This window comes from Vicugna pacos, chromosome 26 (assembly GCF_048564905.1).
Source record: "Vicugna pacos chromosome 26, VicPac4, whole genome shotgun sequence".
NCBI classification, from domain to species: Eukaryota; Metazoa; Chordata; class Mammalia; order Artiodactyla; family Camelidae; genus Vicugna; species Vicugna pacos.
In genome coordinates this window covers 25054330-25112523 of record NC_133012.1, presented here as the reverse complement: position 1 = coordinate 25112523, position 58194 = coordinate 25054330, and the positions used below count along the sequence as shown (strand labels likewise).

The following is a 58194-nucleotide window of genomic DNA, read 5'->3' as shown; positions in this document are numbered from 1 at the left end:
TAGCATCTGGTGATGGTTTTTAGATACAACACCCAAAGCATGATCCGTGAAAGAAAAAATTAATACATTGGACTTCATTAAAATAAAATTTAAAAAAACCTTTTTCTCTGTGAAAGAATTTGTTAAGAGAATGAGAAGACAAGCCAGAGACTGGGAGAAAGTATTTGCAAAGCACATATCTGATAACTTGTATCCAAAATATACAAAGAACTCTTAAAACTGAACAATAAGAAAACAAACAACCCAATCAAAAAACGGGCAAATGATCTGAAAAGACATTTTAGCAAAGAAAATAGGCGAATGGAAATTAAGCATATGAAAAGATGCCAAAAATCATTTCTCATTAGACAAATTGCAAATTAAAATAACAAAATGATGCTACTACACACCTATTTAGTATGGCTATCATCCAAAAAACTCAAAATACCAATTGCTGCTGCAATTGTGGAGCAACAGCAATTATGCATTGCTGGAGGGGAGGCAAAATGGTACAGACATTCTGGAAGACAGCGTGGTGGTGTCATACAAAGGTAAACATGGTCTTACAAGGTCCAGCAATCATGCTCCTTGATTTGTCCAATTGATTTGAAAACTTACATCCTCACAAAAATCTGCACATGAATGCTCATAGCAGCTTAATTCATGATTGGCAAAGTCTGGAAACCAAGGTATCTCTTAAAAGAAGAATGGATAAACAAATTCTGGTACACCCATACAATGGAATATTATTCACCAACAAAAATAAATGAACTATTAAGCCACAAAAAGATGTGAATAACTTAAATTCATATTACTAACTGGAAGAAGCCAGTCTACCAACTGTTTGAGTCTAATCATATGACACTCTTTAAAAGGAAAAACTATAGAGATAATAAAAAGATCAGTGATTGCCAGAGGTTCCTGTGGGTGAGCGCTGAATACAGGAAGCACAGGGAAGCACAGGGTTTTGTTTCTGGGATGGTGACAACTCGGTGTAATGCTTTAATAGTGGGTATATAACACTATGCATTTGGCAAAGCTCACAGAACTTTACAGCAGAGAATGAACCTTAATGTGTGCTAATTTTACATCATCTTTGTGGAAGTGGGGGAATCTCAGGATGAAGTGGGGAGTGTAACAAAATAATCTATGTGTGTGTGTATATATATATGTATATATACCTACACATATATATATGAAACATCCTTACTGAAGGGGTGGGACGAAGGTGCTGACCTAAGTTACTTTGGAGATGAACAGAGCCTGTAAGACTAAAAACAAAAATGCAACTGCACACACGGACTGCAGCTGATAAAGTTGGTTTCCTTGGTGAGTGGGCTTAACAATTCAGATACTGTCATGCTTGTGTATTGGAAATGAACAGTTAGAAAAATGGATGAAGAACTGTGTATGTTATCTTCACCTTTGGCTAAAATATCATCTCTCTCACTAGATTCCTGTATTGTTTTCTATCCTCTCCTGAGCCACACTTTATTTCAGATGCTAGGCATGCTTAATTTTAGAATCCGTAATCCTCAGCATATCAGCTAGGTTAAAATACTCCCACATCCCACGCTAAAAACAGTATTTTGCTTTGGGAGTAGTTTTTAAATTTGTTTATGAAATTATTTGGTGATAATATTTTATTTAAAATATAATCAGTTAATATTTTTGAGAAAACTTAATGGTTGCTTATTAGAAATTACATACGTATATAGGACTTAAAAGGGGGAAGAATCTGAGTCGCAATTTTTTTCAATTTTTTTTTTTTGCTTCTTCAATTTAGATTTATTCTTTGTAGGGTGACACAAAGTACTACATTAAATGTCACGTGTAAGAATGGTAAACTTTTTTTAAAAATTTTTTTATTGATTTATAATCATTTCACAATGTTGTTTCAAATTCCAGTGTAGAGCACAATTTTTCAGTTATACATGAACATGTATATATTCATTGTCACATTTTTTTTCTCTGTGAGCTACCATAAGATCTTTTTTTAAATTTTTATTAATTTTTTATTTTTAACATTTTTTATTGATTTATAATAATTTTACAATGTTGTGTCAAACTCCAGTGTATACCATAAGATCTTGTATATATTTCCCTGTGCTATACAGTATAATCTTGTTTATCTATTCTACAATTTTGAAATCTCAGTCTATCTCTTCCCACCCCCCGCCCCCTTGGCAACCACAAGTTGATATTCTATGTCTGTGAGTCTATATCTGTTTTGTATTTATGCTTTGTTTGTTTGTTTGTTTTTTAGATTCCACATATGAGCGATCTCATATGGTATTTTTCTTTCTCTTTCTGGCTTACTTCACTTAGAATGACATTCTCCAGGAGCATCCATGTTGCTGCAAATGGCGTTATGTTGTCGGTTTTTATGGCTGAGTAGTATTCCATTGTAGAAATACACCACTTCTTCTTTATCCAGTCATCTGTTGATGGACATTTAGGCTGTTTCCATGTCTTGGCTATCGTAAATAATGCTGCTATGAACATTGGGGTGCAGGTGTCATCCTGAAGTAGATTTCCTTCTGGATACAAGCCCAGGAGTGGGATTCCTAGGTCATATGGTAAGTCTATTCCTAGTCTTTTGAGGAATCTCCATACTGTTTTCCACAGTGGCTGCACCAAACTGCATTCCCACCAGCAGTGCAGGAGGGTTCCCTTTTCTCCACAGCCTCTCCAGCATTTGTCACTTGTGGAATTTTGAATGTTGGCCATTCTGACTGGTGTAGTGACATATTTAAAAAGAAACAATTTTAGTATATTATTTTTATAGACATTCAATTACACACTTGTTAATTTTGTTGTTGCAGCATTCTTTCTCAGTAGACTTACGAGATTAGTACTACTTTTCGAGTGAGAAAGTGAAAACACATAACTCTTTTAAGACAGCACAGATAAGAAGGAGCACAGCCAGAATCTGACACCGGGGAATCTGGTTCCGGAACTTTACTGGGATCATGACCCTTTTCTGGATATTCTAGGAACATTATTCTCTTGGTTTGTAGATACTTCTTGGTCACGACCCCTGTGAATATGTATTTGTTAACTAGGTGATTCTGCCCAAGTGTATTAAACTGAAGATCAGAGAACTCTGCTCATACAGAGTGTACCAGCTCTATGGTATTTCCTATATGGAATCTTTAGATAGATAAGGTAGACAGCAGTGTTAGCTAATGACACTCCATTGTTGAGAATTCTCAGAATTACTATACTTTTAATGTATGTTTTTAAAATTCTGAATCAGCAGGATCTGCGTACCAGACACGTTCTTTCAAAGTCAATGCCTTTTGAGTGTGATTCCCTGATGGATGGTCTTCTCTCATCGTGAAGGGTGCAAAGCATAATATTTCAGATAATACGAGTGTAAATCATTCATCAGTGCTGTTGCCACATTTGGTGAAATGTGTGTTTTCCTTCTTTATTAACAGATGCTTCAGGTTTTGAGTTACTTTATGTTTTGACTTTGACTGCCAGCAACTACACCCTGTTCATGCAACATACAGGCTGTTTTTACTATTTCTGGCCCACATGTTGGTAATCTTTGGCTTTTGAAGTCACCCATGCATTCTTCTTGCCTGTTACATTTATAACCTTTTGGAATCCACTTTCAAGAAAGAATGTTTGTTGTCAAGGTATCTGTCATGTTCTATTACAGCTGCCTTATAATGAATTCCCAAGAGCCACAAAACCTGACTGTGATGTCTTCATGCAGGTAGGTAATCAGTGAGAATTAAATATGGCTCTTATTTATTTCTCCTTATTTTTATACTGTCAAATTGAAAGCAGTAGTTATGAAGGTTTATTAAATTTACTAAGTGTTGTATTAAATAATTTAAATGTAAAGGTACACAGAGAAAAAAACGTAACAATGAGTGTGTATATGTCCATGAATGACTGGAAAATTGTGCTGAACACTGGAATTTGACACAACACTGTAAAATGATTATGAATCAATAAAAAATGTAAAAAAAAATAAATGTAAATTTATTTTACAGGTAGATTATCTGCCTGTGAGACTTCTGATGGTATGGACAGGAAGGATGATATGGACAGTGGGGTCAAATACAAAATTGTAGTTCTTACCAGCTTATCCATTCTTCTATCCCTTATTGTTCTCACTGCTAAACAGATAAATTCTCTGTAAAATATGCCCTGAGAAAATGTAAACAACTCAGCTATTACAGGGAAGTCAGCAGAGACATCAGGCACTGATTGGATGGAGAGATAACTCAAGAAGGGTTATCTGAGTTCAGGGAGTGACTAAAACATTACTTTTTAATTTTCACAAAGGGTGATCAGGATAAAAGGCATCATGGCAGGAATCTGCAGAAATCAGTCCTTTAGTTGAATCCAAAAGTGATTTGCTGAAAACTATACAGGGTGGAATGTTTCGCCAGGTTTTGATGGGAGAGTTTTCTTAGAACTCACTGAATGTAGCGAGTAGGAAGTCATCTAATTCTTACTACCGTCTAATTCCATCTCCCAGCCTGCCAGTTGCTCCCTTTCTAGAATGTTTATTGTGTCTCCTTTCAGTCCACCTCCCATGCTAGGGAGTATAAAAACTTAGCACAAACAATACACAACTCCGAGGCTTCAAAGCTGTTTAGTTCAGGGCATTCACTAGTTTTAGCTCATGTACAAGTGGTCATTAAGGTACAGCAGTAAGAAATGCAAAAAATAAACTTTAGTGGAACCATCTCAAAACATCGTAGAGGTGCAGCAGTTAAGAGTTCAGGGTTTCAGTCCATTAAACACTGTTCCAGCTATTTGATTTTAGGTGCTAAAGCCTAAAATTAATTCTCCTTCCCACTGAGAAAGGGGAAAGGCGCTTTCATCTGCTTATTCTGTGCTGAGAGCTTTGTAATACGTCAACATCCGTGCTATGAAAAAACTTAGGTAAAACAGCGTCACTGATTACAGTGACTGTGCCCACTGCCTCTTCTACATGGGCTTCACGGAAAAATGAAAACTGTCCATGTATATAGCTACCGCCTCAGGTGGTGCAAGACTGCCCCGTGCACAGCTACACAAGCGTAGGTTAGAGCCCTTCAAGGGACAAATAGTTCAAAATCAGCAAGGCAACCGAAATATCGCCTGTCTTTGGAGCTCTTCACCCGGGAATCCCCTCAGTAATGCAGATTACAATGCAGTTCTCTCTCGCCCCAAACCCTAAAGATGCCAGCATTCCTTCCCCCATCTCAGGCACGTTTCATTCTCCCTGCCTTGTGAATTGCTGTCTGCCCCGTCTGCTCTGGTCAGTGGACACCTGATGACTGCACGTACATAAATGATGGATTCCAGATCAGTCCTCTTCATCTGGATTGTTCTCCCATTCTTCCAGCTATTGAAGCTCAGATAAAGCCAACTGAAGTCTGCTCAGTTGAACTCAGAGTCTCCTTTTTCAATCAATGTAGATGTTGATAGAAAGATAGATGTGTCCATTCTTCTGTGCTTTGGGTTATTTGAACCATAAAGTGAAAAATGTTTAAGCATTTTAATACAGCACCTCCTCCAAGGAAGCTTAATGTAAGTCTGCATTTCTCAAAATGTACGTGAACAACCTTACTGTTGTCTTAACAGAATATATCATCCAGATGCAGTCCCTTCAGTGTGCATTTGCTTGTTCCTCTCCTTAAATCTTCTCCCTCACCTCAGGCAACAGCCTGGGGTATTTTTTAAGGAACTTTCCCACTTGAGGTCACTAGAATATCTCTGCAGCCTTTCTTTCCAGGGCCCCTCTGCCTCTCCGGAGGTGAGGCTGGCGGGGATAGACGCCATGGGTGAGCTTGCAGGTTTTGGAGGGTGTGTTCAAATCAAGAGGCTGATAGGATTTCCTGCATCTGGGGCAGGAGACGCTGGCAGGCAGGTGGAGGAAATCAGAAGCAACGCAGCTCATGACCTTGGCCGAGCTTGCACGAGACCCGTGTTGTCACCATGGCGCTCCACTGTGATGCGTGTTGGGCAGGCCTGGGGTTGGCACATTATCACCTCCACCTGGGTGGACGGTTTTAAATCTTAGGCGTGGTGAGACTTTGATCTTGACAAGTGACTGCCACTTATGACAGACTTGTCCACAGGAAAGATGCTGTCTCTATAGAGACAGAGAGCAGAAATCAAGCCTTCATAGAACAGAGGCTTAGTGAGGTTTTAGTTTTAGGTGACTAGTGCCAAGCTTAGGTAAGCAGGGCCGGGTGAGCTGTAACAAAGTCCGTCCTGCGTGCAGAGGCAAGGAAGGGGCTTTGAAGGATAAGACACTGGCTTCCAGGCCCTGTACGGTGGCTCTCAAGCCAGGCCCCACCACGTGCTCTCAAATTAAATGTAGAGAGTGAACTGCATACGTGGGAGGAGTCATCTCTAGAACAGGTTTTCTAGGTCTAAGCCGTAACAGCCAGAGGCAGTGCAAACGGCCGCTGTGGTCCAGGTCTGAAAAACACTGTGACACTAGTATCATTGGGGTGCCAGAAACATCCGGTTCGGAGGAGACGAAAATCAAGCAATTTTTAATGGAATGGATGGAAAAGAAAGGTACCTTGAATAAGACTGGTGACTACACTGCCTCTTTTGCAGATTTCTAAACTCTTCAAGAAGGCAGCAATGCCTGCCTTCCCTCCAGAGGGAAGGCACTAAGCATAAGTAGATTTTACCCCCAGAAGTGGTAAGGGTAGATGGTCAAACTTAGCCTCTTGCTCAGAGATTCCTTCCTATAAAATTCACAGATCTTAGAGTCTGGGCGACTGGCCTAGAAGGATTGGCTTCCTGGAAAAGCTTAAGTTAGATTTTCCCCATAGATCCTCCCTCATGCAGAGCCCAGAGAGGTCCTTACCTACAGTAAGTATGAGATTCGGCTGAGATATTTATCAACAAAATTTCCTGGGTCCTGGGAGTATGATTTTTCTTTGGATAATTGTGTTTGAGTCTGAGGATTATCTTATGTCATGAATGTAGTGGATGTCAGGTGATGTCTCTGATAATCTCATGCATAATTGTGAGAGTCACATTCTCCACATTTAAATTACTCTTTAAACATTTCTACTTTTTTATTCAGTACTATGTTTTTTGATCTTGCTTAGTATACATCTAATTTTAAAAGAGGCGAATTCTAATATTCCTCCATTAATTATGATGTTTGTGGAGGTTTGGGGCTTGTGGCTGTATCATTTGTGGTCCTCTGGGGCAGACCATAGATTCTGTCTAGCCAATTTAAGCAGGAGAAGGTTCAGTAAAACATAATATCTACAAGAAAGTCAGACACCTGGGCTTGGCTACTGCCTAACTGGGAGCAGACCAGCCTGGGAAACGTCCAACCACAGCACAGCACCACCGCAGCTGCCTGCCACTCAGTACCCAGGTCTTCTGGGACCAGATGCTCTGAGACCTGACTCTGCTGCCCCCAAAGAACCTGACCGCCACCACCACCAGCCAGTCTCTACCATTTTACCTCCATTCTCCTGTAATACATCTGGGTAGCAGAAGCCAGGTCCCACGCAGAACTCCAGCTTTAATAAAAGCACAGAAAATACAGCTTTTAGCTGTCTGATCCTTAGCTGAATTCTACCAGAGGGTATTTAAATGGGTACTGAGTCAATTTTCCATATCCACCACGAGTTCAGAAGTATTAATACAAGCACTCTTCTATTACTAATTTGTGAAAGAGCTTTTGAAAAATTACGGACGCCTGCAGAGATTTCACAGATGCTTTGCATGCACTCAGCCTCAAGGTGTCTCATCTGACTTTGTTATTTGCTGAGTCTTTATGTGAGAAAGAGCAAGAATGAGGGCACAGACGCGGACGCCAGACCCTGCCCCACTTTAGCTCCTCAGCTGCCCAGCTAAGCATGGACTCTGGGCCCCAAAGAGAGGGAGATGATTAGACGATCCATTTTCTGAAGGCACATCAAGTCACAAGGCAAGTTAACTGGAATGAGATATTGAAACGTCCTGAAATTATCTGTCACCGTACATGGTTACTCTCTGACACGGTGAGTTACATGGAGAGGATTTCTGATGGTGAAGCATTGCCATGCTGCGTTCTTGGGGCAAATTCTATTTAAGAAATTAAATAATAGTTAATATCTCCTGCTTCCTTTCTACGTTTTCTTATGAACTCTTCATAAACATCACTGTAAAGAGTTACATTTTAGTTATTTCTGATTTTTGCTCTTACAAATAACACTTTAATATAATTTTGGAACAGAAGTAAAACTATGGGATGCCAAATTGTTTTTTGAAAGAGTTGTACCAAATTGCTCCCACCAACAGTGAGGGGGAGTGCCGCGCCTTTAACCACACTGGGTACTTCATTAAACATAGGAATAAAAATCTTCGCTAATTTTCAGGGAAAGAATCAGTATCTAGTTGCTAAAATTTCCATTCTGATTATTAATGAGATTAAAGATTTTCCCAAATTTTGGAAAGTCCATATTATCTTTTTCCTCTTTTTAAGAAAAATTTTATTAAAATCTTATACGCATGCAGAGCAGTGCTGACTTATTATCCATCTATATGTACAACACTATCCCCAGCAACAGCAAAACACACGTTTTTCTCAAGAGCACGTGAATCATTTTCCAGGATCAGCAAATACACCATAAAACAAGGCTCAAGAAAGTAGAGTGTTATACTTAGGAAATGACAGTTGTATCATTTATTCTTTAAAATCGATATACTTCACCATTGCCATTAGAAGGCTTATTTATATTACAGAAATGAGTTCCCTTCTACTGCAAAGATACCTTCTACCTTATTTTAAAACCAAAATTCTAGTTTAATGACAGTGTCACCTAGCTAAGAATACTAAACTTCAGTTTGGTTCTTTGGGATTAGTTTTACTAGCTGATTTTTGTTTTGAGCCCTCAGGAGCCATTTTAAATGTTACTGTCTTTTGAACATACAACTCTTCACTAAGTATTATTTTTGTATTTAGGAACTGTTTAGAGAAAGTCGTTGTCTTGTATCCTGAGTGTCTGAGAATGCCATCCAATTTAGAAGGCACACCTAAATCCAAGAAACAATCAAATGACTGATTTTTGCCCCTACTCACTGTGACTAAGAGGGAGTGCTTTCATCTTCACAATGAGAGGAAATCTCATTTCTTTGGAAAAGATTTCCAGTGTTATCTCTACTCACATTGCTTAAGAAGAAATTATAATAGCAAACTATTTTGTTTTAAAAGTAAGGATGAGTTGATGTTATGAACAATTGTCTTTTTTTTTTTTTTTTTTTTTTTAGGATCTCTGAGTCAACGTTGTTAAGGGCAGATTTATTTTAAATGGCCATGTGACCAGCAAAGCTTGAAAAATTCTCAGCAACATGTCCATGGAGTGTTTATAAAGTCCATTTCTCATCTCATCTTCATACTCCATTGCAGAGTTAAAATTTGTGACTAATTACTTTCATTATCTGAATTCACGAGCATGGTTTTCTGTTTAAAATTCAAAGCAGCTTGATTACTTTTGTTTTTCTCAAGACTCAAAAGAAAAAGCATGTTCATATGCTGGATGCTCCATAAAAAGGGTATTTTCTTGTAATGAACTGAATTAATAGGTTTAAGAAACTATGATAACAGAGAAGACAATTCCCAGTTGGGTGACTTATGCCAAAATGCTAATACCTAACAGGTTCCTTTAAAAAATGTGCTTTTTCCTCCAGAATTGATCACAGACAGACATCAGTTATTGGCATATTCATATATACAGAAATATTTTTGCCGGATTTGGCCACAGTGAAATTTGTCAAATAGAAAAAAATTGTATTTATTGTTATAAATAGGACTATATTTTGACAAAGGAATTTAAAACAAGAAGAGAGGAATTATGCAAACAAGCAAAGATAAAGTTAACTCCAGAAAGAATAATGTCATGAAAACAGTAATTCAACACTTTAAAGCAGTGATAGGTTGTTACATACACCTACAGAGAAATGTGGGGGAGACACAAGCAAGTTCAAGCTGGTTAGTTAGATTAGAAATAGTAAGAGGACATTTGGTTGTGTTATATGAATAACGTGATGGAAACAGTCACTTTCAACAGGTTGTGAAAACAGACCACCTCTTACACTTGTGCTTGATTAAAGCAGAAAATGGGCCCAGATAAATTTATGAATTGTACTTTACATCCTCCCTGTCGTGTAAGTCCTTCTCCTTTTAGTTTCCTCAGCTGACGAGTATTACAGAAAAGAGGGAGGTTAAAGGGGTGCACCTTAGCACGCCAGAAGAAGGAAGAGCAGAGCATCTTTAAAGATGACTTTCTGTGTTACTGAGTTTCTACCTTCATGTTCTCCTGCGGACTTTTTTCTTTTCTCTCATTATCCTTTTACAACTTCCATACTCAAAGAAAAGAGGCAAAACGATGGAGGCATCTTTGGTGGTCTCCTTCTGCACACAAGGATGGTTAAGCCATACGCAGCGGTGAAGTGAGTTTGTGCCTCATGAAATTGTGTTTCCCCCAATTACAAAGACTGCTGAAGGCAATGAACCCTTCTGTCTTACCTGTAAATGCGCAGAAGTTTATTCAGTTTTTATGTGTCGAATGGTTATTTATGTGAACACTTCATAAAAGGCAGCCTAGGGTTAGTGGGGACTCCAGGAGGGAGAACACCTGCGTTCTGACCCCAGTCTCCTACTGGGCACCCGATGAGACATGGGGGAATCTGGATGCCTCCCAGGAACCTGGCTTTGACCACCCGAATGGGGTCTGCTGTCCTCACAGGATTTTTATGGGATCAAGTTCGATCATTTGAGCATGCACTTGGAAGACCTGACAGACACCTGAGAAGACAGGGCGTTTCTACTGTTTACCAGACATTCTGGTTGTCTCATTGTCATGTTACGTTTTCTAAATTGTCCTTTCTTGTTCAGCGTTTCCCTTAAAGATGTCCCAGTCCCAAGACCAACACTGCTCTGAAGTCCAGTGGTTTGCGTGTATGAATCATTGTGTTTATCAAGTCTAGTGAGACACAGGTTTAATTAAAAAAAGGAGAAAGCTTACTGCTTAAAAGCAACTGTAAATTATAACTTGCCAGCGGATCAGTCCACCCTCTTTTTACTTTCTTGTTGGTTATTCAACTGAAGGAATCTGCTGTAAATTATTAGAAATAACAATAAATAATAATGAAAATGATCACTATCATTTAGTCAGGACTTTTAGTGTGCCAGACATTTTCGATGTTCTCTGCGTGTTTTCTCCTCCAGTTCTCACCACAGTCCCATGAAATATCACCCCCACTTTCTAGGATGTAATGAGCTTCCACAAAGGCTTATGTTCCTGCCACTGGCTCAAATTAACAAGCCTAAAACCTGCAAGTTTTAGGAGCAGGGAGAGATTATTCATTGTTTTTGATTCCTTTCCCTGACTTTATTTTACTGTTTTAATTCTCCAGGCACTCTCTTCCTGAATGGGAGAGTTAGCTCCAACCCTTGATCTTCAACAAAAGACCCTGCTTCCACAGGCACAATCCAACTCAAACTTACGCAGCAACTGGCATGGTTGATATTTGCACTCAACAAAAATTACAGAATAATATTCAGTTTCCTAATAGTGCTAGTGTACCTAAAGATAATTCCTCTTACAGGAAACAGTAACTGTTAAGTATGGGAATTTAAAAAAACGTAACCTGGATTTCTTTTATGGAGGCACCAGGACTTGTGAAGGCAATCCTACAATGCAACAAATATAAATGTAGCTAGTACGAAGGAAAAGAAAAGAAAATACCAGCAAAATTTTTAAAGTTTAAAATTAGATATATTTGCAACACTTTTTTTCTTGCAAGCAGCATTGGAAAATTCTACTAAATTCATGGCTAATAACACTGAAATCTAAAAAAATCTTTAAGCCTAAAGATAAACGTTCTTCAAGAATATGGATGGCACTAATCATTTTAAAGCTTGACATTTTGCAGGTGGACAGAATGAAACAGCACTTGTCATTCTGGAGTAACTATATCAGAAATATTAGGAAAAATGTTTTTTAGGGTCATTAGCATTCAGAAGTAAAAATTCAAAAGAAAGCTATTTAAACAGTTATGTTTGTACCATGAAGTATTCTTACATAACATTTCCATTTACATTATTACATATTTTGGTTCCTAAACTAAAAGAATTTCAAGCATTCATCTCAAACTTCATTACACTGAAATCTTTGTAGTATTTTTTTCTTTAAAAGTTTAAAATGTTTTTCACTGTTTGCCAAAGTAGGAATTACAAAGCCCCCTTTTAAATTTTTTACTTTGTTTTCCAGCCAATATTCTCTGGAATTGCTCCCAGAATATTTATCAGAAATTAAGCATTTGTAATATGAGCGATGTGGCCATGAGGCACAATTAGTCTTTTTTTTTGCTAGAGAAAATTTTGTTTAGGGCATCAAATATAGATAAATCACACCATAATACAGATGGTAATTGTGATCAGTACTCAGAAGACCAGGCAACGAAGCAACGCAATGCAGTTTGGGCTTTAGGATATTATTCATGTTGAAAAGCCAGGTTGGCTGGAAACAGATGAGACCCCAGGTAGTGCTGCTTCTCATTCATTATAATAACATTATGCAATTTCTTCATCATACAGTTCTATTAGATTGCTGGGGAGGGCTCACAATTCAAGGTGCAAAGCAGGAACAAGCACTTTCATTGCCATCTGTGGACGAAGCTGAGGGAGGAGTAATATATTGTGCATCGTGTGAGAACAATTACTCTGCAGGACATCAGACTCCAGATTCTCAGATTTGGAACAACAGGACTTGGTATGGCGTGTGTCACACCAAGCAGAAATACGCCACCTTTTAAAAGCCCTGTTGTATAAGACTTGCTGCTTACCTGACTGGCTGTCTGTTCTGGGCTTTAGAAGTCTGATCACAATTTTCAGTTGAGATCCAAATGTCTACATCTAAATCTATCAGGAGGGGCTCTTTAACTCAGCACCCTCTAAAGACAGCAAGAATTAATAAGCTCAGATTCTATCTTAGCTCTGCTACAAATCACCTTCGTACTCTGCATGGGTCACTTGGCCTTTCTGTTCCTCCCATTTCCTGAGACCTTATTCTAATGGACAGCAGTGAGGTGCTCATTATCTGCCATCACATTGAACCCACTGTTTGCTTCCTTCAGAGTGTATTCAAGAATGGCACAGTACAGGGCTGAGGGCAGGGTGTGGGGCGAGCAACCTGTCACATGTGGACTCTGGTCCCTGTTCCACAGCTAGCTGTGGAAGCTTGATTTCTTTCTCTGAAAATGAAGCAGTTAGACTGGCTGGTATCTAAGATTCCTCCCCCACCTCTAAAACATCAGTGCTAGTATATATAATCCATCAATTGCCACACACATAATACCCTAGAACTATTGCAGGGTCCTTAAGTCTAATTTGTTATGATGCCAGGGAACTGGACATTTATTTATTTTGGGGGTAGAAGCAGGAATGTTCTATTTTTAGTTTTTGGAAGTCGTATCTCTTAGGTTTCACACAGAGCAGGCAAAGCTAGGAGAGCTTTTAGTTAAGGCAGTGGCTCCTGTGGGGGTTCATGGGGACCTCAGGGTGGAAGAGGAGTTACATTTGAGTGGGACAATAGATAACATTGTTTCGAGATGAACTATCCCCTTGTCCAGTACACTTCTGTCCCTTAGACCTTGAAATGGAGATAAAAGTAAGGCATCAGAGGTCCTAGTAAAAAGAACAGGATGGAATTTTCTGTCACAGCTCTTGAAGGGCAACCCACTATAGCCAGAAGGTTCTGAAACAACTCAGGGTGTAGCGCAGGCCGTGGATCAACCACCTTCTCATCCTTGGCTCCTTGGACCGCAAGCATTCGATGACCAAGTCTCTTATTTCTGAACTTTGTGAAATTAGGTAGTAGTAAGATAAGGAAGTTATCTTTTGAAAACACTACTAACAGCATGCAGTATAGCATTTGCTATCTTAATTCCATAATTACAAATTCTAGTAATTTGTATTAAACTAGAGTCTGCCAAAAATATCCCAAATTTTGAATCCCTTTTTGGGATTCTGATGAGCTGGTTTTCCAATATGGCATTTCCTGCGGACAGTTGAATGAATTCAGTGTGGGTGGGATGGCCCAGTTGGTAAGGACATGGAGCTAATGAGACCCAGTTGGTGGGTCTGGTTTCTGCGTCCATGGAGGACGGACTGTGGATGGTGATTTGTTCCTTAGCCACATTATGCATCTCCCAGATGCTTTGGCCCACAAAGGAATGAGGTGAAAGAGCGTGGACTAATCATGAAACCCTGTCCCACTCCTGGGAAAGCAGTCAGAATTCCTACTATGGGTCAACGCAGGTATATGACCAACAATGCGTTTGAAATTCCAAACCTGGGGGTACTCTAAGTTCACTGTATTCAAAGTTGCTGATGGAGTCCAGAGTCTGTTAAAACATAAAAAGCATGTGGTTTATATTTTAAAGACAGAAGACAGTGTATTTAGTTGGCATGTTTGAATTTTTTTTTCCTTAGAGAGTTTCCCTGTTAAATGGGCTGTTGCAATGGCAGAACAGCGTGTGCAGGCAAGCTACATATGGAACTTTGTATTTCTGAATTAGCTGTAACAAAGCATACAGTTTTCTCCAGGCCTTCCAGCATGGTTCCTTCCAAATTCTGGGCCTCCCAAAATGACAGATTATGCATAAAGGCTACCATCACCTTATCTAATTCAGTTCAGTGAAAAAAAACAAAAACAAACAAAAATACTCAGTAACTTTGCTGTTCAATATACTGAGTAGACACTGTGGGAAAACAGATCACCATTCATGACTTCCATTATGGTGAGGGAGGTGGGCTTGGATGAATTAAAGGTAATAAAAAGCAGACCTGGATAACAAGGGACATGGAGGTACAAGGGAAGAGAGATCACTGGGGAAGACATGATCACTTCCAACTGGGGAAGCTGTAGAGGGCTTCCTGCAGAAGTCTTTCAAATTTTACAGAATGGGTGATTCTTGCTTCCTTCTTTCCTGCCTTCCTTTCTCTATTCATTTGTTCAACAAATATTTCTGAATTCCTACCCACCAGTTGTGGTGGTAGGTGCTATACTAAAGGATCATACAATCTTGTGGTGGGGATGGATTTTAAGCAGATTATCACATTAGTTAATATGAATTGATGTAAGTGTTTTGAGGACAAGAATTGGTCTATCTGAGCTCATAAGCAGCCATGTGAGCTATACCACAATTATCTAAACTATGCTGCTGAAATAGGATACTCTTATCTGGTGGAAACAGTGGATTCTTTTAGAGGAGCCTCATACTTTGAGTGGGTTTTGTGAGAGTGGGTCACAGGGTAGTTAAGTAATGCATGCCTCTAAGCTTCCTTTCCTGCAATAACTTTTTCCTCCAAAAAGTTAAGATCTTATCCTTCTTCTTCAGATTTGCGCATCTCAACATCAGTAATACATGATACTGCTGTGCCCGTAATTTTCCTCTCACCTGTTGATACATAAAAATTTATTTTCATGGCATATTCTTGAATTTTGGAGCTGCAGTGCCATTTTCTTGCTTGCCTTGTTGTAGTTTTGATATCTAATCTCTTATCATTTTTAATATAACATCTTATTTTATGCTTTATGGTATCAATGCTCATAACTCACTTTTATTTTGCTATTAAGATTTAAATAACTTCCTGTCCACTGAACCTCTATTCAAGCACACCGTTACATTAATTAGTTATAGCACCACGTATGGTATTCAACACATAAGCATGTATGAAACAGAACCACATGTGTATATGCTGTGTCCTCCCAATCAGATTAACCTTTGAGGGCAGGAGCCATGCTCTTAATTCTCTTGTAATCTCCTAGTGTCCAGCACGCACAATCAGGAAATCCTAGTTGAACTGAGCTGAAATACTTCTGTCTCAGAGCTTTGCAGGATTTACTTTGGGGCAGCTTTCTCAGCTTTCAAGTGTAAATGAGAGCTTAAATGACTATGAAAGAAATTATCTTAAATTAAAATCAAATAAAAATGTCAATAATCTTTCCAAGTTTCCAATTTTGTTCAGGAGTTTTAAAGGAAAAAATTCGAGTTGCCCATTCTCAACTGCTAAGTTGTCATACGGAAAGATATTTGAATAAAACAGTGAGTTGGTATAGTCATATACTATATATTTTGAATGAAACACAGTTACTTGAATTTTGAAAATGGTTTAAATGGGTGAGAAAGATACAAAATGGTGAACTAGTATGCTTTTGTAGGAACCAAGTTCAGTGTGTTACAATGGTTATAAAAATACACCATGTGAAGGTGTCAATCTGCCCCATCATTTTCCTGACAGGATTTGTGCATAGTCTTCATTTCTAAAGCTATTACCCAAAGAGAAAAGCCTGACATTGAACACTGTCAGCTCAACCACTTGGTCTTCTAATACCTCAGTATGACAGTTTATTGAAAATTACTACGGGGAAAACTCAGTCATCCTATGAGTGACATTATTTATACTTAACTTAGCCACCTGATTTAGTGATGTTGTGGAGTGAACATTTAATGATACACCTATATTTCCGTTGGTAAAAAGACTGAAGTTTTATATGGGAAAAAAATCACTTGGAGTGTACAGAGCCTTAGCTCACACTATGCAGTTTGGTTTGTATAACACTATGTTTCTACATACCAAATTTTCTGGTTAACTAAAACCACACAAAATAAAATGTGGTAAAATCATATTAAATTCCTTGGAGTTTTCCTTTTTGGTTTCCAGTTTAAGCACATGCTAATCCTTCTGCCACATGCCTTTCTGCTCCCTAATTCCTGGCACTTCCATGCTGAGTCTTCCTTAGGAAAAACATCTCCTTCTTAAATGAAGTTAACTCAGATTCTGCATGCAATGGAAACTAGTCTCATCATGGAAGGAACATTACAAGATATGGAAGGTTCAGCACATTTTGCAAGCCTCAGGGCTGAAGATACGAGAAGGGTCGGTGAGAAGAAACTCTGGCAGATATGCTATGGTAAGGATGCAGCTTTATCTTATGGGAATTGGAAGCCAAAGAAGTGGAGGTAACCTGCATTAACTTGAAAATCATTTGGTAATGTGTACATGATTTAAATGTACATATTTTGGCTGTGGGTTTGATATTTTCAGTTTGAGTCTTATTAAAATGTGTAATATTTCAATTATTCTTCAGTTTGTACTTCTCCTTTTAAAAATTTTTTGGAAAAAAAAAACAAGAAAATTAAGTAATTCTTTTTCTCCTGCAACTCATAGGTCAGCATTTTCCAAAACATTAGTGTTTGTTGGACTAAATGCCATAATGCAAAAAAAAAAAAAAACCCAAAAAAACCACTTTCTGTATAAATATCACAAAAAATCCCAAACTCTGGTCTTCTTAAGACCTGAAACAGCACAGAAATTAGTGTAGAATGAAGTTTAAAGAGTGAAAACTATAGTGTGTTCCATCTTGCTGCAGTAATTTGTTTTGCCAGGTGCGATGGTAGGTAAATGAACATACCTTCCCTTGACTGTGCCTGCAAAACAAGGGATATGACCACCGCTCACCAGATTGTTATCTCAAAATGAGATAAAAGATTGTTGATTCAAAGCCAGAAAGTCAATCAGGCTAATCTCAATACCAGACCTGAAATAATTAAATCTCTCCTTTGTATAGGAGCTCGTATTTGGCTGATGAATTGGTTTTAATCTTTTTCATACTTTATTTGCCCTTGATTATGGCTATCTGGGCAGTAATAAATGGCTTCACTAAACAGGTAGCTAATTAAATAACTACCTAGATACCAATAAACAGTTGAACATAGAAACCAAAGATGCTTAATAGAATTTAAATAAAGGTAGAGCTAACGTCATGGTTTCTAGTTTCTTGCCAAACATTAATGACTTCTTTTATATAAACAACTGAGATTGTACTACAGCCATTTTGAGATTGGGGAAAAAATTAACAGAGGTGCTGAATGGTCAGCTTACAGGCAAAACTACCAGAGGTGGCTGGCATTTAGCAGAATCTACCCTGACACCATTTCTAGCTTCTTTTTTAATTTGAATGATATCTCACTTTTTGGAATTAACTGATAAATATCCAACTGCATCCACTGGGCTACTAGTTACTAACATATTACTGACTGTGTTCTTAAGAACTGGGATGCACTGATAAGTTAGCTTCTTCCCACAACTCCCCCCCCCCACCGTCCAACTCCCACCACCAGAGACTCCCTCTCACCAGCAAGAACTGTTTTGTCTCTATTTCTAACTGCTATCTCAAGGCTAAATCCTTAGCTTGGTTTCTGTCTCAAGTAGATGCACATTGGTTAATTCATGTATTTATTCATTCACTTAGTAATGAAATTAATCCACAAATAAATGGAAGTGGTAGCAGGAGAGGAGGAGTTTGACTGATAACTCCGTGCCCTCAAAGAGCTTCTGATCGGTGGGAAGCTGTTAATTGTGAACGTGCAGCTTAAGTGTTTAAACTCAGATCTTATGTCTAAGCTCAGTTTAACGGGACATGGCTGTGGGGCTATGTCCCAGAAAGAGTAGCGTCCATGATGTACTTTGACCGCAGTTCACAGTCTAGGAAAGGGGTGGAGGGGGAGGAGGTTATTGCTGACGCTGGAGGAGGAAGAGACCAGATAATGAAGGAACTTTACTGCCAACCTCCTGAGCCTGAATTTTATCCTGAAAACTAGTCCAGAGCTTGGGAGGAGTAGCCTAAAGGACTTGTAGTAATGGCACAATCAGGTTTGAACTTTAGAATGATCTGAAAACCTGTTAAATGAGAATTAACTGACAATTCTAAGACTGATGGATTGATCACGTAAGGCTTCCTTTGCCCACGACCTAGCTCCACTATTCTCGTCAGCTACGTCTCCCAGCACCACCTCAGATGCTTCCAGGTCTCTACTTCAAGGACCCAAACATAGTGATTTTTAATCAGGACCCATAATCTACTGATTCCAACAGCTTTTCACCCCCTCCTCACCACTCAGAGCTTCTCACTTCCACCCCTGCCCAGTTTAAATCTTGTGATAAAGCCATCCCCTCCCCTCCCCACCATCTGAAATAATTACAAACCTGCTTAAGCCCCCTCTCTTTTAAACTTGCATCCAGGCTGTTGAAGAAAGACATGGAGCATGGTTGGCTAGTCTCACTTTATATCGGTGATCTTTTATGCTGCCTGGAAATCCTATTTTATTCTTTTTCTACCACTGCAAAAATAAAAACCACCAGAAAAGAACCTCCTTGGTCCCACCCACATCCGCCAACCTACTCGGCTCTGCAGCCGTCCGCCGCTGCTCCTGTCTTGATGGATGAGTTGTCTCCTCCTAAGCCAACCCGTTCCTTGTGCACTGCATTCCATCGCTTTACTCTCAGAGTCATTGCTCCGGAAATTTCTCCCCTCCCTCTCCACAGAACTAAGTTTTCTCTCTGCTGGACCATTTCCACCAGCGTACAAACATCCTATACTATCCTCTGGAGTGAAAAAGTATCTTGGCATTGATCTCGCCTTCACCCCTAGCTATCTTTCACGTTCTTTTCCCTCTTACTGAAGAATCTACCCCCAAAGCTGTCTGTATGTGTTGTCCCCTTTTCTCTTCTCCCTTTCTATCCTGAACTCATTCCAATTAAATCCGCACCCTCCTATGCCATTAAGACAACTCCCGTTAGTGACTCTGGATTGTTGAGCCTCTTGATCATTTCTCCACCTTTATCAACACAAACCAGGGCCCTCACTTGGAACAGCTGATCACAACTTCTTTTCTGAAACATGTTAGTTAGTGGAGAGTTTGGGTGGAGGTGGGGTAGGGGGTGGAGGATTGAGGCGTGAGGGGAATAGTTTTTGTTTTTAACATGTCCATTAGGTTAAAACACCATGGTTATATGTTTTCTTATTTTCTAAGGTCACTTAGAGATGATAGGATGCACTCTTGATCAATCAAAGTCATATTTGACTTGTATTTTTTACCCCTTTTGTGGACGAGGTCAGGACCTGTGACATGTCTTGGGTTTCATTTAACTCCTTCCAAATAGTACATTTTCAGTTTTTAATGTATTTTAATGGTATGCATTTAAAAGCCTATAGCATATTATAATTATTGTGTCATATAATCAGTGTTCAGTTGGATTTTCCACATAATTATCCTTTGCATTGCTCTGTATTCCTTCTTGCATTTCCTTGTCTGCAACTATGAATTTTATTTTCCGATCAACCCACTTTAGTATTTCTTTAGTGTACTTCTGCTGGTAACCACCACTACACCCAACAAAGAATGATGCAGCTCAAATGTCAAAAATGCTGCAGTTGGGAAACCCCAGTATAGAGTGAATGGGGCTGCTCAGGTGTTAGAATGAGGCCAAGGGAAAAAGGCACAGAACTTGAAGACAGAGGCTACCAGTGTGAAGCAGAAATATGTCCTAGTCACATACTGGAACGAAGAGTACTGTCTCCAGGAATGCTGACAACAGGAGTATCAGCACAGCCGTGGGTGGCATCCCGCTGGAGCTTGGAAGACAATGACCGCAGGTGGGCGGGAGCTTATCTGAGCTGCCTCAGCCTATTTCCCTGGGGCATTTTGTGATTACGCACATCCCGGCCATTTGTTTCTAATTGCGGTGGAGACCGTGCTCTGTTAGATCACTAAGGTGAAGATCATCAAGTTTTAGAGGAAATACATTCACAAGATGCTCCATAAAAGTAATCTCTACTTTTTGGCACCCAAGTCTATCAAGCATCGATGAGGCAAGCAGGAAACCAAATGAAAATAATACAAGGAAATCTTTTCATCAACACCCATCCCTAATGTCTCTGCTGTCAGGTCATTGTTTTTGCTTCTCTAGGTGGGATCTGCACCAGCAGCCAACATAGGAAGCTCTGATTTTAAACAAGGCTAAGTAGTCATTTTTACCACGTGACCCAAGCCAGTTAAGCAGTGCCAACCCTGCCTTGGTTAAGATGTAGCAGTTTTTAAGTGTGTTTATATTATAGCTTCTCCCTCTCTCATATACAAGCACACACACAAACACTCTTACGGACACCGGAGTAGAGCTTTCAGTGTTTGTGATGTAGCCATCTACATTTTTTTTCCCAAAGGAACATGCACAGAAAATTTACGAGTTTACATATCCTTGCTTTATTGGCCAGGATAGCAATGGAATTAATTTGATGTTTTGCAATGACTCCCCCTGTCTCTTAATGTGAGCAAAAATGACCATTTTATGGCACTATAATTGTCTTATTTTATCTGTAAAGAGAGCTGAAGATGAAAATTACTTTCTACTATGCTCTCAGAAACAGCATGGTGAAGAAGTTAATAGAACCTTGTGATAGGATGAGCCTTAGGAACATAAATCCCATCAGGGTGTATTTGTTGAGGTTAGCGGAGTCGTGTGATGGGCGTGTGAAGGCAGGGATGGGGGACAGGGCAGGGACAGGATATCCTCTTCATCAAACATTATACATTGCTTTCCTCATCATTAATGGAGCAGAGTTACACAGAGCGTCCTGGCTCAAACACTTGGAGGATCAGAAACTGAACCCACCCTTCCATTAGGTTCAAAGTGAAATGATCATGCAAGGAAACTTGTAATGTCCTGTCCAGAGAATGGGGCCAGATAACGAGGAGTGAAAACATGCCCTGGTGGCACTGGGAGTAGGTTAACTGCTTCTGCAAGGTGCAAAGGAAGCATAAGCGATCTAAATGCTGGAAGAAGATAAAGCTTATTAGCGGGGCTGTTTGTATTAGAAGGGGCTCAGTCCTTTCTAACTCTTCAGGTAGAATCTCCATCTTTCTTCCTTGGGGAGAGAAGCAAGAGCAGGCAGAGGCTACATCAGAATATGAGTAGGCATTTTACTGGTGCTTTGGTGCTTGGCAGAGGCTCAATAAATAATTATTTTTAAAAAAATCTTTGAGTAAAGCACCTATTTTATGCCAGGCACTGGCGAGGAGATATTAAAACACAACAAAATAAGGACATGGCTTCTGAAGTCCAGTAATTTAAAATGGAGTTACAGATGATAGATCCACTAATTCTAGTTTGAAGTGGTTGGGAAATTATGGACCATGGACCAAATATGGACCACTGACTATTTTTGTAAATGAAGTTTTACTCGAAAACAGACATGCCCACTCACTTACATTTTATCTATGGCTTCTTCCACAAGACAACAGGAGAATTAAATGGTTGCAACAGAAACCGTATGACTGTCAAAGTCTAAAATATTTACTTCCTGCTCCTTTACATAAAAAGTTTGCTGAACCTTGGTTTATGATGTCACATATGTGGAAATGTTTCTATACTTTAGAAACATTATCACTGTTAATTCTCACCATTGTCCATTGAGGTAACTATTGTCCCCTTTTGTAGATAATGAGACTGTAGCTTAAAAGATTAAATGTTTTAAGGTCTTCGTGTCACACAAGCAGTAAGTGGGTGATCTTGGATTTGAAAGCAGGCAGTCTGATCTGACAGTCCATGCTCTTTACGGATGTCCTGTATTGACACAGCTGTACAGGAGCAGGAACAGGTGTATCTTCCTCAGTATTCACATCAAAATGTCCAAGACATTATCTTTATTTTTCTATAACTGAATTAAATTTCTCACTTGTATTTCCTTTTCTTGTTGGCAGAATTTTATTGAATTTTAGCCAATTCAGATTTTGTCATCTTCTTTCTTCAACAGTTTGATCTCTGTGATGGTAGATTGATAGCCATCGTGGTTCTAATTCTTCACACATGCTCTATCCATGCCCTTTACCACGTAACCTTGTGGTGTACTCCCCAAAGTGCTCTGACTCTGAAGGGATGTGCTCAACCGTCATGCCCCCAGCTGCCACAGAGCTGACTAAGTAAAAACTAACAATCAAACATCAATGGGACATTTATTTGTCATGGTGTCACAGATTTAAAAAAGTCATGAAAGAGTATCTTCAAATTTCAGAGTATACAGTGTTAAGCCAAACTACTAGATTGGTTAATTTAGCCAGACCATAACTCAACCGTGTGTTTAGGACTTTTGCTTCCACATGGTGGAGTAACTGGTACAGGACTCACCCTCTAGCCATAAGCTAGAAGGGAAAGAGAAAAATATAGAAAGAAATCTGCTCTTAGATGTTGGACAACAGGCAGCACAGGACTGTGACCCCTGACAAAACCAGAACAAATGAGGTAAGCCCTACAATTGCTCCTTCTCTCCGCTGAAGAGTACTTATCTGCCCGTCAAACAAAACTCAACTCTTTAAAGGAAAACAAACAAACAAAAAAACTCCCTCAAAATCATAACAGAACAGAAATCAGTGAAATAGAAAACAGACAAGTAGTAGAGAAATGTAATAAAGCCAAAAGATGGCTCTTTGAAAATATCAATAAAACTTAAAATACCTTTAGCTAGACCATTGAAGGAAAAAAACAGAGTAAGAGAGCACGTATTATAAATATCGGGAATGATAGATTTGTGTTAGCCAGTCTCTAGGACGGCCCTAATTATCCCTGCCTCCTTTAGGCATTTCCTTCCAATATTAACAAAGATAACAAGCAGGGCCAAAAACACACTGTGAAAATGACCAAATGTGACTCCCAAGGCCGGGCCTGGAAGACACCATGACTTTTACTTTTCTAGTTATTAGCTCACTCACTCTGAGAGCAGCCAGCTGTCATGCATCACAAATAAGAAACCTGGTGGCGAGGTTCATGTGACAAGGACTCCTACCAGTAACTAGCATCAATCTGTCAGGCTTGTGCATGAGCAGCCCTGAAGGCAGACCCTCCATTCCCAGTGAACCCTTCAGATGACCACCGCCTTAGGTGATATTTTGACGGCAAATTCATGAGAAAGGCTGAGACAGAACCACCCAGCTAATTACACTGGGTGGATGCCTCACCCAGAATCCAAGAACCCCTGTGAGATTTAAATGCTTGTTTTAAATTTCTAAGTTTTTGTTTATGCAGCAATAGATAATATATCAATTCTACAGAAGGATAAACAACTTTATGTCTACAAATTTGACAACTTCAAAGAAATGGACAAAAATTACTAAAATTCTGACAAGAAGAAAGGAAAATCACAAGAGCCCTATATCTATTAAAGAAATTGAATTCATAAACAAAAGCATTTATCTCCACAATGAAACTTCAGGCCATGATGGCTTCACTGATGAATTCTACCAAACATGGCAGCAGAAAACAGTACCTATCCTAGACAAACTCTTAGACAAAAGTGTTCACCAATTCATTTCATGAAGCCAGCATGACTCTGATATCAAACCCTGATTAAGACGTTGCCAGAAAAAGACCAATATTCTTCATAAACATAGATGCAAACATACTTGACAAAAAAAAACTGAATTCTAGTTTAATATTGATTATATAATATAGTGAGATTTAAAAATACATCTCATGAAGGTATATATACCATCAAAATACGAGTAAAAAAAAATTTAAGTCTACACTGCTTGGAAACATGATTCCAAATTATAATGGACAGCTGACAGTCTGAAACTCTACCCATAAAGCATTGTGATGCGCACCATTGCACCAATGAGGTAAGTTTAACCAGTGAGGTTACCTCAGGACAGTCAGTAGACATTTGACCAACTCTTTAGTATTTTCTATCACACATGTGGTCAACTCTTATCTGCCAATATTAAAGGATATGACTTTGGAACTCTTCTCTCTCTAGTGCTTGAGTTTAAATAGTATCTCTTTATGTGATGATGTATTACATCCCTATAACATATTGATATAGTTCCAGTCACAGTATTTGATGCCAGCAAAACAATTTCCCTAAAGAAACTTTTGAGAATAAAAGGTCTAACGGTAAACTCAATTCAAGCGAATAGTAACAGCAGGCAAAACTGAATTTTAATAGTAAGAAGACTTGGCTTTCTGCAGGATTCAACTTACGTGAATTGACTATTAACTTAATTCAAAAGGTGTATTATTGTGCGAGAAGCTGGGGTTGTCTAAACTCTGTGTTCTCTTCATAATGGAACTTAAAATAGTCTTTTGTTAGCATGAGAGTGACAGCAGAGGGCTGTTACCATCTAATACTCATGCCTATTTCAGTTCAAGTCATAACGTCCAACAAGCTTTTTAAAAAATATGTTGGAAGGGAGCTGAGATGACCTAAATTTTTTACTTCCTTTATTTTCTCCATTTTTAAAAAGATGACCTGGTAATATTCACTTTTACAGTTACTTAACTGTTGGCTTTCTTAATAAAAGCAGGTTGTTTCAATTGCCTGAATTCTCCGCAGTCCTAAGCCCTCATGATGACCAGAAGCAGAAGAGGTGGGAGGTGAAATGTGCTCCATCCTGCCAGCCTGCTTCCTCTCAGCCTGGCCCGGGCGTGCAATCCAGCTTAGAGGACTAAGATACTGTCTTAAGAAGGCCAGAGAATAGCAAGTGTGGAACTTGACAGATGCTTGTATAAGGAAGATGTAGTGTGAGTGTTTGTGTGTGTGTATAATGAAATATTATTCCACCATAAAAAAGAATAATGCCATTAGTAGCAGCATGGATGGACCTAGATTATCATACTAAGTGAAATAAGTCAGATACAGAAAGAGAAATATCATGTGATATCACTTCTATGTGGAATACAAATGAACTTACAAAACAGAAACAGACTTACAGGCATAGAAAGCAAACTTACGGCTACCAAAGGGGAAAGGATGGGGGAAGGATGAATTTGGAATTTGGAATTAACAGATACTACTAAAAATTGTCAAAGAAAATACTTGAACATGAATTATTTTATAACTCCCAATACCTTCTTTCTCAAACATTTTTCAAAACTGAATTGGTTAATATCACGTAATTTTTTCAAAAGCTGCCCTTGGTAATAGGAATGAAGAAAATAGTGGTGAACAGAATAAATATTCTTTCCCTTATGGCTCATTCAATCCAGAAAAGAAGAAATGAAAATAAGAGTATCACCAAAGCACCGATGTAAACAGCATACACATTATGACTGCACTGATGCTGAAATAGAACAGAAAAACTTAAATTAGGTTTGTGGAAGGGAGCAAAACAGAACAGAAACAGAAAATACATTACTAGAGGATGCTTAATCTGGAAGTTTTAAAGCTAACTTATTATTATAGTTTCGTTTGAATTCTCTGTTATGCAAATGACTGTTTAATAATTTTGCAGCTCAATATGATTCTGGCCATCTTGTATATTGGAGAATTTGGGAGATTCTATAGCACATTTTTTTTCACGCATTGTTGTGTTCTGGTACTACTTCCTGGGGAAGGTTCTGGTTTTCTCTTTAGACATCCAGGCGCCTGCGTTAATTTGGAAGACTGCTGTCTCCACTCAATCATGTGGACAGTTGGGAAGATATAAAGGTTACAGTTGAGCCCCCCAATGTCTCTTCCTATATGGTCTAAGCATAGTAATAATTTAGACATGGCAATAGCTAAAGTTTATTGAGCACTTACTCTGTTCTAAGAGGAAATGCTTCAAATATTAACTCATTTAACTGTCACAACAAACATACGAGATAGGCACTACTGTTATTTTCATTTTACAGATGAGGAAACAAGTACCAAGATGTTAAGTAACTTGCTGAAGGTCACTTAAATTGTGATGGGAATTATTGCCTTGTGACTTCACACTCCTACCTTTTCTGCGGCCATTCAGCTCACCTGTAAACTGAATTTAATTCCCTTGCCTTTTTTCCTGGTTCCTCAGCTTACCTAGTCAATGGCCGTTTTAACAAGAGTACATTGTCTTGAATGATAAGCATGCAACATTAAAAATCAAGGAAAGAGAGAAATGGAGTGGAAAGAACAACTTACAGGGTTTCCTACTGTTTTAAAAGCAAGTTATTGGATGTGGTTTAACATTTTAAAATCTCAGTCCCTTTAATACATCTAAGGCCTGAAATTAAATCATAAATTTTATTCTTGGAGAGCACCAAACATGGAACCATCATCAGCATTTTGGGTTCACATTATTTTATTTGAAATACTATTTTACATGGTGGTGAGTAAAAATGAGATGATGATGATGAAATGGATCTACTAGAAACTTGTCCTAAAAATCACCAGAACTTTTTCTAAACATATTCTGTCTAGTTCTTATGAATTCAGAGAAGCCACCGTTTGACTTCCCAGTTGTTGCTGGGGGTGGATAACAAGGGGTTGTAATACAACAAGACTTTCTAAGGTCTGTGTTGCTGTAATGGTTATTTACTGCTTGTTAGTTCACCAGATGGCTCAGCCTGCTAGGGGTTTCACATCTTTCACAGGTTTTACTTCCCTGTAAGGAAAACCACACAGAATTTGGTTACATTTCTGTGCTCGGTTCACTTTTTCTGTTTTTCTCAAGTGGGATAAACTTTCTGAAGCGTCACTTGAAATCTCTGCGTTGAATTCTGAAATGGTTCCTCTAGGTTTGTGTGGAACACCTGATGGGTAATTGCAAATCACATGGATTATATGTGAACTCTGGTTTTTCTTTAAAATGAGTTGGTTAGCAGGAAATTAAGGGAAAATGATGTAAGCACAGGGTATTACAGCATCATTTGTAACAGTAAAATACAAGAAACCCAAATATCCATCATGACAAGAAGGGTTGAATAAATTGTGAGGCACCCACACAGTGGTGCCGATGCAGTTATAAAATAGAATGAAGAATATTTTTATATACTGGGATCTGCAATCCCAGGATGTGTTTTTGAAAGAAAGCAGGGTTCAGAATAGTGTTTATGAAATAATCAGTTTGTGAATGTGTGTGTACACACATATTTGTGTATGCATGTGTGTGTTTGCATATACTTGCTTTAATTTTAAAAAGAAACAATGGAAGGTTAATCCAAAAGCTAATCAAAATACCACCTATCTGGAGAGGGAGGATGCAAGGAGCAGGGGTAGGATTAGAAGCTAAAGTTGTCTGAATATTTTAAACTTTTACCTTGACTTTGGAAAGATGGAATGTTTTACAAAATAACAAAACCAAAAGGAGATAATCAACCTACCTCCCGCCCCTAGAAAATCTTAAACTAACTAAAAAAATGTTGGTTGGTTGGTTGGAAACAAATTTTAATAATCCTATGGCAATAAAGTACTAAACAGTGCAGACACTGAGAGAGATGAGCCAATTTATTTTTATTGAGAAGAATTATCAAGAGGAGAGTTAGCCTTTTCTCCATATGACATTAAATTCTAAATCAATTACTGAGGTTTTGATATTTGCCATGAACAAGATCTAACACTGCAAAATGTCTTCTTGTCCTCTGGGTATAGAAAGAAACGAATCGGCATATGGAAATTAGACCAAATATTTACAGGATGATCAAAGTGGAGCAGGGAGGGACCCCTGTCCCTGTCTGCCTCCCCTCAACTGACTTCTCAGGTTCCTTGCCTGTCAGGGTTATAAACTCTGTCGTGTCATCAGATTTCATGGGTTTGTAACAGGGATAACCCCAGCGGCTTCCCTCTGCCTGGTGGTGGGTGCATTAGCTCATGGCTGTCATGTGCTAGTCGGGGGGGGGGGGGAGTCCTTGCCACTGGTTTCCAGATGGATTGATAAACACTCCTTGGCTTGCTGATCTTCTTGGGATTTGGAAGATGACTGCCGATTGCCCAAACTTTTCTTCCAGATTTTGCCTGCCTTATAAAATAACTATCAGCATGCAAATTTTAAATGCAAATTTGTCATTTTAAATGCTACAGACTGTTCAAGTGAGTGGCAAAAAAAAACCCAGTGAAAATATTTACTAGACATAGAACAAAGGATAATTATGGTATCGTAAATGATATGGATTATATAGTTGGTGAACATCTGGATGGGTTACCAGAAGAGTTGCTAGTAATTTAAAAGAGGTGAACTACTCTGAAGACAGTTGTGTCAGAAACAAACCAGGTGTATAAATCGATCAGCCAGAAGGTTGCATGCAACTTGGAGGATCAATCACCTTAGTATATAAACCTGGCTCTCTTTCACTTGTTCCATCAGAGTGAGATAAAGTGCCAGAAAGTTTCTTGGAAGATTCCTGAATAACTGACATGAAATTGGACTGCTTACTATGAAAATAGAGCTACTGCCATATTTCAAGAATTTTTTACTTGATTTTCCCCAAGATAAACAGCAACTGTTTGGTTTTTTTTTTTTGACACATTATCTTCTTTATAATAATGGAACTTTGATTCTAGTTATACTTCGAAAATGGCCACAAAAGGTAAAATGCCACGCTGTTGCTCTTTCCCATAACCATGGAAACTTTTAAAATTAAACTTTTAAAATTTTGTTTTAAAAAGTCAAAAGTAAAAGAATTGCCAGGTTTTAATATGTTCCTTTGGTCTAAACGTGGGAATAAATTAAAAACATTTGGAACCAAAAGGATCTTCAGTATTTATTATTTTAAGATGCTTCAAGGCATCTCTGAAAAAAGATTTGAAATCTGAAAATCCCTGGAGCCTCCCCAAATGTTTACATGTTTTGTTATCAGAATACAGAAACAGAGTAGTAGATGGGTTCACTTACATTTCAAATTAAACTTGATTTCTCAAACACTCAACACCCAATTCTGTTTTTCAATATAGTGTAAAAATGCAATCAAAGAAAAAATTTAATTTTATGAAATATAATGAGCATCTGATTCCTGATGTACTTTATCAGTGATTCTGTTTTTTATGTGAAATAGTTCAAAAATTTTTTGTATCATGTTACTTCTAGCATCAATTATCTTTCTTTGAATGTAGGAATTTAGAATGCTTATCAATTCCCATAAATCTCTTAATCCATTTCTAATCCCAGAGATTTATCCATAAGGACTAAATAGCAATTTGGTAAATTTTCCACCCCTCTTATCATTTAAACCAAATAGACAAAGATAGCACCCTAGGCATTCTAAGAGCACTTAATCCAGTGAGAGAGGACTCTCTAATCCTTTTGTTAATTTTTTTTATTATCGAGAAAAAGGAAGACTCAATATGCAACATGTTTAAAACAAAAAATAGCCTATGTCAGCTAAAAGAGATTAGATGTTGACAATAAGGACCAAGGAGGAGGTCTGTTACTAGGCACCAAACTGCACACACACAAAACAGGTGACAGGGCTGACTTCTCAGTCACATAGGAAGATGCCCAGGTCTGTGGCCCTCACTCAGACAAAGGCTGAATTGCAGCATGGAGCCCATAAAGCTAGGAGAGTCAAACTGGGACATTTGGTATGAGCAACAGAATGCAAACTCTGCCGTGCCATCTTCCGTCAACATATAGGCCCAAGATTACAGTCACATGCAGGCTCTGAAGCCAGCCTGCTGGGTGGGTCTTCTCCCTACCTGCTCTGTGACCTGGGGCAAGTGAACTAGCCCCTCGGTTCCTTGTTCTCCTCATCTGTAAATCGGGTACAACACTAGCACCTCCTTCACAGCATTTTGTGAAGATTTAGTGATTTAAATCCTGTGTGCAGCTTAAAACAATGCGTGGGACATAGCAAACTTTCAAAAAAAAAACCATTTAATACTCCTTTCTCAGGAGAGGGGATAGAAATGTCACATATTACCATATTACCATAAATTATAAAAAAAAGGTACACGACAAAGATGGCATTTATGAGCACTTCATAAAGGATGAGGAGACAAAGAATAACCTGCAGGAGCTATACAAAAGGAATACTTTTCTACTGACGGAGCCCTGACACTTTGGAATTTTGTTTTCACTTTTCTAAAATAAAGGCTATAGGATGAGCTGTTTTTAGAAGTTAAGGGTGTACTCTATGTTACACATATACACATACATTTCCCCTAGGAGCAATGTTTCAATATTCACCAGTCGAGTGTGGGGCTACTGTACAGCACATAACTGACAGGAATAATGAGAAAACAAGAATCAACACATGGAAACCACACTGGCTCCTTGACCTGTTATAATTCCTACTGTAAAGTTGGATGATAATATCATGTACCTCTTAGGGTTGTTGGGGGTTAGCTGAATTAATATAGGCAAAGTTCTCAAAATAATGTCAGGACAGTTGAAAAACCACAGAAGTTTTTGCTGTTATTACTATTATGACTGTTAGGAATGGCTAAGTGGAATCTGCTGGAGGTTTTCCTATGTGCTTTAGGAATACATCAAAGGCACTACCACAGACCTGATGAAATTACAAAAATTTGCAACAGCATTAAAGACTTGAAGGATGTAGGAGTGGAGCTCAGCATCACTTCTGTAGTTAACTGTCTAGCTTGGCTAGTGAAAAAGACAGATCACAACGAATGACAATAGATTATCAGAAGTTTAATCAAGTGGGGATTCAATATTGCAATTTTGTACAAGATGTGGTCTCTTCATTGGAACAAATCAATATAGCCCTTCCTAGCCACCCACTTATTTGATAAATGCTTTTTTCCCTCTATCTCCAAAAGCAGTAAATAGCAGAAATTTATTTTCATGTGACAGAAACAGCCATACATCTTCACTGTCCTGCCATGGGGTTATAGCAACTTGCTTGTTCTGTGTCCCAAGTCATTCTGCAGGGACAAGTAATTACCTCATCAATGCTCAGGCCATCACACTGGCCATGACCCTACTGACATCGTGCAGACAGAAAACACAGCGGGGTCCCTATCACCTCAGTGAGATGACACACACAAGTGCCATAGCCTGGAAAGTAAATGCCACAGAAGCACAAGGACCTTCCACTTTCATAAGATTTACGAGAGTCCTATGGTCCAACGTATCTTCTCTTCCAAAATGAAAGAAAGTAATGTTTCAGTTTTGAAAGAAAAATAAATTACGTATCTGTGAGCTGCATTGATCCACATGCAGAGGCTCTAATAGCCAGTCTGATCCAAAGAACAAGAATGCCCTCCCGCTGGTGCAATGCAAGCAGCTCTTACATTTGGCTCTCATGGCTCAGCAGATCCTATGGGTGCTGAACAGGCCCTGTGCTGAGAGAAAGAGAGGGGGCTCTAGTGATTCTGGGGCAAAATCATGCCTTCTCTTTAAGTAAATAGCTTCTGATGTGCCACTGAGCCCCAGAACGCTGTGAAGGCCTGACTGTCAGATCTCATGTGACAGTTAGATCTTCTGCCCAGTATCAGCTGAATGCTGTCTGACCTACTTCGTCATACATCTTGGTATTCACAGGGGTTGAGTTTTACGCTTGGTAAACGTGTGAACTTGGGCAAGTTTCCTTTTTGTGCTTTAGTCTCAACGTTAACCAGAGGTTAATGATAGTAAATACATAGACCACTTCTTACAGTGTCTGACACATAGTGAGGGACTATTAAGTGTTAACTGTTACGGTCATTGTTCTCCTTTGAGGAAGAGGACCTGTAACCCGGTGGAGCCCAGAGGTGCTGGGATGGGTCACTGGGAGCAACGCTGGCTCACTCCTGCACCTAAACCAAATCTTCCTCTTGGGAACCACAGCACTGATGCAAGTTTAGAGTTAAGTGTGCAGCATGTATCCTGGGAGACAGGACCCCATCCTCACAGAGTGTTGCTCCTGAACTGGAGCTTCCTTGTGTCTTCAGGTGTTAACTGCAGAATGCTCACTGCCCCAGGTATGGACCACAACAGTGGTCCTATGTCTGGAATGTGCTGCCTCCAGACCCTGAAGAGACCCACCAAGAACTGTGCTCTCTTCTCTGCAGCAGGGAACTCAAAATGCAACAATTTGCCTTTTACAGTGAAGGGAATGTCCTGGCATGTCCTTGACCACTGAACCCCTAAAACCTTTACTGAAGCCGCAGATCCCTGAATCTTGACAGAATTTATCTCCTGTTCTCAGAGAACAAGTGTCTTCAAAGGGCCTTCTTTCTCATCCTGCCAAATCAGCACCATGTCATTGATAAAATGGATCGAAGCAGTGTTTTGTAGGATGTCCTGAAAGTCCACATCTCTTCTGACTATGTTATGGCAGAGAGTGGGATAGGTAAGAAACCTTAGGGGCAAATCTGTGTGTGTTTTTTTTCCAAGAGAACCTAATGTTCTCTGATATTCTGTGTCGACTGGGAAAGAAAAATGTGCATTAGCTAAATCACAAGCTGCCTGCTATGAACCTGAGGTCATATTCACTGCTCTAGACATCATACCACCTCGACCATGACAACTACTTGAAGAAGTCTATAATCATTCTCTAGGACCCATCCGTTTGTTGCCAAGAGTCATCCTGACAAATGAAATGAGCAATAATAGAACCACCACCTCCCCACTTTTTAGATCTTCTAGGATGTCATTGATCTGCTGTCCTTTCTGGCATACGATACCTTCCACTTACTCTTTTGGCTGGGGCAGGGGTAATTTCAGAGACTTAAAACACTTGCCAATCCCCATTATCATAGCTCTGACCATACAAGCTGAGAAACCAATGTGAAAGTTACTCCGATTTTCAAGTAAGTCAATCATAATTATACTCTCGGGAAGTTTAGAAAAGACCACTGGGTGGTTTTACAGACCCAGAGTCCCAACATAAGCTGGATTCTGTCCAGGACTCCAGTAATTACCTGAACCCCTTTGCTCTCAGCCTAATAGGGAGGGCAAGGGGTTAATTTGGTTATTTGGCCCTCTATACCAACTTAGACCTCGTGTCCCTGAAATGCCAGGGCATTCTCCTTTCCTAGTGTGCAGTCTCCTCAGCAAATTATTTTAGGTTCCCTTGGGGAACAAGCAGAAGAATCACTACAGTGTGCCTCTGCAGGGCCTTGCCTCCTATGGTCACAGCCATCTCTTTAGTTAATGGCTCCCAGCTTTGAAAATGGGCTCAGGATTGTAACTTTTTATAGGGTGTGACAGGCCTCTGCCTCCTGCTCAGCAATTCTTGCTGTCTTTTGATCACATAGTACCCTCGCTGGTTGCACATACAATTTCCTGCTAGGGAACCCAGGTACTGTTAATCATCTCCATACCCTATGAGTCAAATCCCATTGGCTGTACTCTGACCTTGATGGTTGTTATGATCATTGTGAACCCAGCCCCCCAGATGCTGGCATTTAGAAGCCAGTAACTAGCTTCACTGCTTCAGGCCCAGCATCTCTGCTGCTATCAATTGGGAAAGTTCCATCACAGCTCCTCGTACTCTCAGCACTGGTCTGCACATGTGTCACCACTGGCTCTTAGTGAAGCTGATGCCCTCTTACCGGCTAATTTGTAGGCCTCTGAGCATCCAACGTCCTCTGAGCCTTCCTGTGGGGGAGAAAACTTGAATGATTTTCTGGCCTCACACAAATATTATCACCCTAGCAGGTCCAATTTTCCGAGCCTCTCAATCAGTTCTCTACCATCTATCATAGTAATTCAGGAATTTCAGTTTTGTTCAACATGGACCATTATTTTCTCCAGGCTGCTAGGAGCCTCCCTGCATCACCCTCTGGGGTCCTTGGCAGGTTGTTAAGTCCTGAATCACAAGAGAACGCTCCAAGTTAATGAACTCTCCTTGGTCTTATCTTATATTCCAGACCCCTTGATCAAGAAACCTCCCATTCCAATCCCACAAGGACTCCCTGACTCCCGCCATCCTAAGTGGCTGCTGGTGGGTGCCTGCTAATTCCTGCAGTTCCTCCGTGGCTTTGGCCCTTTATTCCTCTAGCAGGTCTAGCAAGTCCCTGGGTTATGCCATGACTTAACCATGGTTATAGGCCTGGCAGCCACAAGAGGGGTGGGGTCATATCCTGAGAAAATCCCTGTGGGCTTGCAGGGGAGAGAGCTGCACTTTTCTCCTCCATGGAAGTGGGCCCATTCTTGACACGGAGAGAGGTTCACCTTTAAGGGCTCTGAGGGTCAAATGAGTCTGGGTGCTGGGAACTGGGACACTAGCATATGTGGGAACTCTTTACTTTCTATTCAATTTCGCTGTGAACCTAAAACTGCTTTAAAAAATATAAGATTTATAAATAATAATTTTTAAAAATCTGGGGAACCAAAATCCCAAGAGGCATCTGCCCAGATATCCTCAACTCAGGAGTCAGGGCCAGGAGATTGGCATAACAGACCTGCTTCAGCCGAAACTTCAATTGCCTTTGAAGATCGGTGACTCTAGTGTAAATCCTCAGTTGTGTCTCAAGCTTTTTTCCCTTTCTCCCAAGAGAGAAAATCAGCCTCTTTTAGGCTATCAAGGAGATAATCCGCTCTCACGTTTGATTTGCAATTAATGTTAAACATTATTAAGCTTCGTTAGTGCCACGACCTAATGACAACCAGCCCAGTCCACCGTCCAACCTCTCAGATGTATCAGCCACATTTCCATCCACAAGAAGAGGCTCCCAAGTCACCACCAGTCCTTTTTCAGCAGCCAAGGTGCCTCTTTGTGCCGGAGCTCGTGCTGGCCCCTAAACTGCTTGGGGTGGTGTCCTCTTTGCCAGACGGGCGGTGGTCAGTGTCCAGTCCCGGGACCGCGTCTTTCCTCTGGCTCTCTTGGACCACTCTTGGAGTCAGGTGAGCTCCCTGGGAAGCAGGCACCGGGAGGAGACAGGACTGCGTAACGTTTTTTGTGGAATAAAAAAGGGGACGCCGGATTGTGCAGGAGGGGCTGTCAGCCAGGCCGCTATGCAGAGGGGCCAGGACCTCGGCTCGGCTAGGCCGCGGGCGCTCCCGAGCGAGGCTGCGCGGTGGCGGCGTCCGAGCTGGGCGGACGGGCCAGGCCGCGGTACCTCGGCCCGCTCTCCTCCCCCGCCGCCGCCCCCGGATCCTCCGGGAAAAGCAAGGCCTGGGCTCAAAGGCTGCTGGCTAACTGGCTGACCGGGCTCCGCAGACGGAATTCGGCCCTACTCCCTCCACACATGTTAACGAGGACTTCAGGTACAGCGGTCCCTACTCACCCCGTTCCCGCGGGTCCGAGGTTTTAAATCTCGCGACACTCTGAGTCCCGTGGGGAACTCTCGCGAGGCCGGCTTCCACCCCGCTGTCCAGAGATTTCCCGCCCTTACTCACGTATTAGCCGCTGGGCCATCGAATCCGCGGGCTCCACGTCGAGCGCTTGTGTTCACGTGACTCTTACCTTAGGGATGCTGACGATTCCGATACGCCAAAGAGCAGCCTAAAAGTGCTTCCTTTCATAGGTGAGCGTTCTTCACTTGTTAGGAAAGAAAGAAGCCTTAGGCGGAGGATGCTGAGACCTAAGGTAAGAACTAGCCTCCTGTCCTGAAATTGTGACGAGGAAAAAAGAAATTCGTGCAGCTTTGGCTGTGGTGCATCACACTGCAGAAGTGTGTGGGTAGTAAATGCGTAGTTAAAGTGCAAAAGGCATTAAATTTGCACAATGAGATTGTGAGAGGGTCCACCTTCACGAAACCTTTATTACAGTATATTATTATAATTGTTCGATTTTGTAATTATAGTTGTTAACCTCTTACTGTGCCTAATTTATAAATTAAACTTTACCATGGATATATATGTATAGGGAAAAAACCTAGTCTACATAGTGTTCGGTATTACCTGCCGTTTCAGGCACCCACTGGGGGTCTTGGGCTGTATCCCGCGTGGATAAGGCGGGGCCACTGTGGTTAAATACAGTGATGAGGCGGATCTGCAGTTTTCGTAATGGAACCAGGACATTTCCTCCTCAGCAGGAGAGCTTCCCAACACTGGTGGCTTTAAAATAATAGTTCATTTTAGAATCCGTGCCTTCCTGAGAGACAGAGAACAATATGAGTCCGCATTACAATAAAACTTAAGATGTTTATTTCATTTACTGACGTTTCTTTATTATACAGTTGAGATCAAATTAGAGCTCTAATCTAGAAGGTAACCCTGAAAATTATTATGCAGATTTTCACATGTACTGTTAAAAGTACTTCCATAAACATTATCTACTTGGTCCACAGAATAACCCTATCTATCAAGTGGACAGAGCACTGACAGAATTCTCTTGGTCAGTTTTTATTGATATTACATAATTTCTTAGAGATTTTCATGACACCAGAAAATAAAAAAAGAAGACCACATGATCACACATGCCCTTAGCTGTTCTAGAGGTGATCCAAGGAACACTAATTTAAAAACTGAAATACCAGACTATTCTTAATGACCTTATTCTTACTCATTTTGCTTTTTGTCATGACTTTAAGTTTATATGAATTTGATGAATTTAAAAGGTAAGTTATATTATTTGTTTGCATTTGATGTTTAACATTAATATATAAAATACAAAACATTAGGAAACTTGATAAGACATAAAATCCACTAATAATAACACAAAATTTAAATTTCTCTTATCTACTCATCTTTATTTATGTGCACTTTTACATTACTATAAATATTTGTATATATAATTCTATACTTTGCCTCTTTTCAAACTTAACATCATTCCAAAGAATGTCCAAGATCCATAATTCTATAATCATTACTATAATTTAAAATGGCTGTTTAATATTACATCTGTGTTTAAAAATGTTTAAACGTGGTTTGAATGGATATTTTAAAAATAAATCTCGTTGGAGATAGACATTTGGGGATATAAAAAGTAAAAAAAAAAGCATTTTTAACTAACATCTTTCCATTTTTCTAGAAACTGGACCAAACCACGTTAAAAATCATTTATAACGTTGTTGTTCCTTGTGATACTTTTCATTGACCTTTCAGCCTGAATACAAAAATAGAAGACTTAATCATTGCTTTAGCTTGTAGACCTATTTTTAGATACACAGCATCATGACCTAAACTTAATAAAAATCAAACACAAAGAGATGAAAGTGGGAACCTTCTTTGCAGAAATTCCTTTGGGGCTGTATCCCGCCTTAATGCTACAAGAATTCCCACAGAAATCAATAGGAGATTAAAATAAATATCAATGGCAGGATACAGTCCAAATTATGAATGAAAAACTTTAAACTTGACGGGATAATTGTTTGTCGGAAAGATTGGAATTTGGGAGGAGTATTTTCATGAGCGAAAACCAGCATTTTGGCTGTAGCTAAATTAGTACACAGCACTTTATATGGCAGAGCCTTATCTATGGAGCTATGTCCACCCATTGTGTTAGGATATTCGTTTCTGCCATTTTGAAGGGAAGTTTCCTGACCGGTATTCAGATTTTGCACTAGTTGGTCAAGTTTCCAGTATGCTTTTATTTTAAGTAGGACAAACAATATATAAGGTGAAAGAAATTTATTTCGAACTCTCCTTGCTTAGCCACGTTATTCAAAAATTATTAACAAATTATAATAATATCACACATGAATGAATCAAAGGTAAAATTAGGTAATGAGTGACTTGATGTCCTTTGGCTATAAAGTGTTATAACTAGTACAAATGTATACAGGGTGTTCAGGTTGCCAAACGTACCTAGAATGCTTGAATAGAGGTTTGTGTAAAAGTCAAGCTCATGCATTAAAAAAAAATTTTGTGGGGGGAGGTAATGCGGTTTATTTATGTATTTATTTGGAGGGAAAGTACTGGGGATTGAACCCAGAGCCTCATGCATGCTGAACAGGTGCTCTACCACTTGAGCTGTACCCTCCTCCCGGGCTCATGTGTTGTTAAACCCTGCCGCTATGCTCCAGAACTAATGCACAGCCTTGGACACTTTAGACTCTCTGAGTCACTTTTTTGCCTGTTTTGAGGAAAAAGGATAAGAATACTTTCCTGTGAAATGAGGATGAGATTCAAGAAAGAGCAACATAAACACATACTGCTGTTAGCACTAGATACACACAGAGGCCACGATTACAGGGCAGAGTGTTTGGCACATAATACGGGACTAAGAAATGTAAGTGCCTCAGTCAGTCATACTCACTTCAAAGATGACATTCAACTCAGTTAACATTCAGTAAGTGCCTATTGCATTCAAATTATGTGCTAGGGGCTATAAGGAATATAATGATTCTAACAATGCCCCTCCACTCAAGAGGACTGTAATCTGATAGGCAGGCAAACTTGAATCCAACCAACTATCACACCAAGTCACACGTGTCAGGAGCCTAAGAATTTAAGTAAAGTACTCTAGAAGTACAAAGCAATAGCAGTGATTTTCCACTGCATATTAATTGGAGATTTAACTGGAAGATTGAAGAACACATGGAGGGGGGAATCTGAGAGGGAAGGAACAACTTCTCCAATAGTAAAAATAAAAATGTCAGTGACAGTGCTTCACCCAGTGATTCATGCATCCTTGGAAGTGAAAGAACAGCTTTGTGAATGAATCTTCTGGGAATTTAACAATTAAAAGGAAAGTACGTAGAAAAGACATCTTTTATGATGTTAAATGATTCTAGTATGAAAATAACAGAGAAGAAAAATGTGAAAGTTAAAATGAGATGTTTTGTCCACAGGGAATAAAATATACTTGGTGGAAATGGAAGAAGTGTTTTTTTTTTTCCTTTGAGAGCCAAGACCATGAACAATAAAAACAGTAGGAAAAAATCAAGTACTAGTGGAAAAATGACACTGCCCTGATTAACTTTAAAAGCTAAGCACAAATTCGTTATCAAGGAAGCTGTTAAGGGAGCTCCAAAATAAACCAACATGGTTCCAAATTTACCTTAGGTTGAAAATGGTCCAATCAGTTTTTGGCCCCATACTGTGTAGAATGAAAACCTCTATCTAAAGCATGCTAGTTCACCACATTAGTTTCCTTTAATACTAGTTTCAGCAATTATTTTAAAGTGATCAAGGCATGAAAATCTATCTGAGATTAAAAACCTGCTGTTCGTCCAAGGAATATAAGAGCAATGAAATGTCAGGAAGAATTCAGTGTTCACGTTTGAGTTTGTTCAACAACTGTGTTCCAAGGAAATAAAACCCAGGGAAGAAATTCTGTTTCAGTATAGCCAATACAGGACTAAATTAGAAGAACTCTTACAAATAAGTGTACAATCCCTTTCTCTGATGATCAGAGCTAATGTTTACTGAGCACTTACTATAGCCCCATTACTGTACTAATTACATTACACATTTTCTCATTTAATCTTCACAGCAACCTAATGAGGTAGAAAGTATTTTTAATTCTCTTTCAGTAATGAGAAAGCTGAGAAGTTGTCTGTCTGTGATCACACAGTTATTAAGCAGAAAGGCAAGACTGGACCCAGGGCTCACGCTAAGCCACCCTGGGATGCGCTCAAAATCACCAGGTATGTTTTTGTTTTTGTTTTAAAAAGAACTTGGAAGTAGACATAATTGTGTAGCCAGTTCCCACCAATGGATAAGCTTAGCTCTGGCAGTGAGTTGTTCTCAGTGTTTGAAAAGATGTTCTTTATTTTGCTAGGGAAACAAAATCTGTGTTATAGTAACTAAGAATTTAAGATGTGTTAAGACTTGGTACTCAGGTGTGTTTCCTTTTTCTAGTCTCTTTAGTGAGGAAATCTTCGGTTTTCCTTCTTTCAAAGGAGAATGTTAACTTCCTAAAAATATAAATTTAATTACTGCTTTATTTCATGTAATAATAGTTTTTGAAATTAAAACATATATAAGCACAGGTAAGCTACTCCAATAAAATGAAGTCTGTGTGTGAATACTATGATTTATCATTTTTAATGACATTGTACTGAAATTACGTTGCTAGAAATATAATCTTCTTTTGTTAAATAACTGCCAGTATGGTTTCTACAAGCAGTTCCTCCTCCACGTTGAGTGTGGTCCCAGGCAAGGAGGTAAAAGTTGGGGGTGGTTTGTGTTGCCAGAGGATTCAGGGCATAGAACAAAGGAAGTGGAGACTTGAGGAAAGAAGGAGAGTAAGCTAGAGGCTGGGAAATGTTGGAAATTTTAAGTCTATAAAATTAGACAGTGCAAACACAGGAGTGCAAGGAAAGTATCTTGCAGAGCATCTATGAGCCAATTTGCAAAGCTGAACTGAGAAGATTCCCCTTGAGCACAAGATACGAGGTGAGGCTTCTCAGAGCTTGGCAGCAGTCGATCTGTATGCTGGGAAAGGGATTGATTTTAGACACTTCAAGTTGTTAAAGTCTCATTTTCATAGCAGAATCTCTCAGAGGTGGGCCGTACAGCTAATGGGATAATTTAACCAAGAAAGGAATTTATCCAAAAAAATTCCTTAAGGACTGATATAAGAGACTTTTTACTAAGGCATCAAAACCAGACTTTATTCAGTTGTACCGTGGACAGTCTACCAGCAAATCTAATATTAAAAGTATTAGAAGATTTTTTTACAGCAATAGCCACAGGGACTTTTATTCCTTGACGTCCCTTTGCCCCTAGATTCAAAATACATACAAATTAAGTGGTGAACACTGACAAAATGCTTGAATTACCTTAAAATGACACGTTTTGAATTTAAAGTAGATGGAGAGACAATGACCAAACATTTGCTTAAAGTGGCATATTTACTGAGTTCAAGTTGAACAGAAAAATTGTTTGTGAGAATATCTTAAGGACATTTCAATTTCAGAAAATCTCCTTATGCTAGAAAAATCCTCTGGTGTGAGATTTTGCCCCTAGTGAATTATTACAGAGTAAAACAAGACAGACTTTAGGATCTGATAACCACAGTGCCCATATATTGGGTGCCTGCCGTGTGTGGGACACTGGGTTGTGCTTGACTTTGCCCGTATTAGCTCATTTAATCCTTGCATTAACCCTGCGGAGTAGCTGCCGTTCCTTGTTGTACAGATTAAGATGAAGACACAAAGAAAGAAACAGGCCTCCCAATGAGATTTTCATGACTTGCCAGACCTGGGATTAGAAGTCCTATGTCCTGGGCTCCAAAACGCAGGATAAATATGGCCAATAATTACACCAGTTCCTATGTTGTTTGCTATTACACAAGCAAGGAAAAGATCTATATTCCAAAGGGGTAGCCTTTGAATACTTGAATCATATTTAGGTGATAAAAGCATACAATTAAGGGAAATTTTGTATCCTCGCCTTTGAACATATCCGGCCAAATCCTTTCAGTTACTTGAATTTTGACAGAAATGTTGGTTTCCCTGATGGAGATATAACCCCCTTCTTCCTTTTCAGATTCAAAACAAATTGAGAAATAAGATGAAGAGTAAGGCATATGGAAAATCAAAATGTTGATTAGGAAAAAAAAACAAAACACCAAAACTGATAAAGGCCTACTTGTCAGGGCCAGGTGGGCCTAGTCAGTGAACCCCAGATTAGGCCCACTTACCCACCCAGTCAAGGCATGTGTACGGGCCTCAGTGTTGGGGAGAGCCTGCCCCCAGGAGCAGCAGGAAGAGTGTGCAGCTGGAAATCCATTGCTCCCAAGAGGGAAAATGACTGGGCTGGCTCTGCCTGCCTAGTTCTCTCTTTTGAAATATATCAATCAGATAAATCCCTCCACCTGCTCAGGTCAGAGTAAAGGGGCAGAGAAGGAGCAGGTTTTACAGTGACAGAACATCCCTCCTCTGACATCCCCAGGTGTTTTGCTCCATTTTGCTCTGATTTGCATTTTTGTTTCCTCTGACTTAGCTGCTATAGGCAGGGGTCTCTGCATCCAGGAGACTGGTCTGGGACAGGCCAGCTGCCACGTTCCCCAGGCCATTCCGTCCCTCTCTCTCTAAGACGAATCCAGACTCCTTTGGTATCCTCTTGGGCCATAGGCAAGACACAGTTTTCCCTGAGAAAGCTCCAAAATGAGTCTTCTGCTCCGTTAATTAACTACTCCAGGGCTACTCTCTTTAAGGTTGAAAATTTACTCCCTATTCTGTTTCCCATCCCAAATTAGGTCCAGCGTGCTTTCCAAGGTAACATATCACTGGTTCTGCAATGAGATTTAATAACATTATTAAGAGACATAATAAAATATTTAAATGCTGCAATGATAAAATGCCAGGAAACTTCAATAGAAGCCCTCTGCTGCTGTCAGATTCACAAGGAGAAGCTAAAGGCCACACCCATTAATTAACAAATAAATGTTCAAATTTTAATTTTCTTGACCATCAGTTAAACATCAGAAATTAAAGTAATTTCTGATTTTTTAAAATTCTGCCTACTCTAGATGAGAGATTTTTCTCCATTTATCTGACTACCTGAGAATGGGGGTTATTTCTTCAGGACTTTGCACATTTTATTAATTTAACACGAGGTATCCGATACATCTGTCTTCCTAGTGTCCAAAGAGTTAATAGAATATAAGATTATAACCACACTGCCCCTACATATACCAATTTTAAGAAAAACGGGTGATCCTCAGGCTTTGGAATGGCTTTCCCAGTTAAAATTCCTTTGAACTTATTAACTTTCGCTAAAACTGGTTAAAGTTTGGTTATTTCTAAGTGAAAGAAGGAGTATTAATTTATCTAATGCCATGTGACAAATTGCTCCAGAAATTAGCAGCTGAAAACACCAAGCATATATCATCTCACAGTTTCCGTGATTCAGGAATCTAGGGGCAAGTTTTCTGGTTGGTTCTGGCCCAGAGTCTCCTGTGAGGGTGAGTCCAGCTGTCACCAGGGCTGCCGTCATCATTCCCAGACACTGAAGAATCATTTCCACACTCACTCACATGGCAATAGGCAACCTATGCTTCCTCATCAGCCACTGGCTAAAATTTCTCATGACATGAGCCTCTCCACAGGCTGCCCGGCTGTCCACAGAACATGGCAGCTGGCGTCCCTCAGAGCCAGTAAGTGACATGTCACTGTCATTTATGTTCTGATGTCTGAGTCCTGCACTGTCCTCCGTTTATTCTGTTTCCTAGAAATGAGTCACTAAGTCTAAGAACACCCTCAGCAGAGAATATTGCACTAGAGTTTCAATACTAGGAGGCAGTGAACACTGGGGACTGGTTTCCCCTCTCAAAAAAAGGGGGTGGAAACAAATCTTAATTTTTATTTTCACCAAGATGTGACAGGTCAGTCAATATGTATTAAGTAGAAGCTCTGACTTGTTGATTTAAATTTAATAGGGGTCAATCTCCAGCAGAAGGGTTTAGAACAAGGCACCGGCCATTTCTGGGAGAAATATCTGCCCACACATAGCTTCTTAATTTCCATTTCCTCTCTGAGCTCTGTGTCCTTGGCACTTCGGAGCTGTATAGACAATGAGCTCTGATCACAGAGCTGCCATTTATCTTGTAGAAAGACATGCTTACCCCCGTGCCACAGTGCTGCGTAAGCCCAAGAAGTTTGCCTCTCAGTGATGCTTTTCATCTCGCACCCACCTTTATTTCAACTGGAAAAGCATTCACAATGTCTTCCTAACACGAAGCTACCGTGGATCCTTCTGAAGCCCGTGCCCCCCGGGCTCTGATGAGGCCCAAGATCTCCGCCTTGTGCTTCTCAAGATGCAGTCTTTCCTCTGCTCATGGATTCCACAAACTCGGCAGGCAGATTCCCTCATAATAGTAATGAAGCCAGTGATAGCCTCCCTACGATGACTCTGTCACCTTGAAAACCGCCCGGTGTTTCTTTGGGTAGTTTCCATTTGAACCTGTGGACAAGCCTCATAAATCCACAGTCCTTTTCTTGGCCCTGAGAAGGGAAAATAATTCAGGGCAGTCGATCACTGGTCCCTTGCTGCTTATTAAAGCCTGGTGACAACCACTTAAAGATGGAACCTCGGAAGTACTCCCCAGCACGTATGAGACTCAGCTGCCTTGTGGTGTAAAAGCAACTATATCAGGATGTAGAAATTTACAGAAGAACTCCAGCTCTCTCCTAACTTAACTCGTGCCTCAGCTGCCCTTGAGCATTACGACATCTGCAGCCACTGGCGTCCGCTGTGGGTTTTGCCGTCTATGCCTCATTGGCAAGTGCATTTCAGGGTCAAGAAGCAACAACTTGAGCTCTGAGCTGCCAGTGCCTGCTGCTGGCTTTCGCTGCCTCAAGCATCTTTGTCAAGGCCCTTCTAGACTTACCTCCATCAAAAGTTGCTTTTCTCTAGAACAGTACACCGTCATCTGCATCCACAGATCCAAATTAAAATACCGTGAGCCCTAAGTCTTAGAGGTGCTGGCCCATCCTGCAGCAGCAGAAAATAGGTCCAATACAAGCCGTTACAAACCTCAAAGGATTCGCTGCACCACTTACAGTGAAGACTGCAAACTGTATGTGTGAGCCCCAGTTCAAAGTCTCACCATGCATTTCTTTTCTTTTTCCACTCAGCTTTTCTCTTTCATCTTGTTTCTCAGTGTTTCCAGCCAGTACACCAAATGTTGGTATCTTTGGGATTACCCCTTAAAACTGCAGTCCCTCATAGAGATGGGAGGCCCACCTGGAAAAAAGCAGCTGGATTATGCTTTTCCTGCCCAGAGGCTGGTTCCCAAAGAGCTGAGTGGGAAGAAGCTGAGCATGTCCAGTTTATCTTCCCAAATGTACCAACTGGACTTCACTTAGGCGGTTTGAGCTAGTCGAGGGGCAGAAACCAGCTTGGAGGAAGTTACACTGATTGAATGTCCTCCAGAAAAAGGGTATGAGGAGTGAGGAGGATGGTTTCTCTTCTAACGGAACAGGTGAAAGTCTCTCTTAGGCTTGTAACAAAGGCTGAAAGGGAAAGAAACCCTGTCTCTTACCCTAGGAGTGTGTTGGCGTTCTTGTGAAGTATAGCTGTTGCTTTGTGATAAGGCCTCCACAACGGAGTCTGAGTAAGAGGTGGCCATGTTCACCAGGAACGAATCAGGTCTGTCAGAGGAAGCCATCCCTCTTCCTCACGGACCCCTCATGCTGTGTATTGCAGTGATCTGGTGTCAGATGCCTTTCTCCCCCGAACCGTCCTTCTTAAATGTCAGCAGGGATCTCCCAGGTGCCAAATCCAACAAGCATGCCTCAGTTCTCTTCCAACGTGATAGCGCCTTGATATCTGAGACTCTGCTTTTGGAAATGGTGTGTTTTATTTTTCAATAGCTCTTTTTCCAAACCTCCCTGTGCCTTAGTTTACTGAACCCTAAATTCTCCAGGGTCTTTGGCCACATCTCTGAAAGCTCCTTCCCTTTCTCCTTCTCAGAGTCCCGTCAGTGCATTCCTGAAAGGAAGTAACGCTACAGGCATCTGCCTCCAGCTCTGGTGTCTTTTGACCATGTGCTCTGCTGTGGCAATGCACTGTTAGACGTGATTTTTCCGAAAATCTCCATGAGAAAAACTCAGAGCACTGTATCATTAGCCCTAAGTCAAACTTCCATGTACTTTCAATATTCAAGGTAAATGTGTCCAACACTAAATATATATATATATATATATATATATATGTATATATATATATATATATATATATAAAATTTTTTTAACCAGAACCTTCTCTCCTTCATATATTCCTAACCTCAGTCAATGGAATCCCCATTTTTCAAGTCATGCAGGCTGTAGAAGACATGGTCATCTTTCGTTTCCACTTCTTCCTCATTTTTCACACTCACCTAGGCAAGTTGGGGAGAGTGTCATCAGGATTTGTTCTGCTCCAGAATCAGACCCCGGTCTCAGTCCCAGCTCTCCCATTTCCTACCTGTGTGATCTTGAGCAAGCTACTTAACTTTTCTAATTCTCATTTCCCACGTCTGTAAAACAGGCATGGGAAAGAGAATGTGCCTTACAAGACTGTTAGAAGATTTAAGGAGATAAAAGTGTGTGGAGCCCTTAATACAGTGATGGACACAGAGAAATCAGGCCATGTCACTTTCACTACTATTAAGTGTGGGTTCCGAAGCTGGACTGGCTTTGGGTTGTGTGCCCTTTGTATGTTTCTGCTGCCACTGCCTTTGCTTATTTCCTTTTCTTTTCTCACGTGGATTATTGCATCTAACTGGCCTCCTTGTTTATAGTTTCTCACCCTTTAAATCCATCCTTCATCCTGTCACAAGCTTTCTCTTACTAAAGCCCAGACCTATTCATGTCACACTCTGCTGCTTTAATGCTGTAGTAGCTCCCCGTGGTCTACAGGATAATGTTCAGTCCCCAGCACAGCATCTGGGCTCTCAGTAACCTGCTGACCACTTGCTTTCCTCATCACATACTTCATGCTGCAGCTACACTGGCCTCTCCACTGTTCCTGAGTGCACTTTCATAAGCCTAGGACTTTATCGAAAACAAAAAACAAAACAAAACCCAGCTTGAAATTCTCTATGCTGTCCATGCTTCAGAGATGAGCTAAAATTCCTTTCCTTTCTGTACTAGTAGCAGACTTCCCTCACCATTTTTAACCTCATAACAGTGGTTTGTGTATTCATTCCTGCAGCAACGCTGTAAGCCCCTCCAGAGCAGGGACCGTATCAAGTTCTTTAGATACAGTCGTAACAGCCTGCGTGTTAGAAAACACTAACGTAAATGGACTTGTAACTCATAAACGTTCCAAGGTAGGATTTTTATAATTATGAATCCTGTTCCTTCGCCAGAGTAATTTGTTTATGTTTTGATCATTATTCGCCTCTTTACTTCTCGGATGGTGCGGAGCAAGGACACACGTGGCCGGTTCCCGGCAGCGTGCCACCCTGGCTCGCCTGTGAGGAACAGAGGGAAAGTGGGAGGCGGTGTGTTCACAGTAGCATAATTAAGGTGTTAAAAATTAAATCTGAGATATAATTGCTAGTTATAATAAGTAAACAAATCAATATAAGATTTTTTAATTAAAATAGCGAGAACAGTAATAGCAAGGATCCAGATGGAAGGTGTTTCCTGGAATTGCTGTCGGTCTCTCACACCCTGAGAATCGCCAGTCCTAACTTCACTTAGAAACAGACACAGTTAAAAGAAATGCTGCTTTATTTAGTACCATGTAATCGACAGACACCTTTCCGGTGTTCATGCAGTTTTATTTCATAGTCTCATTTCTTCCCCGGTTTTATTGAAGTTCCAGGCCAAATGTGAGCCCTGTGGAGTTAATGGACAAAAGCATCCCTTTCTGCCTCTATTAAAACTTGACTATAGGCTATTTCACAGTGAACACACCTTAGATTCTTAAACGAGGTGCCAATATGCCCTGCACTTATTTATAGAGAAAATTAAGAAAGGCACCTCAGTGTCATGCATTGGAACCATTCCAAGTCCCCGCATGCCTGCTAGTATCATCTTTTTATTTTCAAAGTAAATGAAAACTCCATTCATTTGGTTGAAACACAATTTGTCTGTTTAAGCCTCTGCTTTTAATTTATCACACCCCGTAATTCCTCCTGTGATTCTGGTGTCCTAATTCTAAGAACTGCCTTCAAACATAAATGCTAGGTAACGTAAGAAATTCTTTTTTCTCTCTGTTTCAAGTGAAATATTGATTATTTTCTAAGCATGAAATCCACATTCATTATTAAAATGAGAAAATACTGAAAAAGAGAGGAAGAATTTGTTACCATCCAAATATAGCTACTCTTTGTATTGTAGTATCTTAGATGTTTTCCTTTGTGTTTTACAGTGTTTTATACAGTTATGTTCGGCTTGGTAGTCTTGTAGACATATTTCACCATTTAACTTTAAAACACATTTTCTCACATTAATAAAACTATTTGTATATAAAATTTAATGGTCATACGAGTATACCATCATTTAATAACCATTCTCTTATTAATGAGTATTTTAGTGTAGTTTAAGATTTTAGCCATTATAAATAATGATGCCCTAAACAGTTTTGTGTCATAAAATTTTTCTTTATGGTTAGGATAGACAGAAAATCTACTTTATTTACAGCCTTCGGGTCTTCTGATTTCACAGAAACAGAAGCCCAGTTGCTATAGGAAATCTTTTTCCTTCCTTGTAGAAATCAGTGTCAGTCATGCAGGGAGACACACAGCATGGTCATCAGAACACAACTTATTTTCCTGGAAACTGCAGTTTGTTCAGAGAAAGGCATATGATGTAGGCCAGGACAGTCAGAGACTTTTCCAGGACTTTTTGGTCAAGCTTTCATTCAGCCTGCTAACCTGGTCGGCAACTTTGCTCACTGGTAGGCAGGAATCTGCCTGAACGATGGAGAAAAAAGATAGAGCTTTGAACTATATCATTTAGGCCATATGCAAAATATTTCCACCCAACAGCAGCAGAATATGCATTTTCTCAAGTGCACTTAGAACTCTCTTCAGGATGGAGCATGTGTTAGATCACAAAACAAGTCTTACTAGATTTAAGGTTGCAATCATATCAGGTGTCTTCTCTGACCACCATGGAGTGAATCTGGAAATTAACAGAAAAGGGAAACTTGGAAAGTCGCAAACCTGTGGAAATTACACAACGCTCTTCAATAATCAATGGCTCAAAGAGAAATGAGAAGATAAATTAGAATGTGTCTTGAGACAAACAAATGAAAACACAACATACCAAAACTGGGATGTAACAGAAGCAGTACTGAAAGGAAAGTTTATAGCACTAAACACGTGCGTTAAGACAAGAAGAAATATCTCGAACAACCTAGCTCCACACATTAAGGAACTAAAAGAAGAACAAACTAAACTCAAACTTAACTGAAGGAAGGAAGTAATAAAGATTAGAACTGAAATAAATGAAATTCAGAGTAGGAAAAAAATGGAAGAAAAACCCATGAGACTAGGAGTCAAGTTTTTAAAAAAGATTAAATTGACAAACCTTTAAGATTGTTGAAACTTTTTAAAGATAAACAAAATTGACTAACCAAAAAAAAAAAAGGACAAATAAAACTGGAAATGAAAGAGAAGACATAACACCTGTTACCACATAAATACAAAGGATCATGAGACTACTGTGAACAACTATATGCCAACAAATTGAGTAACAGAAGAAATGAATAAATCTATGGAAGTAAATGACTTACGAAGACTGAACCATGAAAAAAATAGATTATCTGAATGGAACTATAACTAGAAAGGAGATTGAATCAGTAATCAAAAACCTTCCAACAAAGAAAAGCTCAGGGCCAGATGGCTTCACTGATGCCTTCCACCAAACACTTAAAAGTTAATGCCAGCCCTCCTTAAACTCTTCCAGAAAACTGAGGAGTGAGGAACACTTCCAAACGTATTTTGTGAGGCAAGCATTATCCTGATGTTAAAGCCAGAAAAAGACCCTACAAGGAAAAAACAAACAAAAACTACAGGCCAGTATTCATGATAAATATCGATGCAAAAATCCTGGGTATTTATCCAGAGAATTACAATCAGGATATTCATGAGATATTTGCGCTTCCATGTTCATGACAGTATTACTCACAATAGCCAAGAGGTGGAAATAAGTTAAATGTCCATTGACAAATGAATGGATAAATAAAATGTGATCTATACATACAATGGAATATTACTGTCATAAAAAACAAATCCTGTCATATGGTACAACATGGATAAACCTTGAAGACATTATACTAAGGGAAATAAGCTATCACAGAACAAATTCTACATGGTTCCACCTATGTGATGTATCTTCACACTTAACAAAGCAGAAGGTAGAATGGTGGCTGCCAGAGGCTTGGGGGAGGGAAAAGTGGAGAGTTGCTGTTCAATGGATATAAAGTTTCAGTCATGCATGGTGAGAAAGCTCCAGAGATGTGCTATACATCGTGGGGACAGTGAACAATACTGTGCTGTACACCTAATGATCTGTTAAGAGGGTGGATCTCATGTATGTTTTTTTTTATCACAGTAGAAAAATATTAGATCTCTCCAGCAGAATGACTAAGTCAAAGGTATGAATATTTTTGTTTCTTAGTAAAGATCATGAAATCGATTTCCAAAATCTTGTATCAGATTGTTTTTCCACAGCGTATGTGAGGGGGTCCCTTTTAGTGCATCCTTGTCAAAACTGGATATTCTCATTTTTAAGTGTTGGTTGTATTTTAGTCACAAGAAATGATTTACCTGTTTATTTCTATTCCTTCTATTGCCTGTAAGGTTAATAATGCCTTTCTTTATAACAAATTGGTTCTGTTCAGTAGTCTGTATATAGAAATCAAGTTGATTAGTATTGATACATTTAAGTTCTACAGTGATTGTTCAGCATAGATGCTTGGGAAATCTACTGGTGTTTATAGCGTATTTTTCTGCAGTTCAGTGTTGGGTGTGCTGTGATGTCTGCAGAGCACAGCGGAGGGGCTGCTGGTGGGAGCCCATGAGAGAACTCACAATAGAGGTGACGTTTGATCTGTGTCTTGAAAGTCATGCTGACGTTTGCTAGGCAGATGGTTTTGAGGAGAAAGGAACACTTCATCAGAGGCAGAAACAAAAGCGGAGACCCAGGAATAAAATGAGATGTTGAGAACAGGTGGCTGCTGAGTTGTTCTTGATTGGAACATAGCAAGGCTTTAGGAAGGACAGAAATGAAAGAGCGTGTCTTGTAGGAGTCTGTAGTGGACCCTGGATACGATATTTTGTATCTTTTTTAAAATCTTGTTTCATTTTTAGTAAAAAATATATGCTTTCAGACTTTTGATTGGATTTTCAGATTTTGAAAGTTTGAACTCTTAGAGTAAATGTGTCAGAAACTATGCGAATCACATTTGCTAAAAAAATGCAATATTAATCTATCAACATAAGTGGTCTCTTGTTCAAGGTACAAACAAGGATTATGTGAAATAGAGAAAACTGTTCTGTTGGTCAAGAAAAAAGAAAAAAAGAAAAAAGACGAACCCACTGGGATTCACATAGCTTTCATAAAAGCATACTTTTAAGAGTCCACCTCAGAATCACCCAGTTGCTTGTTGAAAATACCAAACCCCTGACTCACCTGTGGAAAGTCTGATTCAGTGGGTCTGAAGGTGAGGCTCTGGACTCTGCATTTCTGAAAAACTCCCCGGGTGATTGGCGTGTCCACGGAAGGCTGATAACCAGACCTGCATAGTGAAAGTATGTTCGGTACTAGTTTTTGTGACCTTGAAGGCATATTAATGTGCTTCAGATGTATTTGATGGAGAAAGTGGAAATTTTCTCTGTTAACTCAGCTGATCAAAAGATATGGCCATGCTGGGTCCTGACCAAGCTAAATCATTGTCCACGTGGGTAGCATCTTACTCTAACTGAAGGGCAAGTTCCTGTCCAAAGCAGTGGTCCCGGAAGCACAGGCCTGTTAAGCAGTGGGCAATGCAGCCTCAACACACTTGCTCTTTGCTAACATTCTACATATTCTCCCCATGAAATATTCTGATCAGGAAAGCCAGGTTTGGGTTTTATGTGAGCTCATATCAGCTCTTTTCAAATGTCTCAACAGACAAAAAAAAGTTAAATAGAAGAGTGACTTAATCGCTGTGGCACCAAACAAACTCCGTTCTCTTTCAGTGCTCTCGGGACATTGTGGAATCCCTAGCAGAGGGGAGGGCATTGCTGAATGTTATTTGCTTAGGCGTATTCTTTGTGGTTACATCGTTCTGTTTTTAACGATGATAAATAAGGAAATTATTGGCTTAGTTAAAAACCATTGGGGGTTGCAGCTCTGATGTTGAACTGAAACTTCTAAAGCTTGGGACATGAGGGAGATGAGATGTGTCACTTTCATTCTTTCCTCCCCACGTTCCCACCATTTTTCTCAGCTTTCCCATCTTTGTTTTCTCCTCCACCTGTGGCTTGTTCACTCCTCTCTCATCTTTCTCCTTGTCCTCTGTTTATACAGGCAACAGCAGGGCAGACAGAATTGAGATTCTCTTGAGTGTCAGTTTTCCTGTTTCACAATCTGATTGTTTTCCAGAGTTACTTTATGATGTGTGGCTTAAAGTCCATCTTCATGTTCAATTGCCAAAATAGTCCTTATAGCTTTTATGTTAAATTTAAATTGTATGATTAAATGGCGATCATTGGTTTAATGTGTAATGAATTGTTTAATTCACATGTTAAAAGGTGTACTTACAAAAAAAAAAGTGCCATTTGTTCTCCACTGAAAATGTAGTAACACTGTTATACATATTTTAGTTGCCAAATTGGGCCGACTGGAAAACAATGAGAAAAGACTTTTTAAACTTTTCTCATCTCAGTTACAGATGAGACAGGGCAGTTTTCTTTCAAGGGGATTTTTTTTTTTAGAAATGCCATAAATCCCAATAAATTTCAATCTACTAAACTGCAAGTTTTAAAGCCAAAAATGGATGGAAGGGTCTGTTTGTTTGTTTGTTTGTTTGTTTGTTTGTTTTGGTACCTTTGTGATTGTTTGAACGTTAGAAGCAGATGAGAAGTCCTGGAACTTAAAATGAGACTAGAACACACTAGATGGTGCTGTTATCCTAACTGCAGTCACGCGCTGGAGATGGTGCTGGTTAGAATAAAGCCAGAATAAAAGCAAAAATATCCAGGGTGCTTACTGGATTTTGTCTTACACCAGAGGAGACGCTAATGTCGGCTTACAGAACTCGCTTGTATTTTACTGAGAAATGACTTGCTGAAGCTTTGCACTAGCCTCGTGTGAGTAAACACATACGGGTGTGTGTACATGAGCGTGCGTGTGCGTTTGGGGTGGGGCAGCTCTTCCAGTTTTGCCTGATCTCATCTCCCATGTCTTCCTTAAAGGCGCACAGTATTCCAGTCAGCTTTCCCTGGGGACGGCTGATGTCTTCCCATCCGTTTGTCCCACGTTTTTCCTTCTGTTTGGGGCGGCTCCATCCACTTCTAATAATGTCTTGCTTATGGTACAAGACCAAGTTCAAATGCCAGGCCTTCCATGAAGCCCTTCCTGAGGGCTTCAGTTATTCTTTCTTTCCTCTGAATTTCCATAACTCTCCCTTGTACTCTTCTTATGCACAGCATACTCTGCTTTGTATTATTTGCATACTTTTCTTACTCCTTGAGAACATGGGCAATTTCTTACACACGTTTTCCTCCCTCCTCTTCCTATGTCAACCTTTACATAAAGCACTACGTCGTGACTGTGTCTGGTGCTCACAGTTGCGCATGCAGTGAAGGAATGGAAGAATGAAGAAACGAGTTGCTATGAGAAAAGCATTTGTTCTGGGTACCTCTTTGCTCTCCGACCTTCATCACTCTGCTCTAGACCCTGAGAAATTGACCTCTATTGATTACATCAACCATTCTTTCCCTCTGGCTTCCAGTTGGCATGGCCAAGAGGAAGCACAACAAGAAATATGAAGATAAAAGTAGAGGTATTTATTCTCCCTCTGAGCAAGCATGGGTTGGCCAAGCTGCATGTCTCCCTTTAGCCTTGAAAGTATGTGGTAACAACTCCCTTCCTCTGACCCTTGAAGCCCAAGGGTGAGAGTTCTGGACGCTTCACTGCCCCTTTATTAAACTCCCTGCAGTCACTTGTTTTGAGTGTGCCATGACCCATGTACAAACTGTGACCCATAAAAGACCCTTAGAAAATGTGTTGTCGCATCTAAGAAATTAATCTTTCTGATAGTGACCAAGGCCTCACATCCTAAAGGACAGTTTATATAACTGAGATTTGATCTGACCTTCACTCTCAGGTCAGGAGACAGCCTAATCTGACGAACACTAAATACTTACTCTCGTTTGCTAAGGTGTCCAAAATAAGCATCTTAATTATTTGAGAACCTTTACTAATTAATGACAGCTTTCCTTGTACATAGCCTGAGTGATATTTACATATTTTCTCATTTTAAAACATTCTGTGTTTTTTTTCTGCTCACAGAATCACTAACACAAACAACTAAAACAATGGGTTTCAAACCACTTCCTGAGGGACTTAGAATTTGCAACTTCAATTTTGCTTCAACCTGAAAAATGAAATGCATTTGACTCTTAAGCTTTTAGTGTGTATCTGATCAAGATGTGCATCGAGGTATCTGATATTATCTTAAAAGGGCAGTATTAACCACGTCATGTAATAAGATTCAGATGAAAATCTCGTCTGCTCCCCCCGCCAAGAAAAAGACTTAACCCTGGGTGAGAAATCCATTCTTTGACTCTCTTCCAACATAGACAATAGCGTGTGAACTTTCTTCAGCTATAGAACAGCAGTAATTTATGGAACTCACAGAGGTTTTAAAATGATTAAATGGCACAGCAGATACATAGCATCCTGCTCAGAGCTGGCAAAACGTGTCACACGTACCCGTTCTTTCCTTTTCCGTGGTGTCTCAGGGTCCCCTCAAAGCCCAGGCCTCCTGACCTCAAGTTCAGGGCTGGATCTGCCTTACTGAGGGTGCCACAGTTTGCCTCAACATACATTCATTTCTTTTTTCTGTTATAATTTTCTTTTTTTGCAAGTATGTAGAATATAGTGTATCAGGAAAACAGGTTGCAATATGGGTTTTACTCAATATTAGAATTTCTACAATTATTTTGTCTATAAGCGTATGCTGTAAGTATTTTAGACATTGTTCTTCATTACCCTTCTGATATTTATGAACTATGAAATAAGAAAGCCATGGCCTTTCTAATTGTATCATTTGATCTTTCCCTTATGATTTGCTCTTTTTTGAGATTGTGAATTAAATGACCCGTTTGACTATATTTGTGTCTCTGGTTTAACCAATAAGGACATTCAGATTCTCAGTTGTCAGTAAGCTGCCTCTTGACTTTCCTGACCCATCTTCTGAGTACCAGAGCCAGAATCACAGGGCCAGCCCCCATCTTCATAGACTTTATGTGAGGTTTCTGGGAATTAGGATCCAGCCCGACGTTTAACCACTGCAGTTGGGACCTCACGCCTTACTGCCACTTCCCCAAAGCCTTCACACTTGCCTGCCTCCTGCCTGGATCTCACTGGTTAAGTACCTAGAACTTCTCTTCTCCCTACTTTCATGCTCTTCCAACCTTTCCAAAGCCTTCGCAGACTTTGCCGATCAACTTCCTAACATCGGCCACTCGAACTCTGGAAGGATGGCCTGTGGCCTGGTGTGCATCTCCCACAGTCATAGGCACGTCTGTTTCACTTTCAGGATTCCATTTCCTACTAATCTGACCTATTCTTCATCTGACCAAGTTGTAAGTCTGACATGGGTAGATAAAGCAATTCTAGGGGAGGTGAGTTTTCGAGTTTGGTTTGAATGTGGGCATTTGAGTCAACTGGTATTACTGGTTAAAGGAAATTTGTAGTTCTTGGTCAACTATTCAGTCTGCTTGAGTTGAGTTAAAAATAGAAAACACATCTTGGAGATGGAAAAATCAGTCCAATCAACCCATAGTCAAGGAGCCACTGTGCAACCTGCCTACTTCTAAACCATTACATGGGAAAGAAATAAAACTATCTCTTGTTCAAGCAGATATGTTTCTAACAGCTTTACTGACATAATTTACAAACCGAAGTTCAAAAGAAAATCAAATTACAACAACCTGATAGATGCAATTAACCATATTTACTAAAATATCTCTCTGAATACTTGTGAAAATTTACCAGACTGCTGAATAGAATAAAATACTCTCTTAGTTGAACTTCAAGGATTTAGGAAAATAAAGACTGGTAAATGTGATTTTAAGAAATCAACTTTTAATCTGAAAAGTCAAATTAAAATCTTTCCTAGTTCTGAAGATGCTTTCAAGGACATAAAGAATACACAAAGGACCTGCAGAATCTATCTGGGCTGGTATTTCTAGGTTTCAGACGCAAAGAACTATTGAAAAAATTTTAAAGAGATTTATTGAGAGTGTTGGTCTCTATACCCTAGAAAGAGGTCCAAATGGCCACATCAAATAGTTCTGATAGGAGATTCCATTTCCATTTCCTCTTCGCTGGGAATGCTGACAAGACTTGGTCGTCATGATTGGGAAAATGACACTGCCCTGGCCTGATTGCCTCCCCTAATGTTCTAATTCTTGTCTGTGCTCCACCAGTGATGTACTGAACTCCTAACATTTAGCTACTTTCAGATTCTCCATCTCTGTTGATGCTTAAAGTTTGCCTCAAACATTAAACATTTACTGCTCACTTTTTATCCACATTTAAAGTGCCCTGGAGAGTGCCGGCTGCCAAGTTGGGAACATTATCATGGGAATGGCTGTATTCCAAGGTCTCTGCCTCCCTGAGCTTCGTTCTCAGCTCTGCCTGAACTGCTTGCTTCGCTGCAGCAAAGAGGAAGGTTACAGTCCGCACTGTCTCACGAGAAGAGTTCCCTCTTGGCTTGAAGTTCAGTTTGTACAGAATAAATCAAACCATATTAAGATGCTTTTCATTTTACACAGTTTAACATCTCTCCTGGTAGCCATGGTTCAGGGAAATATCTGTTTGTATTTTTGCCTGAATTTTTTGCTCATTATGGTGCAGGTTACCCTTATATCCTAAGATAAACCTTGTTATTGTATGAATTACAAGAACCCTGTTTGGCTGTGGGACCTGATTAATTCAGCACATTTCGTTGATGATTGTAAGTTTTAAATGTACAGGGTTTTTGTTGTTGTTGTTATTTTAGGCTTTTTTTTTCGTATTCACAACTTCAGCCTCACTAGGAGAACATCTATAGGAAACAACACTGTCTGTTCTTCAGTCTGTAGTTCAGAATATAGCATGTTTACGTTCTTCTGAAAAAAAGTGCTTGAGATTCTGTTCACTATGACTCTGATCAAAATTCCTTGAGAGATTTTCCTAATCTGTCATATATTAATCTTCCATGTCCAAAAAGATAACAAAAATTTTAAAAACTAACTTATTAACTAGAGAAGCCAGTCACAAGACTGGTTTGTCACAAGAGAAACCAGATCCAAATTCATCATCGAAGTCTGTTAAAATCTTGTTTAATAAATTAAGAAGTGGGAAGACACATCATGGACTTCAGATGTCTTGCTGGGTGCTCGAGCTACTGGCAGCGATTCCCCACACAACTGGAAGTATACCAATACGGAACATGTTTAAGCTATTAAGTGACTGCATAGCTTTGATTGACAAAAATCCTAATTAAAACGCTTCTGGGAATGGTTTTGTTTGTTTTGGCACGAATGATTATAAACTCGTGTTGCATTGCAAGACAGGACCAAGCAAGCATCACTGAAGCCACCCTTGTCAGGTGCTTCTTGGCCTGGCAACACACCTGCAAAAGACGAGGAACAGTGCTTTATCCCAAAACGCTGCCATGTGATAAGAGATGGGATGATTGCAAGGAGGGTATCAAGAAGAAATGCCTTCAAGTTTCCCTAAAATACAACCTCAACAGTACTGAGTGGGGGTGAATTACTGAGAAAGAGCAATAGCATGTAACAATCAACCTGAATCTAAGATAAAGGTGCAAACAGTGTTCGATTGTTGAAAAATATTCTGAGAGCCGTTTATAGCCCCAGGAATATATATTTGTATATACTATATATTGTAAGAAGTATATTATATACCTGGTATATAATGGAAAACACAATTTGTCTTTTCTACTGGAACCATACATATATTTAGTGACATAATTAAATAAAATTTATTGTTGTATATTAAGGATCTTAATTGTATTTGGTGAGTTTAATGAAAGCAGATTTTTATGAAACTGTTTAATCAAAATTTTGAAGTAAATTTCACTTGAATCTGTTACTTTAGCTTAAATCCTAAACTCTCAGCTCTTGGGTTTGTGTGTGTGTGTGTGTATATGTGTGTGTATGTGTGTGTAAGGTTTCCAGTTCCTATGGAGACATTTAGCTATAGCCTCCTTCTCTGCCTTTCT

At 39.7% G+C, this 58194-nt stretch overlaps 1 long non-coding RNA gene across 2 annotated transcripts; it reads right to left on the bottom strand.

Annotated features, from left to right (window-relative positions):
• Positions 1-2105: 2105 nt before the first annotated feature.
• On the bottom strand, positions 2106-35705 carry LOC140689518 (uncharacterized). 2 transcript variants are annotated; one of them, XR_012064561.1, is made up of 3 exons: positions 34878-35705; positions 34026-34071; positions 2106-2714 (listed from the first exon to the last, which is right to left on the bottom strand). It is a non-coding gene; the product is annotated as an uncharacterized lncRNA (long non-coding RNA). The 2 variants fall into 2 exon arrangements; XR_012064562.1 differs by lacking the exon at positions 2106-2714 and adding an exon at positions 31159-31832.
• Between the last annotated feature and the right edge of the window lie 22489 nt (positions 35706-58194).